This window comes from Xyrauchen texanus, chromosome 4, assembly GCF_025860055.1.
Source record: "Xyrauchen texanus isolate HMW12.3.18 chromosome 4, RBS_HiC_50CHRs, whole genome shotgun sequence".
Classification (NCBI taxonomy): Eukaryota; Metazoa; Chordata; class Actinopteri; order Cypriniformes; family Catostomidae; genus Xyrauchen; species Xyrauchen texanus.
In genome coordinates, this window is record NC_068279.1 from 28109001 (window position 1) to 28181089 (window position 72089).

The 72089-nt window shown below is 38.4% G+C and overlaps 4 protein-coding genes across 4 annotated transcripts; 3 read left to right on the top strand and 1 right to left on the bottom strand.

The window, feature by feature from the left end:
• Positions 1–15969: 15969 nt before the first annotated feature.
• LOC127641154 (C-X-C motif chemokine 10) lies at positions 15970–16966 on the top strand. Its single transcript, XM_052123959.1, is given in 4 exon segments — positions 15970–15999; positions 16001–16031; positions 16586–16709; positions 16885–16966. Coding segments are annotated over 4 exon segments (267 nt in total).
• Positions 16967–21793: 4827 nt separating this feature from the next.
• On the top strand, positions 21794–23386 carry LOC127637582 (growth-regulated alpha protein). The gene is made up of 4 exons (XM_052118715.1): positions 21794–22036; positions 22587–22722; positions 23018–23101; positions 23256–23386. The coding sequence occupies exons 1-4, from the start codon at positions 21973–21975 to the stop codon at positions 23296–23298; spliced, it is 327 nt and encodes a 108-aa protein (XP_051974675.1). The 5' UTR covers positions 21794–21972; the 3' UTR covers positions 23299–23386.
• A 116-nt stretch (positions 23387–23502) lies between these two features.
• On the bottom strand, positions 23503–42659 carry cnot6l (CCR4-NOT transcription complex, subunit 6-like). The gene is made up of 13 exons (XM_052118687.1): positions 42507–42659; positions 40904–41025; positions 38458–38644; positions 36874–36959; positions 36701–36790; positions 36518–36586; positions 36278–36435; positions 36022–36176; positions 35754–35905; positions 34723–34947; positions 27080–27282; positions 26225–26430; positions 23503–24495 (listed from the first exon to the last, which is right to left on the bottom strand). The coding sequence occupies exons 2-13, from the start codon at positions 41013–41015 to the stop codon at positions 24462–24464; spliced, it is 1677 nt and encodes a 558-aa protein (XP_051974647.1). The 5' UTR covers positions 41016–41025; positions 42507–42659; the 3' UTR covers positions 23503–24461.
• Positions 42660–42969: 310 nt separating this feature from the next.
• Positions 42970–56316, top strand: mrpl1 (mitochondrial ribosomal protein L1). The gene is made up of 9 exons (XM_052118698.1): positions 42970–43138; positions 51729–51843; positions 51990–52260; positions 54153–54236; positions 54350–54421; positions 54659–54770; positions 54863–54960; positions 55164–55245; positions 55883–56316. The coding sequence occupies exons 1-9, from the start codon at positions 43108–43110 to the stop codon at positions 55972–55974; spliced, it is 957 nt and encodes a 318-aa protein (XP_051974658.1). The 5' UTR covers positions 42970–43107; the 3' UTR covers positions 55975–56316.
• The last annotated feature ends 15773 nt before the right edge of the window (positions 56317–72089 follow it).

The window sequence follows — 72089 nt, forward strand, 5'->3', positions numbered from 1 at the left end:
TTACAGTTAAAAAGCTGTATTCTTTCTAAGACAATACCAAACACTCTGTCTACACTGGATGCGTCGACACGAACGTTATAAACCATTTATCGTGTTGTTTGCAGTAGTAGAACCAGCGTGTGCTGCGCAAAGTAGACCCGTTTAATGTCATGTTTACAATATACTGGGTGCTTCTCATTTCTGAAATTGTTTTCCTTTCCTTGCTTCCTTTCCTCGCTTCCTAACTCCACCCTCTTAGAAAATGAGGAAAGGATGAAGGAAAGTAAACAAGGACAGAGGAATCGAAGCAAGACATGTTTGTAAAATGAAATGTCCTTGCACATTACTTCACTTGCACATTACTTCACTTGCACATTACTTCACTTGCACATTACTCCAGAATGCATTTTTGCGCACCTGCAGTACCTCGGCGTGCTTGCCTTTATGTAATTTAAACTTTATTTATTCATATATTCATAATAAATGAAAAATAATACAAGATGCACCGTTGAAGTATGTGACAATTATGGTTTATTTAAACCATAAAGATGAAAAATTAATTAAATTGTTGTGCGAGATGTGGAGGGGCAAGAGAATTTATATGTGCGTTATTTATATGTTCCTCTGTCCTCGATCCTCACGGTGCATTTAGAGAGTTGGTACATCCTTAATGATGGCAGACTTCAATCGGTTTCCAGGTCACATGCTCGAGGACAGAGGAACTAGGAAATGAGTATGCACAATTTAGAATATAAGAAGCACCCACTGATTCACAGCATAGGGAGCTTATTGAGACACACCCAGGGTGTGGGCAGTAGTGAGCAGAGATGCCATGGAAACAGGAACATGTCCTCAAATGTGATTGCAATAAATGACAGCCAGAGACAAGAGTTTTGCATTTGTCAGTTTGGTCCTCTGTTGTCTTTTGAGGACGTGTTTCCGTGGTAACTCTATACTGCCTCCTTACAGGTAAAAGTGCCAGTCACCATTTAGATACAGACATCATCTGTCAGTTAACTCAAGAACGTACATGCGCATTAGTTATATAAGCCGGGAAAATAAAATTTAGCATATTTGAGGTAAAAAAAGCGATGATACCATGCGTAACAGGTTTTACTGCTGATTTGAAATATGTTCTTTGATCGTAATCTTGACCAACTGTTTTGGAGATTTTGGTTCCCCTTTCAAGTATATAGGAGCTGCACAATCATGATCAGAAACAGCTTCACGGGGGGTGTTCCAAAGATGGCTGCCAGTGGACTGACTTGCTAGAAAGACTACAGCCTTCGAAAACAGCATTTTTTAACATTAAGGATGCAGCCGTAGACATTCTATTTGCAGTCTTCTCCAACTCACACCCTGTTTTTCTCCTTCATGTTTTTTATTTTTCTGTCTTTGTTTCTCAGGGGATGGAGAGTTGGGTGCCGTTTTTTATCAAAAACTCGCGACACATCTTGTTGGCCTCTGGTGGTCTCTTGGCCATCTACATCATGTACAGAATGATATATTTGGCTGAATAAAAGTTTGCTCCTGTGTAGAGAAGAAGCTCTGGTGACTCTGCCCAACACATAGAGAAGTGGATCAAGAAAGAATGCCAGTTCTTTTCTGCTAAAGAAGCCTAAAAATAACTTCAATATCAATATTGTGTAGTGTCTCTCCTATTTACTGTGGCTCCATTTTGCTAATTATGTTGTTATTAGTAATGTTGATCAGTTTATCATCTCTGTTTCCAGTAGGCCTATGTGTGTAAATCATTCATCTCCTGTCTCATGAAAATGTAAATGTGGGTGTACTAACATTGTATTGTAACAAATTATACACATCTCAGTTACTAAAAATAGCCATGAATAGTCATAAAATTAGATGTTATGAAATGACAAATGTGTCTGGAATAAACAGAAAAACAGTACATATGCTTAAGTGGTTACTTTACATAAATATTTCGAAAACATTTCGAAATATCTTGATTTGTGAGTGCTTGTATAGAGTGAACATTTTTGAGGCCTTTTGCCCCACTTTATTTTGAATTTTTTATTTTTTAATCAAAACAATCTTGTTTTATCATAGATTTTCACATGAATTGTCTTGATCCATCAGTTATAGCCAAGGGCTCTGTTCTTCATACGCTGATTAGAGAGTTATCTGGATTTCATTGTTGACGATTTGACCCGATCCTGGATTGTTATGTTCTTCGAATAACATCTAGGTCTGTAAGCTCAAACCTGCTTGGGAGCAGGCTTATTTAACATAAACAGGGTTAGAGTGCACCTTTATAAACAGATGCGATACTGGAAGTCTATCCCAGCCTCTATTATTCTTACGAGAACACACTTTGACACAAAGGCGATAATAAATTAAGTAGTATTATTATTACTACAGTATTATTAAGTATAATAATATTGTAGGTAATAATAGGTATAGACCATTTTGCTCATTTAAGCTGCGTTCACACTGCCAGCTACTTTGTCGTTGCATGTTGCCAGTGGCTGGTGGTTAGGTCGCAAGTGGTATGTGGAGAGTCTAAACAGCACTATTTCTTTACAATTAATATTATTATTAAAATATTAGTAAGGACATATGGTAGCCAACGTTTATTCACTATATCTGATCATTTATATGGTTTTGTTTGCTGTCATACACGTAACGCATTTTCAAAACAAACGATTTAATAGTTAATTTTACAGGCTATATGATGATTTAAACCTACATGGAATCCCCCTTGATCTCAGATACACCTTTCCATGCATAATATTTCTTAAATATGTCCCTGTATGTGGGCAGAGACATATCATATAACACTGGTAAATTGCTAACAGCAAGGATTAGCCTTTCCTCCATCTTTACATCACTGCAGGATCTGAGAAAGAGAAGGATCACGATCAGGATCACTTTAGATGTACCATGTTAGTCGTGGGGAGTAATCTACTTCAAATTTTTTCCATAAAGTCCTTTTTTTTTTTGTCTGTATTGACCTTGGTTCTTAGTGCCCACTACAGCTCAACAGATGCAAAGAACTTAATGAAAGAGCAATGTCTGCTTTTGTGCCATAAAAAAGTGTACATGATAGCCAAACATACAGGATCAGTTCAGAGCGATTTGGATGACATGGAGTGGAGAGTGACGTCACAGCTCCCGAAATGTTTCTTGCTATATGCAAGGAAGGAAATAGTTACAGTGTTTCTTTTAATGGAACAAACCGGCACAAATGATCATCACTGGATTGGAGTGATTTGGACCACATGGGGTGGAAAGTGACATCATACAGCCAAAACAAATTATGTTTGGAAATTACCATTTACCACCATAAAAAAGTCAGACTACAGTTTGCAAGTGCAGTTTGCAAGATCTTACTTTTTGTAGAAATGTCCTCTGGTCTGATGAAATAAAAATGTAACTGTTTGGTCATAATGACCATCGTTATATTTGGAGCAAATTTGTGGCTTGCAAGCAGAAGAACACTAACCCAACCGTGAAGCATGGACGTGGTAGCATCATGCTGTGGGGGTGCTTTGCTGCAGGAGGGACTGGTGCACTTCACAAAATAGATGGCATCGTGAGGAAGGAAAATTATGTGGATATACTGAAGCAACATCAGCCAGGAAGTTAATGCTCAGTCTCAAATGGGTCTTCCAAATGAACAATGACCCCAAGCATACCTCCACATTTGTGGCAAAATGGCTTATGGACAACAAAGTCAAGGTATTGGAGTGGCCGTCACAAAGCCCTGACCTCAATCCTGTAGAAAACTTGTGGGCAGAACTGAAAAAGCATGTGTAAGCAAGGAGGCCTAAAAACCTGACTCAGTTATACCAGTTCTGTCTGGAGGAATGGGCCAAAATTCTCTTAAAATAAAGTAGTAATCCTAGCTGACCTAGACAGGGAATATTTTCTATGATTAAACATCAGGAATTGTGAAAAACTGAGTTTAAATGTATGTGGCTAAGGTGTATGTAAAATTCTGACTTCAACTGTAAATGCCACAACCACCGTGTGATCGGGTCTGATCAGGACATGAAAACCCTAGATGCTACACATGACTGGAAAGCCATCAATGCTAGAAATACAGCAAGTAGTTCCAGAAAATGTATGCACCATGTAATTTGAGCATCTGTCTAAGTGCCATAGGCTAAAAATCTGTAGCATAGGGCTCCTTAGCCTGTTTTCGAAGCATCTGTCATGACCAATATGCCGCTAGATACTTGACTTTGTGCCACTACCGTCGGATAGAACGTGGGCATTTTCCAAATGGTTAATGCAGCGAGACCACAATATATAAGTGACCGTGTTTCCATGAATGATGAGGCACCTTAAATCTGAGCCGGCACTGGAGAGGTCTCATTCAAAATAGCCCCAACAGAGTGACCACTGCTGCGGAGGCCATGAGGCCCAGTGGACAATTGAAAAAGCTTCAGCGGAAATATTTATCCCGGCTTAAAAGCGTTTAAACACCGGAGAATGGAATTAACGCATTCTTCTGTCAGGTGCGCCAACATAGACAGAGAAGAGATTTGTTCCCAGGAATGAGATCTGGTGGCTGGGCATAACCATGCTCTTTAACCAGTTGACTTTGAGTTCAAAACACTCAAAATGTGCAAGTAACAGGTCTTTGTTTTTAAAAAGCTTGTTCTTCTGACTGTGCTAAGAACAACCAGTCGTCGTGTTAATTTATAACGTGAATGCTGCTCAGCCTCAGCGGAGCGAGCTCCGCATTGACACACTTTTTACATGTGCAAGGAGCCAGAGATAAGCAGAAGGGCTGGACTTTGAACTAGTGAGCAGTCCCCTCGAAGGCGAATGTCAAGAATGGTATGTAATTCTCCATCCATCATCTGTTCATATCGACACAATCGCATCTTTCGCGAGGAGACATGATATCTTTGAAAGGAGAGTCGGTGGAGGAAATAATGCCTTTGGAGGCCGCCTTACAGTAACATGTATCCTTGCTTTATTGTGCATCAGCATCCTGTTCAAAATACCCAGATGATGGCACAATGCGTCTGCGTAATGAGCCAGATGACACTAGGGCCCCTATATGTCTGGCTGAGCGCCGCTTGCCCTTGGGCAGGGGGAGTGTGTTTATTGTCGAGGCATGAACTGGAAAAGAGCTCTTTATTGTCATTTTTGTGCCCTGAGCAATTGTGTCAGGGCCTGCAGCTTTTATTGATTCATGAATCACACTTGGCATGAAGCCAACAACATTTAAAATATAAACACAATTTTCTTGTAGATCCCGGTGACTATCTAGAAAGGTGACTGAAGCTCTGCAGGGACTCGATTGTATGATCCGGATCCTTATGGCAGCCGGAACAAAAACATCTGTTGGTTCTAGTCCGTACTTCATGCCAGCGATGTCAGAAATGCATGAGGCCAAGTACTAAGGGACCTTGGGACCATGATCTTGTGCTTGGGCCAAGGACGTTGGGACATCACCTAGGCTCCATCTCTGTTTTCCTCCATGGTGGTGCAGCAGGCACACTGAGTTTGTGTGGCCGTTGTCCCAAAGAGCATGAGCAAGTCAGAGGTGCTGCAGAGCCCCCTCAATTCTGCAAGAGGAGCTTGTAGGCCTGCTTTCAAACCATGCTGCCAAGCATCCATCTAGCGAATCTCCACACTCTTCCTAACAAAACAGACTAATTAATTCTCCTCACCCACAAAAACAAGGACTTTGCAAATTCTGCTGCATTGTGCTTCCTGGCTGAGTGGAGCTATTCTGGACAGCACATTACATCTACCGAGCTTCCAGCTCTTGAAAGTTAACGTGGAAAAAGAGGACGTGCTGTCCTAATGTAGAGGCACTCTTCATAAACTGTAAGCCTTTCTACTCGCCACGGGAGTATTTGTCATGTATTCTTGTAGTGTGTATATTCCTCCACACACGTGTGTGAGCGCAGCGCTGCAACAGCTGGCTGATCAAATCACAGACATGGTGCAACAATACCCAGACTCACTTATTATTATTATTAGAGATTTAACAAGACAGCACATTACACATTATATATGCCCCACCAGAGACAGAAATACAGTGGATCATTGCTAAACAATAATAAAGGCTGCATATCGCTCTGTCCCTCAAGCACCTTTGGGACTCTCTGATCACTGTCTGGTTCATCTTCTTCTGACCCACAGGCAGAAAGAGAAATCAGCTAAACCTGTAGTAAGGACTGTAAAGAGCTGGACCAATGAAGCAGAGCTGGAACTACAAGCCTGCATTGACTGCATTGATTGGAGAGTTTTTGAGGCTGCAGCCACAGACCTGGACAAGCTCACAGATACTGTGACATCATACATCAGTTTCTGTGAGGATATGTGCATTCCAACTTATTTAACATACAACAATGACAAACCATGGTTTACAGCAAAACTCAGGCAGCTTTGTCAGGCCACAGAGGATGCTTACAGAAGTGGGGATACAATCTTGCACAATTGATTACAGTAAACAACATACTTACACAACACAATTTACATATCAGATGTACACATACTTACAGAACACAATAATTCTATACAATGTACAGTAAACAATACACACAATATAGAATACACAATATACAATACAATAAGTAAAGAGTATACATTGTTCAACAGTCTGACTGCTTGGGGGAAGAAGCTGTCATGTAGTCGGCTGGTGCGGGTCCTGATGCTACGATACTGCCTGCCTGATGGTAGCAGTGAGAACAGCCCATGACTCGGGTGGCTGGAGTCTCTGATGATCCTCCAAGCTTTTTTCACACACCGCCTGGTATATATGTCCTGGAGGGAGGGAAGCTCACCTCCGATGATGTTTCTGGCAGTTCGCACCACCCTTTGCAGGGGTTTGTAGTTGTGGGCGGTGCTATTGCCGTACCAGGCGGTGATGCAGCCAGTCAGGATGCTCTCTACGGTACTAGTGTAGAACCGTGTGAGGATGTGTTGGTTCATTCCAAACTTCCTCAGCCGTCTCAGGAAGAAGAGGCGCTGGTGAGCCTTCTTCAGAACGGCCTCAGTGTGGACAGACCATGTGAGTTACTCAGTAATGTGGACATCGAGGAACTTGGAACTGCTGACTCTCTCTACCGGTGCTCCATTAATGGTGATGGGGCTGTGTTCTCCGTCTTTCTTCCTGAAGTCCACCACAAGCTCCTTGGTTTTACTGACGTTGAGGGAGAGGTTGTGCTCCTGACACCAGCGTTTCAATACGGGCATGTCCGTCATGTGTGTTTATGTTTATGTTTATGTTTGTGCTTTTGGTTTAAGTTTCTCATTAAAATATTATTTATGTTGACAAGCCGGTTCTCGCCTCCTCCTTGCCCATCCTTTATCTGTGTTACATTGGTGCCGAAATCCCGGGAAGGAGGAGGGATGCCCGTTGCAGAGTCCTCGACACTGCCGTCCACCCAGGGGTGTGCCACTGCCATCTGCCGGGTGACGGAGTAGCCCGACCGCCCGGATGAGGGGAACGGCCGCCGTCCGCGGGGCAAATGGACTGCCTGGAGCGAGGGAGCCGCTGCCGGGGGCGGAGGAGTGCCCTCGCGTCCCCAGAGACGCGGAGGGGTTGAGGGAGACCACCGTCCACGAGGGGAGTAGGGAACACTCCTCCGTCCCTGGGCCGCTGCCAGGGACGGGGGAGTGTCCCCATTTGCTGCCAGAAAAGCGGAGGGGCGTTCTGCCCGCTGGGGGTCGAAGGTTTGACTCCGGTTCGCCCGGGGTTGGAGCGGCTGTCATCCGCCTGAGTGTGAAGGAGTGTTCGAGGACCACACGACAGTACATCAGAGAACCGGTGAGTGAGTTTTTTCTCTCTCTCCTCTCTCTCTCCCTTTCGCACCATAGTGGCCTTTTTCCTCGCCTATTTTGTTGTTGTTTTTTTCCCCTCCTGTCTCCTCCCAGGGCGAGGAAGGCGGGGATGACCACGCGGGACTCAAGATACAGCAAGATACACCCCGCCCCAGGGATGGGGGGGGTGTATGTCATGCCGGTGGCACCCCGGCCTGAGATAACGCCGGGAGGAGTGTGGAGTGGAGGGGGCGGGGCCGGGTCGGAATATCACGTGCCCGGTCCCCAATCGGCCTGATGAGGCGTGCGAGGGATAAAGGCGGCCGGTGACGATGGTTCGAGAGAGAGAGAATTACGGGCATGTCCGTCATGTGTGTTTATGTTTGTGGTTTTGGTTTAAGTTTCTCATAAAAATATTATTTATGTTGACAAGCCGGTTCTCGCCTCCTCCTTGCCCATCCTTTAACAGTGTTACAGGCATTATGTGAATAAAGTGGATTTGAATTTAATGTAACTATACCAGAACTAATTCCTGCTTGAAAATGGATTGATAATAACTGGTAAGGCTTATTCTGAAACATATAGTCTAAAGCATTTATAAACAATGAAGAAAAAATGCAAAACACCATGAGGGTGCTGGGTTCCCTCATGCTTTGCCTGCTCAGCTGTGTTTGATTATTGTTAATCAATTCTGGTAACTTTGCCTCCTTACTTTGATCTCTGGTCTCCTCTCTGACACAATGCTTCTCATTATAAAGGCTTTGCGAAGATTTATTTTTTACCAGTATATGATACTTTGGCATATAAAATTGTGATTTGAAATTAATATTGGAATCTTTTAGGACAGGCAGGGTCTCAAAATCTGAAAGGGCATTTGTTTTTCTCCCTCCAAGTCACTCTTGTAAAACCATGGAGATTGTTTAAGCACTTAGATTATGTATTTACTTATTATTATTTTTACTTTTTAGTAAAATACATTTTTACTTTTTAGTAAAATTATTTGTTTTGAATTTTTGTAAAGTGTCACACTGAAGAATGGTGCATGGAGGAAATGTTTGAATCAAGGGTCGAAATTTGCCCAGAAATATATAATGAAAGCGCTTGAAAAAAGGTTAACATGCACAATTAATCATTTATTTTCTCAATATTCTGTTTTAAGACATATACTTCAGACTTGCACTCTAAGGCACATTGTAGTCTCTAACCTAAATTAAAGTTAGAAATTTGTACTCTAAATGGTGTTGCATCTTACCAGAAACACACAGCAGCAGACAGTGTGAATTCAGCATCTTGATCTTCAGTGGAGACTCAGCAGCCTGAGATGATTGATTTTGAGATCCAGTCACTAAATTCCCAAAAATCATCTGCTTTTATACATAGTGTTTCTTTTAAAATGTAAATCTAACATCTAGAGAAAACAGCTTAAAATGTTTAAATTATTTTGATATGTTACTTTGATTTAACTTTAATGTAACATAACATTTAACATAATGTACAACAATACTTCTCATCAGATTTTTTCCTGGTTGTTTTGTTTGAAATGCTTAGATTAAATATTTCCTTACAATGAGATATCTCCTGCAAAATAGCAGTTGTTGAGACTAATTTGAATAATCACATTATTTGTGATATATTTTGCACTTCATTCCCCATCTGCCCATTCGATGTGAAGTCATGTATTCAGATTTCAAATTAATGTTCTAATAGAACAAATAAAGTCATAATACCTCTGAAGTTTTTAGAACAATTCAGTGTTTTTGAAACTAAGATAGTGGGGACAATGAATGTTTTTAAAATCTGATTTGGTTACCTTTGAAAATATATGCACTGTTGCCTATGGCCTACAAAATCAAGCTCTTGAAAGTAATGTTAATCGTAATTAAATATCCCTTTCTCCTCTGTCTCCTAAAAAATATTTATAGCAGCATCCCACCCAGGCAAAATATTTCTCGGAAGTTGTTGATCTGGTTTTTAAAAGGAAGTCTTTCACCAAATGTAGCTGGCATGTGGTAAGATTGCTCTGGGATAGGTAACAACACATATAACACAGAAAGACCTGGCAGTTCACTCGCCTTGCCTTTTTTCCCAGACATTAATAACAATATTAACAAAAGAGTAAATCCCAAAAATCTGGTTTCATTAAGCTGCCTTTGAAGTGCTGCAATGCAAAAGTGAGAGTAAACCATAACTTTCCATTATCAGTTTCAGTTGCACACTTTTGGGGAATTCCATGACTTCACTTAGACAGCCCACACACATACTTACATACACATGCATGCACCCCCAGCCACTTTCAGACCACTTAAGAAACTTTGCTGAGTAAATACTGGTAGTCTCTCACAACTTCCTTAAGATTTTAAGGAAGTTGTGAGAGACAGCCAGAGACTGTTTTTTTTTTGCAATTAAAATTTTTTATTGATTCATTGACATATCGCAAAGCTAAAATACAACAAATATACATTGAATCACATTTAACCCCCACTATTACCCCTCCCCAATCAATCACCCCACCCTGATCCCCAACTAGATCAGGTCTACTAGATCTCAATATTTCCAAGCAATGCATGGCTTACACTATATTTCTACAAAATGCAATACAATGTAATAAAGAAAACACCAGATTTTACTTTCATAACATATGTACATATTTATTTTGCAGTCTGTATGCTACTAAACATTTTCAAATAGCCTACAATGTGTTGTGTTTAGGCTAAATGTATGTAGGCTAAGTTGTATACAATAACTTGGCATTATCATGGATGAAGCTTATCATATTACACCTTGAAGGAGCAAGTGATGATCGTTTGCCATTGAGCAGTAGGCCAGTGGAACTAAACATGCATTCCACCAGCACACTACCTGCGTGACGGCAGAGATCGCGGAGAAGTATGTTGATTAAGAACGCAAACTTTTGTTGAATTTATGAGAAATCTACAGACGCAAACAGATGAAGTGTAGTAAAATAAAGACCTAAATGTGTATTTCAGACTTTTTTCACCACAAGTCTGAAAGAAGACATGTTATTGAAGACAAATATCCAAAAATCTCAAAATTGACCAGTAAAAAAAACCCCGATGTTTTTGCCTGCCATGTCTCGCCTTAATATAAACACACACTGTTATCAGTATTATTTTGGACAAAGTTTTGCACATTTCACTTCAATGTACACTGAAGCATGCGTCGTGAATTAGCAATGTGGAAACGGTGGTTTGTTACTGCAGTAATATCACGTTCAGTGCTATACATCTCTCCGTTCCAGAATATTTGGTTCATAACATCAATCTTTGATTCAGGTGTTTGTGCAACCGTGCCCTGAAGATTTAACAAAAGTCTGGGTAGGCCTAAGTTAAAAAAAAAAGTAAGTAGGAATTAGGAAAGTATGTGAGAAGTGAGATCAAAATTACCTTGCTTGCTTCTTTCCGCCATTTCACCTCAGTGCGAGAAAAAAATGCATCGCTTCTTCTGTACGGAAAACGAGCAATTTTAATTGGTCGTCAATTCACTGTGAGTCTGCGTATCGTAGCAACGAGCACAAGACTGTGCTGTTATGAATCCAGTAGGAAAATAGATCTCGTGTATTGTTTATATATTTCGTGTGTGTATGTCTCTATGTGATAGAATTATTATTTGATGCAAATAATTCTAGCCGGCTCAGCCAAACTTTATCAGATGGCGGCTCAATTTGGCTTACGAAATTATTGGCCGGCGGCGGCTGAAATTCTAAATGGCGCAAATGGCGGCGCCTGGCGGCGGCTTCGGGGTCTACTCCACAGCACTTACCCGAGAGTCCCCCAAAAACATTAAGTAGTTGCCCCATTTCCAGTCAAACAAATTCCAAACCCCCATCCTTCTGCTTGACCCCTCTTCGAAAGCAGCCACCCTCCCCATCTCCGCACACCCCTCTAAGAAAGAGGGTGCTCCATCTGACTTTCATCCCCTTAAAATAACCTGCCAACCAATCATCACACTGGTCAAAACCCAATTTTTTATGTACTTATCCTCCAAATTTACGACCTCCCCATCTCCCAAAATACAGAGTCTGTGGCAGAATGAGATTTGAGTGTTCAACACCTCACATACAAAACTTTGCACCTTCAACCATAATTCTTGAATCTTACGACACCCCCCAAAAACATGGGTGATGTCTCCATCTTCTGAATGGCATCGCCAGCAGATGGGTGTATCCTTAAACCAAGCCAATACAATTTATGTAAAATCTTAATTTGCATAAGGCACAACCTTCCATCTCTAGATGCAGATTTGACATTTTTAAGAATCCTAGCCCACACTACCTCCTCAAAAAGCTAATTAAAATCTTCCTCCCATAATATTTTGAGAGAATTTAAAGCTCCGTCCCCCAGACTCTGGATTAGCAGGGAGTAATACACTGATGCCTCATGACCCTTCCCAAAAGCAGCAATAAGTACACCCAGAGTATCTGCTGCACTAGGGGGGTGCATGCCACTCCCAAAAATAGTACAGAGTAGGTGGCTCAGCTGTAAATACTTATAAAATTGAGATCTGGGAATAGATTTTCAAAAGATATCAACACTCCACTATCATAAAGTTAACTGAGTGTATTAACCCCCCACACAATCCACTCTGACCAGCAGAAAGGAGACTTATTAATACATAGTTTAGGGTTGAGCCATATGCTTGAGACTACGTTTCAATAAATAAGCAGAGTTAAACACTCTGGGCATTTTTGTCCATATCAATTGTAAATGAAATATAACAGGGTGTGATTTAACTTCTCCGATTAGTTTGATCAAAAGGCTTTGCAGTGGCGAGATAGGGGCAAGAATTTCCTTTTCAATACAAAACCAGGGAGGGGCTCTCAGGTGGAAGAGACCAATGAGCCAAATGTCTGAGACTGAATGCATAACAATAAAGCAAAATCTTGGGTAGGCCTAACCCACCTTTGCCAATCGCCTGTGTAACTTATTGAAACTTAACCTGGTACACTTACCATTCCAAATGAAGTACTTCACTATGCTATCAAATTGTTTGAAATAAGAGAGGGGGACATCTACAGGGAGAGATTGCAGCAGGTAGTTGAATTTTGGAATACAATTCATTTTAATAACAATAACCTTCCCAATCATCGATAAATATAATAAAGCCCACCTGTCCACATCATCCGAAAACCTTTTTATTAAGGGATCAAAATTAACTGACTAAATCAGACAAATTTGCTGGGAATAAAATTCCCAAATACTTATTGCCCTCTTTGGGCCACTGGATGCTGTCAGAGCCAAAGCTTCAGATTTAGACCAATTTACTTTGTATCCTGAGAACTTGGAAAAGGAATTAATAATTCTGTGGTGGCATGGCATAGATCTAGAAGGTCGGAGACTAATAATAAAATATAATCTGCATGAAAATTATCCTCCTTTCTTATCGTGGCTGCTAATGGTTCCAGGTCAAGACAGAACAATAATGGCGAAAGAGGGCAACCCTGCTGGGTGCCCCTATCCAGAGTAAAATAATCTGAAAAGAGTCCATTTGTTTGTACCACTGCTACAGGTTGTAGCACATGATATTGACCACATGATAATGATGAGATGCCTAATGTTATCAGAAGAGCTACAGCCTCGAAGAAACCCCACCTGATCGGTATGTATAAGAGATGTCATAACTTTACTTAATTGATTAGGCAGAATTTTTGAAAACATTTCTACATCTAACTGGATAAGGGAAATTGGAAGGTAACTTTTACACTCGCTTGGATCTTTGTCCTTTTTAAGAATCAGACTGATCCGGGCTTGTGTCATGGTTGGTGGAAGCTTTCCATTCTATAATCATTCCATATAAACTTTTAACAAAAGTGGAGCCAATTCTGTAGCATAAGATTTAAAAAACTCAGCGGCAAAGCCATCTGGCACCGGAGCCTTACCTGTAGGCAGGGCATTAATTACCTCATCAAGCTCCTCCAAGGTTATCTCAGAATCAAGATAATTGTTTTGCTCAGTCGTCAGTTTAGGAAGATCTAATGGTTCCACAAAGTTTATAATATCTTCATCAGTAGGCAAAGACGTGGAACTATAAAGATCAAGATAGAATACTTCCATCCATCCATCCATCCATCGTCAACCGCTTATCCTGTGTACAGGGTCGCGGGGGGCTGGAGCCTATCCCAGCTAACATTGGGCGAAAGGCGGGGGACACCCTGGACAGGTCGCCAGTCCATAGAATACTTTAAAAGCATTATTAATATTAATGGGTGAGTTCTCCAACAGCAGATTTCATTGAGGGAAAGGAAGAAAAGGACTCTCTCTGATTTATATATATCTAGCCAAATGTTTTCCTGCTTTGTCCCTCGACTCAAAGTATGCCCGTCTTGCCCTGAATAACCAAGACTCCACTTTCCACAACTAAATAGTATTATATCTATATTATGAGGCCATCAGACGACAAACGGCACTTCAGCTCTGCCTCAGCATTTTTAATATTCCGTTCTAAGTCCACAAGTTCTCGTGCTTTGGATTTTTTGATGAATGAGGTAGACTGTATGATCCGACCCCTAAGAACCGCCTTAAGTGCCTCCCAAGCCATATCCACAGAAGATACTGAGGAGCATTTGGTCTCCATAAAAACATTGATTTCAGTCTTTAACATTTGTTGGAAATCAGGATTTTGCAAAAGGGATACATTAAGGTGCTAACTATATGATTTATTTTTCTCCACATGTGGCAACACCTCTAAACTCACCAGATCTGAGACTAAGATATTTCCAATTACCGAAACACACCTACCAATTTCACACTTTGTTTTTTTTTGTGTGTGTTTTTCAGATGAACCGTAAAAATATTTTATGTGGTGTGTAAACATGTACTGCTATTGAGGAAGGTTGTCACAAAAGGTTTAGCTTTTTTCCATGGCAATAATGATAGTAATATGTAGCTTAATAATAGCTTAATATGTTTTATTTTATTTTATTTAATGTATTGTTTTGCAGCCAAAACTTTAAGGTTTGTGGCAATACAGAAGTTGAGTTGACTCAAAAATACCCCCCTACCCTGAGTAATATTCACTGCAGTAAAACTAGTGTGACAACTAAACACAGTCTCCTCTAAAACTAAATAATTCAGTTATATTAGAATACAATTACACATAGTCCTGTTGTCTGTCTTGCACAGTTTTAGTCAGACCTAAACATTTTAATTTTACATACCTTTTCATGTACTTAAAATTCTCTTTAACACAATGTCTCCATTTGTGACACCAAATAAATAAATAAATAACATGTGTCATACTAAATGTTTGCAAAATTAAGGAAAATCATGAATTGAATATTCATATATAAAAACAATAATGGAAAGATTGCAGGAAAATGAACTTTCATCAGCTATGTCCTCATTCTCTGTCCATCAAGATTTTTTTTTTTCATAAATATTGATTTGTTGGAATGAAGCAGAACAGTTTTGTCTTTGACCTTCAAAATGGCTACAAAATAAGTTAAATGTTCTCTTGTCTGTCAGAACATGATTTTTACTAAAACATGTTCTTTTCCATATTTAGAAAAATGTTTAAAAGAATTGTTTTAAACCATTACATAAATTATTTGGGTCCAAATATTCAACTTATGCAAGAATATTATTTCTAATAAAAATTGTGTCATTCTCTTACTGTTAGCAAAACCTTGTCCTTTAAACCTAGAAATCCTCCTCACTTGGCCCTGTGGAAAAGACCTGCTTCTGTCCAAATGTAACCGGTGATCTGTAAAAGTCCTCAGCTTCTCTGTTAGCAAAATATGCCAATTTTTATTATGATAAAATAAATAAGTAAATGTTCTTAAATTGTTCTTAAACATGAATTTAGTTGTTTTATGATAAATTATTTTATAACTGGTGAACTAAAACCCTTGTGTCCCAGTAAATTGGGACACATTTTGTCATTGAGATGTTTTGCAAAAGGGTTCCACTTGACCTGGATTTACACTATCTGACAGCAAAACAAACATTTAAAGTTCAAAAATACATAATTCAATCAATGAAAGTGTCTTGTTTCCCAGAAAATATCAAGAATTGCTTTATTATATTAAAAGATACATATCTCAACCCCTTCAACATAAATTTTTTTAGTTCTTTAATTTAGGGCTGATATGACTGGCAGCATCATGTCTGCTAAGGATTATGTAATTTCTTTGAAAATGGGTTTTAAAGGGAATTCCCATGTTAGTCTTTAAAAGTCCTGTCAGATTCAAATCCATGTAGTGTGTTTTGCATCTTGAGATCAAACATGAGCCGGTCTATTTTATTGCTGTCCTTGGGTCTTTCTGATCTACATAGCTTTCACTGAGGGTAAGTTATTTACACATTCTATTCTGTTAACTTATAATACATAACTAGCCTACACCTGCATAGCCTGTTTTGTGGTTTATTAATGGTGCAAATAATTATTATATGTCTAGTCTACCTGTTTAGATTTAACATCCAATCCTGAATCATAATGCCATAATCATGCTTTAAATAATGATTCATTATGAAAAACCATATCATAGACTACATTCTCATTGTATAATTCTGTGATTCAGACATACAGTAACTGCTTGCATGATTGGCTCATTATATAGCATGAACGTTTAGTTTTTTCCATTCCCTGTTAAAATTCCTACTTTCCTTTAAAAAAATTTGAAACATTTCCTCTCCATAATAAACACATTTAATGTATACCTGTTTAATTACTTTTCGTGTTGTACCTGTCAATTCATTGCTCTTTTGGCATAATAATGAAATGTCAGAAAAACAAGGCGAACAAACTAAACATTAAGTTAGATATTTTACTCTTCAGTAATAACATCCAAAAGTGGTACCACCCAGTTTTATTAAAAGTTTGTGTTCATCTCTGCTTGCAGGGCAGCATATGTTCATGAGCCAGCGATGCACGTGTTTCAAAATATACAAAAAGCTGAGGCCTGAAAACATCAAGAAGTGGAAAGTGCATAAACCAAGTGCATTCTGTGACACCACTGAGATTGGGTAATCTGATTTTAATTCAGAATGTGTGCGTGGCCTACTATACTTTGGGGAAAAATTTGCCCCCAGAAGTAAGTAAAATTATTTGTGACGTGTGTGTGTGTGTGTGTGCTTAATCAATATGTGATCAATAGTTATTTGATGTGATCAAACTAAAAGCTCTTTACTTTGCTCACAGTGTTACTTTGAAGAATCCTCAAGTCGAAGTCTGCCTGAATCCTGAATCACAAATGGGACGGCGACTGAAATCTATACAGTAAACTCCAATCTTTCAGTTGCAGATGCACTTCTCAACTACATCAACAGTAATCACTTGCACACAAGAGACAGACTATGATGCACACAAAACACACATCTAATGCCAGTAAGGATGCTGTTATCCAACCTGTTCATGTCATTTGCTCTGTTGTGTTTTTAGAAAAAAAAAAAGGACAATAATCCACTTGTTAATTATATGTGAAAGATCACACAAAATTTATATTCAGAAGGGATGAAATTCTGTTATGTTTATGAATGGACTAGTGTGTCTGAATTTGTTTTGCTCTGAAAAGTCCTTTAGCCTTTAAATAAAGACGGTCTTTGGGCATTAATGGGGAACCCACAATCTAATACCTATATTTAAAAAAGATTTAACTAATGCATTGTATTCCATGAATAGTTTGTAAAAAATAAAGAACAAAAATAAAATAAAATACAAGAGTTATTATTTCTGATATCAAATGTTGTGTCTAAGAATATGGTCAACTTGTACGATTGGTATAGATGTCTAGTATTGGATGTTTTGTGTTACCCTGTCTGTTATTGGAATAAAAATTGAATACAAAGTGATATCGTGTAGATACCGGGACTATAGTTATAGTTTGTAAACTAATGAAAATCATTTTGAGACAACAAAATCCTTTTTTTAAGTAACAAATTATGATGCTTACTTAAAATAACTACTTCAGAAAAAGTCAACCATTTGCTGTTAATTTCAAACACATTTGGCATTTTATTACATCTCAAGTATTTAATAACCAAATGAATCTCCAAAAATGTGTTCATTTCAGGGATTTTCATTAGCTATATAAATTTGTAAACATTTGATCTTCAAAAATGTGATCAAATTGCCTCAAAGTTCACATTGTTTGTGGAGAGGAAAAGTAAATAAAAATCCCTTGTTTTGTTGATATAATGTCAGCAAGAGTGATCATAATTCTGTAAAGGTCTGTGCACATCCAAATGTGTGTATTATATAGTTTTGCAGAGTGAATTAAGACAATTTGTGTAAAAACAAAAGCAGATTTAGGAGGTCTGTACTGCCCCATTTAGAACAGCAGATGGCACTGAAAGAATTAACATTCAGTTGTTTATTTTGCAACATAGTTGACTATAGTGGCTCCAAAAAGTATTTGAACAGTTAAGACACACTTATAGTACAAATGTATGAATGCCTCTGCATTAAATAATAAAACTTTTATTAAAAAAAAAAAAAAAAAGTGGCAATTTAAAGAAAGTATGTAATAGACACCATAGCCGATGAAACGTGGCTAGGATGATACGTTTAAGTCATAGGGAAACAAAGAGAATATGACTCCAGACAGACCAAAAAAAGAGCCTATAAGCATTAAGCAAAGCCAAAAAGGTGCTGACCACCATTGTCAATTATGTTATGTACTGGGGAAATTAGTAATGTGAACCCTTTATTTAGGATCTTGGTGGTCTGGGTGTTTTCCAGACTTTGGGGATCAGCGACAAAGGGACTGTATCATCAGTGTTAATAATCATAATTTGTAAAAACATTTTTAGATGTAAACAAGAATATGATAAACATTAATATTTTGATACATACTAGAAAATGGTAAGACAAGCCAGAAACTGTTGAAATAAAACATACAGTGTCTTCTGTCATTAATTTTCTCATGTAAACAGGCATTAGAAATGTATGTACTCTGGAGTGAAAATCTAATCTTAATGAATCTTAATGTCATTTCAGTGACATCAGTAATGGGGTACTTGGAAAATGAGCTAGAGAATAGCTAATGTCATTGCATCAATCATACTTTGAGAAATGTAATTTATTAGTGACCTGATGAGTAATTACGAGTAATGAGTAAATGTGTGAGTCATAATGTCTTTACATACAGTAGAAATGAGTGGAGCTTTGTGTGGTTACAATCCACAGAGTGCACCCACACATGCTATATATCAGCATCCATGAAGGCAGCATCTAATTTGTGAACGGAAAGTGGAACAAATGCCTCAAGCATCCTTTTTAAACAACATACATTTATAACACCCACGTAAATGTCTAATGTACATGACATTAAAACCACATGTACTGCTTTGGTATCATGGAAAATTATTGGTTTAATTTCATAGAATTTGTACAATTAAAGCTGAAGTGTAACTTTTGCGGTGATAAAATAATTTGCTTACTATGCAGACAACTAGGCTATAAGTAAGCCATTAGTGATAATACATGTATTTCTTTTTTTATTTTGAGTGGCCTGACTATCCCAACAGCTACATTGACTCAACCAATGTCATGAGCTGCAGGGGGGACTATCTTTTTGATCAACAGAAGGGGGCATATTGCGAAGGCTTTTTTAAAACAAATGTTTATTTCTCCAATTCCGATGGCGCAGCAAATAATTACAGTACTTCAGCTTTAATACAAATTACATAATATAACAATTCTAGGTACTCGTTTTGTCTGAAAGAATTTCAAAAATAGCCTATTGATATTACAAGCAAAAATCCTGGCCTGGACAGATATTGGCAACCTAGAATAAATCAACTTTTTACTTTTCAATAATAGGGGGGACGTTTGACTTCTTGAAAAATGAAACACCTTTAAAATTACTTTTTTCTGTGTTAAAACATTTATCACATGTCCTGAAATAAAGATCTGATCAAGGCCTTCATAAACCTTAAATAGTTTTTTGGTATAATGTGTAATGTTTCAGATTTTTCAAATTGTGTGATGGAAATGAGCTGTGATGTTATTACATTTTCTGTAAATGGTTTCGTGAGCCTTGGACTTACTCATACAACAGGTTAGCTCACAAGATAGCTTTTTAAATTATTAAATACAGGTCTTGCATATTGACCGCTTTGGCTTTCTCAGGTCATAATGTAAAACTGAATGCTGCCCTGGTAGAGATGTGCTCCCCTGACACTTCTCATTTCCTTGATAAACACATAATTATTAATATTTATTTTTTATCTCTAAAATTCTTGCCGTGATTGTAAATTTACAGCTGTTTCAAGAACAGTGATTTTTGTTACAAAAAATCTAAATTCTACACATAAATACCAAGTATGCCTAAATATACATTATATACTGTATATAATTAACAGTGCTTCAATAACATTCTTACATCTCTCTACTGGCAATATGGACAAATCTTCTTTCTGATTCTCTCTGAGATGCCTTCTTTCAAGTGATCTTTTATTTAATAGGATTTAGATTTGGACCCTTTGCTTGCCGTTCCAGACCAGTCCTGGGTTTTTGCAGGTATTTAGGATCATTGTCCATACCTTTAACTCAGGCACAGTTGTCTTATGCTTGGTTCAACATTATGCTCCAAAATGCCTCATTAATCTTTTGATTCCATTATGCAATTCAAGGCACCGTGTGCCACCAAAGAACAACTGACCCATATATACAAATAAGTCACTGGTAAGGAAAAGACATTTTTAAAATATTACCATCATCTTTGGCACACAATTATGTGGTGCAGTGCCAAAAAAAATTATTTCTTCATAATTCTGGAATCCCTCAGATAATTATAGATAGCATGAGATACTTAAGTTACAGTAAAAAGAAAGCTATGTACTGTGCTCAGGGCTGTGCCGTTTTAAAATAGACCAAATCTTCAGCTCACACAGGCCAGCATTTTCTGTTCCTTAATTTGGAAATTTCTGTCTGTCCGACATGGCGATAGTGTTTATCATCAAACTATTTTAGTAAACAAGCTTCAGAAATTGTCACTGACTAATCATTAAATACACGAAAACCCCCATGTTAAACATAGCTGGAAATTTGAGTCTATGTCAGGAGCTCAAGTCACAAATAAAGAAAAGAAAGAAATGTCACTGTAATTTTCTTGTAATTTACACAACTGTTTTTTATATTATATGTGAGTTTTCTGTCCCTGACATATTTGCTGCAGCTACACTGTAATAAAAACTTCTATACCAAGATTTTACATTTAACATGCTAAATGTATTTATTTTATGGGAATATTCATGACATTTTTTTACTTTTACCATAATTTTACACAAATCCTCAGCCCTTGGCCACAGGTGTTAAATTAACTGTCACATTTAATTGTTTCAGATTAAACTTCACATGTTAATTTTTCTAATCTGCAACACTGTAAAAAGCAGTCATTTTTTTTTTTTTTTTGGTGTTACCTAAATTGATTCAGTGATGTTAAATAATGTTTTTGTAATTAATAGACAAAACAATAAAATGCAATAAACCAGAAGATTTAGATATTAGCCTACCACATGAACCACATTTTTTAGGTGTTTCAGTGAAGAAAACTGTTCTTTAAATCAGTCTTTACTTAAACATCACAACATAAATGTCAATTCACAGAATATTTCTGTATGGTATATCTGGACAGGAAGTTCTATAGTTCCAACAGACTTAAATTCAGTGAAGCCACCATGGTGCAGTAACGAAGAAGAAACATCACCTTTCAATCTCGATATCTAAAAGCACGAAACTGAAAGTTCAAAATTTCAAATCACTTAAAGAGAATGGAAACCAACTGCAATGTGAAACAGTGAAAGTTTTGTTTTTGGCCAAACCATTGTGATCAATTGTGTGATAAATAATAATAATACATTTCAATGAAAAATGAAAGATGAAAATTATTTCTTCTACAGTCACTTTAAGCTTTTAATAATGATGTGTTCAAACTTTCTTGAATTAGCATAAATTAATCTAACCAAATATGACCAAAATCCATTAATTTTACTGAGAGCTAACTATGCTTTGAAATATGAAGTCTCCAAAAATAATATGGGATGTACAAATGAAATAAATGATATGTAATTCTATAATGTGAATATACATGATTGTCTTTCCATCTTCACTTAAAATTTGAATTATTTTCCTTTGACTGGTAAGTTCCCATTCGTATGCATATTTGTTTTTCACCTCATTTTTTTTCCTCTCCAATACTTCCTCTTCTGAACATCAATATAAGCTGGGCAGAGGACATCTCTCATCCTAGACCTGCTCTACTGCACTTCTGATCTCAGCCTCAACATGACACAGCGCACATATTTACTGCTGGCAGCTGTTACAATCTGCTGCTTTACAAATCTGCTTGGTAAGAGACAATTGCCCATTTACATTTATTACATTATTAAGATTATTATCTCAACACACACACACACACACACACACACACACACACACACACACACACACACACACACACACACACACACACACCGTTGTGTTTCCATGTTTTATGGGGACTTTCCATAGACATAATGGTTTTTATACTGTACAAACTTTATATTAAACCTAAACCTAACCCTACCCCTAAACCTAACCCTCACAGAAAACTTTCTGCATTTTTACATTTTCAAAAAACATAATTTAGTATGATTTATAAGCTGTTTTCCTCATGGGGACCAACAAAATGTCCCCACAAGGTCAAATATTTCTGGTTTTACTATCCTTATGGGGACATTTGGTCCACACAAAGTGATAAATACACGCTCACACACACACACACACACACACACACACACACACACACACACACACACACACACACACACACACACACACACACACACTCTCAAATTGTATTTGTCATCTTTGTTTCTGATTTTCCTTTTTGAAAACTAACTATACACAACTTCTTTCAGCTGTCTCAATGGAAGGCTTTACATCCAATAACAAGTGTCACTGTCTGACCACCACTGCATCCATCATTCCATCAAGGTTTTTTAAAAGAATTGAGATCCTGCCTCCAGGAGCACACTGCCGCAAAACTGAGATCATGTGAGTTATGCTGTTTGCTCACACACATCTGTAGCACACACTTCAATCACAGACATGGTGGAAATGTACGAGGGGGTGCACATTTCCTTTGTTATGACAAACCTCAGAGCTCAGACCTCAGAGCAAAAGTTGCGCATTATCCCACACAACCCAAGATGAGCTCAGACATATAAATGTCACTTACAGAGCATAAAAAGTAGGTTTATTTTTGTTAACCTTAGTGGTTTGTTGCAACTGCTACAAGTTATTGCATACTGTATTCATCAAACTAATGACTTTTCTCTAAATTCCTCAGAATCACCAGAAAGAATAACAAAACTGTTTGTATAGACCCTGAAGCAAAATGGATCAACAATGTTGTATCGAATGTGATGAAGAGGTAGGATAACCTTAAAAATTATCTTTATCCTTAAAAATCCCCAAATTAATATGAGAGATAAATCAATCTAATCTACTGTTCCTAATTTAAGTGGGACTGAAATTTGGACCTACTTTTAAACATTGTTCTTCTTCTTTTGTTTCTTTTTCTTCAGCAAAAGAGCTGTAAAGGAAACTTCTGTACCCACTGTGGCATAACTCAACAGAGGCAAGAGTGACCACAACAAAGACATTTTCCATATGCTCAAATATTCCTGTAATTCAAAGAGCTAACTCAAGTGTGTCGTTACTGTGTGATTTTCATGTATAATTACTAATTCAATTTTGTAACCATAAGCTTCCAACAAAACAATGTGTATATTTTTTTGTTTTGAAATAAACAACCTTCTTCCTTTAAAAAGGACATCTTTATTGACTTTAAGGTGGAAACATAAGGCCAAGCCTTCCAATTGATTTAGATCTAAACAGTCCACATGAAGCACCTTTAATTATAAGGTGTAAAATGAATACAATAAAGAAAGTTTTTTTTTAGATCAAACAAGAGTAACAGAACCTGCGTTCCTCAGCTGAGAAGAAACTGCATGAAAAGGCTATTGTTTAACACAAAATTCAATGAGAACATCCTGTAATAATGCAGTCATCTTATAGAGAACAAATGCTCTTGTTTGGCTATTCTAGTCATAGTCTCTAACAGTACCTTTGTAAAAAAAAATGCTTAACATCACCGTACAATCATGCCTTAGTCAGTCCTTCATCAATGGTATCTCATATTTCTCAAAAAAGACTTGCACCAGTCCACAGGTCCACAGAAAGAATAATGGTTTTTTCCACATGGTTATATTTCTACTTTAAAAAACCCAAATCAAACAAACAGGATTAAAAAGAGTATGAAGGTCAGACTCTTTGCCAAGGGAAAATATGTTCAGCTTGTATAAATGCAGAATTTACTCTGAATAGCAACATTCAAATTAAATGGCAATAACATTTCTCTACCAGCCTGACAGAAATGGGGAACAGATATATCCATATGCAAGGAACACATTTTGTTGGCTTTACTGGATTGGTTTCAAACATATTTAAGTGCAACAACAATAAAAAAAAACATACTGGTTCCAGTAAACTATTTTAAATGGATTTCCTCTTCAATGTATGTCAGTTCTTTAGCAGAATAATTGAAAGATGTTGATTTTTTTGGCAAAGCAAATTGGCTTAGCAGCACTGTTAAACCACATAATTTATTTTCCCCATAAGAATATTAAAAGTGGATAACAGCAACTTTAGAAGACATCATGTCTCTCCGGTGAAGAGATGGATGAATGGATAAATGGATGAAAGGGGGCTGGAATGCTGGTGCAGCTGGCTCATTCTTTAAGCGTCTTGCTTTCACAGGCAGTACTATTATAGAAAAGATGGTTCAGACTAGGCACAGTAGTATCAAAGTTGAGTCCTCTACATAATCATTGTTTCTTATAATGTTATGTCAAATTGTAAAAGAAGGCCATTTATGATTTTATACAGTAGATGCATGTAAACTGGGTGTAGCTAATTTTTTGTTATTCTTGCATGTTAAGGTGGGTGTACTGTTCTTACGAAATTGTGCAATGCCAAATATTGCTTATTTTTTATTTTTTTTAATGCAATCAACATGATGTGAGGGTTGTGCCTTTATCTTAATCAGAAATGTCAGCAATATTGACAGGGTCAGGAGTTACTGGTTATGTGGTTAATGCATTTCTTAAAGATTAATGGCAGTAAGTTAAAAGTAACATGCCTCACACATATTAAAGCGCCTCTCTCCTCTTCGGTAGCTCTGACCTATTCCTTATGAAACTATTTATTCATACCAGCTTTCAGAACACTAAGCAAGGCACAGTCTGCTGAAGCATGTTAGGGCAACAAGCCACTGCTTGGTGCCACAAAGCTTAGATGTGTTGGTTGATACTAAAACCAGAGTTTGTGGTGTTGAAATATCAACTTATTCTCCTAATAGTGCTCACCATAACAAACACTTTGGCTCAGCATTTTAATGATTGCTTGCTTGGAGAACAATATTTGGGTTTATTAGTGTTTGAATTCACAAGCAAACATTCATTTTCTAACAAACAATAACATGAATGACTCTTATATCAAATAAACTTTTAAGAAAAAGAAATACTAAAATGTCAGATTGGTGTAATTTTGTGAAAGCTCGTGTCTTTGTTTGCTGCCCTCGAGACCCGTAAAAAATGACAGATACAACAGTGAGTCAAAACTTGTCTCTATGGCAATGCTCTTGATTTGTATACTTGTGCCAAAAAAATGAGATAATGTCCTATCTAGACAATGGCCAGGCCAACTATAGTAGCAATTATACATTGTACCTTTAATAGCAATACCTTTGCCAATCAGAGATTCTATTGTCTATGATTTTTGAGCTGCTAGTTACTGAGAACCATGGCATCACTGAGGCAGGTTCGACTTGTATTGTGTCAGTACACATCATTACTGTGATCTGGATGTCATTGCAAGCAGTAGGAGAAAACAGCAAACATGCACAGCTGGGTTTTAATCAGTAGGGCTGGGATCCTTTTTTATAGTGTAAATTCTGGACTAAACAATTTATGTATAACACTTTACATTGTACTATTAAGAATATTTTTTATTAAAAATAGATTTTAAATTGTATGTCCTCGTTAAGTGTTCTTTGTCAAATTTATGAGACTTTGAGGGAATTTTTAAAGAGGATGCTGACCAAAACAGAAACACTCCTCTTTTTTTTAATACTCTTGTGGTGCCTGATATTGTTATGCTACATGATAAAACATCTGTCTTCTCATAAGCTGTACACTTCTACCATTGCTAGAATGACATGTGGCTTACACATTCTCACATTCACATTTGGATCGATCTCCCTGAAATCAACATGTATCATTGATGGAGAATCACAACCCTAATTTGGTATAAAGCTTTTGTTTAGGAAAAAGTCATAATAATATCATACAATCCTAGGCAAAGTTTAAAAAAAGGAACAAAGGGGATGAATACTTCACTCCTTGATGTCTGTGACAATGAATTTAGGGGCTCGTGATAAGCGTTCGTCCATGAATGGGGGCTTTTGGAGAGTAGAGGATGGGGCCTGCCCTACCTGTGGACAGGCAGATGCAACCCATTGAGGGAGGACAAAGGTGGGTGGTACTCCAGCTGAGCCAGGAGGGAAAAGTGATCGGAAGGGATGTGCGGGTGGGGGCAGCCGGTTATGCTGTTGTCCTTCAGCCACTGAGTCTCTACAGGACCCAGAACTCCCAGAACGCTCATGTGTGTCTTACAGAAGAAGATGTAGTCAATCACACCCTAAACAAGAAGAGGAAGATGGGAAATGTTATTATCAGTATAATGACAATCTGTAAGCTGTCATGATGTCTAGTGCTTGGAGTGAAATCAGAAACATGTCTAATAATACTGTATGTGTAAATAAAATGTGAGAGAATGAACTCTTGTAATGGTGAAGATGACATGCTTCTACACAGTAAGGCCATACATTAACCAGGGCTTACTGTAAAAATGCCTTTGCGGGTGACAAATATGCCCCAGATATTTAAAATATGAGGGCAAAAATACCCCTGTAATGAATTTCACTGTTTAATGTCTGATATCTAACATTTAGTATGTTATTCCAAACTGGTACAGCTTTCATTATTGAGTGGAACACAAAAGGAGATGCTTGGCAAAATGTTAGCTTCAGTCACCATTCACATTTATTTTACAAAAAAACTGCAGCATCAGAATTCTTCCAAATTTCTCATTTTGAGTTCCACAGAAGAATGAAAGTCGTGTGGGATTGGACTGACAAGAGGGTGAGTAAAATTATGAAAGTGGGGGGAATACATACACACGTAGTATTCAATTATATATTCTTTTTTTTAAATGCTCTACTTTCAGAAATGCATAAAACAAATATAAATAACCCTTTGAAATGACTGACATTTAAGTATGCCCTCACTTTGAAGTCATAAGTGTAGTTGGTGTAGGGAATCAGATTCCCCTCGTAGGCGCTCTTCAGCTGGAAACTGTGCGTGACACTGCCATCGGGCTTGCCGTTTTTGCTGTTGCAACTGAAGTTGGTTAAACAATCACTGTAGCGTAGTTCCTTAAAGTCTTTGTGATTTTCTGCAACTCCACCATTGCTCAGATACTCCACTACACCTGTGAGGAAAGGCCAGGAAACCTAATGATGCTGAGACAAGAGCTTCATGTCAAACCTAACTGAGGCAAGAGTTTATGCCAATATTATTTCTAATACTATGAAAGACAACTGATATTAATCAGGGTTCTCACACCTTTTGATCAATGAAGTTATGACTTTATCCATTCCACAATTTCCATGAATGTTCCAATGCCAGGAAATAACAATTTTAACATTCCCCGATATTTCCACATTTTCCATGACAGTGTCAACACTGACTCACACTGCAGAAGGAGGATGTATTTACTCATAGTTTTTCACATCCTAGTGTACATGTACAGAACTGTGCAAAAGTTTGACACTTGTAAAAATGCTGTATAGTGAAGATGTTTTCAAAAAATAAAGCCATAAATAGTTTTTATTGATCATTTAACATCATAAACTGTAAAGTAAACATGAAAAATCTAAATTATTATTTGGTGTGACCACCCTTGTCATCAAAACAGCACCAGTTCTCTTAGGTGCACCTGGCATAGTTTTTCCAAGCACTGTAAAAAAATCAAAAGTTGAGCAAACTCAAAAGTATAGTTCACCCAAAATAATTCTCTCAGAATTTACTCACCCTCAGGCCATTCCTGATGTGAGACTTTCTTTCTTCTGCAGAACACAAATTAAGATTTTTAGAAGAATATCTCAGCTCTGGTGGTCCTCACAATGCAAGTGAATGGTGGCCAGAAATATGAACGTCCCAATATCACATAAAGGCATTATAAAAGGTAATCCATAAGAGTCTAGTGGTTTAATCCATGTCTTCTGAAGTAATACAAATTGGTTTTGGGTGAGAACAAAACAAAATATAACTCCTTTTAGACTACACATCTTGCCATTGCAGTCTCTAGGCATGATCATGATGTCAAGCTCGATTACACTTCCAAGTGCTTGATGCATGTAAAGAGCACTATATGGTGCAATAGGAGGAGCAACTGGGCTTGAAATCTACAAGTAGATCGCCAGAAAGACTGTGGTCAAGGTTTTTAGAGGAAAATGAATTATATTTTGGTCTGTACTCACCCAAAACTGATTGGATTGCTACAGAAGAAATGGACCACTGGAGTCGCATCGATTATTTTTGTGATATTTGGACATTCCGAGTTCTGGCCAACATTCACTTGCACACACAAACCTTTGTTTGTGTTCTGCAAAAAAAAGTCATACACATATTGGACGGCATGAGGGTGAATAAATGATGGGAGATGAGAGAACTCATTTTCGAGTGAAATATCCCTTTAAAAAGTTACATTTTTTAGTTTATTCAACTTCATGCAAATTAGTTGTACCAACTTAACAATTCAAGTTCCATAAGCTCGATAAAATAAGTAGTGTTGGATTTGAGCCCACCTTAGTCGAGTCCAAGTCCAAAAGGGGCCGAGTCAGACACAATGACTCTGAATGAATCGATTAATTTCTGATTCAAATTGTAACCCTAAACTCAACATCAACATTTTAAGCTTATTTTAACCTTTACAACTAAGAAAAAAACAAATGTCAATATAAATGTAACAAAAACATCTCTGTTGCATTTCATACATATATTTCATGATTACTATCCTGCTGAACAAACCTCAAAGTGGTTTCAGAATGAAAGCGTTCTGGTGTATGTTGTGCGTTCTGTTGAGGTTTCAGTTATTTGATGGTTTTTCCCCTCCACTCAAACATACACTAAAGAAAGTGAAATCTGCGTAAGTCATTACAACCAGGGTTGTTACCTATCTATTGTTTCTAATTTAATTTAGTTTAGTTTTATCTAAAATTATCCCCATTTAAATAAATAATAATCTATACAGCGATTTCTTTCTTAGTCTCTATCTGCCGACTAGTTTGGGAAAATAATGAATTAACACAATAGTAATTAACACTCGCTGAGAAGTTACATCTCACGATTTGACTGCATATGCTACATCCAAAAACACTGGAAAAGCCCACTGCTAATATTAGGGCCATTTAACATGGAAATAATTGTCTAATTAATTTGTGGAAAACGGCACAATTCTTAAAGGATTAGTTCACCCAAACATGAAACTTCAGTCATTGTGTACTCACCCCAGTGTTTTTATAACCCCATATGACTTTATATTTCTTAACATAAAATGTTGAAATTGTGAAAAAATGTTCAATGAGCTCATACATTGGGATGACTCATGTCTTGTTCTGAAGCAATATGATAAGGTTTGGTGAGAAGCAAACCGATATCTGACGTACTATTGAGAAAATCTTGACAGACGTTGATCTCCTTTGTGCGTTCATGAGACAGACTGCATGTGAGCTTAAGAGTTCCTGGCACAAGAGCAAACCCTTTAATTTGGTGTGTTGCTTCCTTTATGATTAATACTAGTTTGTGTAATAATTGTTCATGAGTTCCTGCTTTGTCCTGAGCTGTAAAGCTGCCCACTTTTCTTAAGAAAACACCCTCAACTACTGTACATTCTTTGGTTTCCCAGTATCTTCTGCACATCACAAGTTTTTCATGCATGTGTTGTGCTTCTGAACTCCTTTATCTAAGGAGTTTTTAAATCTTTTTGAATCTTTCAGTTTCGTTCAGTGGGTGAAAGGCCCCACACACATACAGGTTCATACTTTAGACTTGGTTTTATCACATTGCATAACTGTTTGAGATATTGAAATTTGTGAAACACACTTCAGATCATAAACCTGTGTTGTTCACTGCATCCCATCCAGGTCTATCTGACAAACCACCTTCTGTGGTTCGTTGGACCTGTTATTTTTCATTTAGTTCCTGAAAAGACTTAACCGCAGCATACAAAAAACACTTTTATTTCATTCGCCAACACAAGAACCTTTAACATTTTCTAGAGATAATTTTCCAGCAGAAAGTGTGGGTGCGATTGCAAAGCTTGAAGTCAATGACAGTTCTGATTTCATTTCTTCCGAATTGTATATATTTGTATCATACAGCTACTCCTATTGAACAAGGTTTGAAATGAACACCTGCCAAATGCGGATTTTTCATGTGGAATATTTTGCTGCTGTACCAGCCACTGTGGAAGGCGACCTGTATGACTTCTCAGAGTGATACATTACAAGAAATTAGACACAAAGAAGTACGTTTGACAAACATGATTATATTTTTGAAGAACAGACAAAAGAAAAGCCATCAATGCTTGTGTCTGATTCACTGTTTGTTCAGAGACGTGCAGCGGGACCCTGTCTCGTGGAGCAAGCACATGTAAAAAGTTATCACTCCTTTTTCTCTGTTTCATTCCACTGAAAACTGTTTGGAAGAATAATGTTGTCTATGAGAATGCTGCACATGATCTCCGATCATCTCGTGAGGTGCTGTGATGGAGCAGTTCACCCTTATACATTGTGAAAGCATCTCTACAGGTTCAGTAATATATACTGGTATATTTGTATTAAAGAAACAAAGACGAAATTGATTAAATCATAAAGTCATACAAGACACTTTCACATTGAAGCTAAAATTTAGTTCTATTATTTTTTTTTTAAGACAGCATAAACTGTGTTAACAAACGCAATACAAACACATTCGATAAGATCAAATGTTTGGCAGCATTTTTTGGGAACACAAGGAAACTTATTGGGCTTATTTATTATGATGATTATTATAATTATATTTACATTTATAATGGTCTTTAGTTCTTAATTTGCACTTGTTGCCGCATAATGATATTTGCGTGATGGAAAATGGGGTCGTTGGAGACCGTACATTTTTGTATTTGTGGAGGTGGTTATATTTTCGTTTTGTTTAAAGTGCAATTTTAATTTAGATTTAAAGATTAAAGTTTTTCGTGCTTCAATAAATTTATTTTATTGCTATTTTTAAAGCAAAATCAAGTAAAATAAAAAAAACACATTTTATGGAGACCTGCACAAACACGTGTACTCAATTCCATATTGCAACATGTTACCTATTAATATTTGCATATTTGTTTTAAAAAATTTAGTAGTCTATGGGCAATATAAACATTTTATTTTTTTGAAAAACATTGCTGGTGAAAATAGTAAATTATTCATTTGTGGTATGGCTCTTTCGAAAAAATGCATCAACCAAAAATTTTTAAATCGGCTCCTTAGTGAAAAAAGGTTCCCGACCCCTGAGCTAGACTGTAAGATACGTGAGAAGACAGCCACATCTCTGGCAAGTGCAACAGGAAGCGTGTGGTGAAATGTCACCCGAGTATCTGGACAAACTGAAAGCTAAAATGTCAAGGATCTGCAAAGCTGTCATCGATGCATGAGGAGAATGTTTTTGAAGTTTAAAAAGTTCTGAAAAAAAAAAAAAATAATAATCTAATTGTAATAGTAATTTTTAACCTTATTAATGTCCTGACTATACATTGTGATCGGTTCAATGCCCTTTTGGTGAATAAAATTACCAATTTCTTTCAATAAGAGCAACATTTGTATATTATTCCAAACTTTTGACCGCCAGTGTAGTTTCTAAAATTTTTTATTTCATTTCATATTTTGTTTTTGCAATTTAACCACATTTGAGCTTTTTTAATGTAAAAATTCCATGTAGCCTATTCTATCCATATTATTTCATATTGCATGTGTAATTATGAATAGACTTGTCATGTCAGGTACACATTTTAACTCAAAATTCACATTATTGGAACCTAAAATTAAATATTCAACCCCCCACATCTCAACATTTAAGTGCTTGTACTACGCAAAAAGAGCAGTGTAGCTGTCTGAATGTGAACAGTTCAAACCAGTCTGGCCATTCTCTGTTGACCTCTCTCATCAACAAGATGTTTCCATTTGCAGAACTGCCGCTCACTGGATGTTTTTTGTTTCTGGCACAATTCGGAGGAAATTCTAAAGAATGTTGTGCATGAAAATCCCAGGAGATCAGCAAATACCGAAATACTCAAACCAGCCCGCCTGGCACCAACAATCATGCCATGGTCCAAATCACCGAGATCACATTTTTCCCCATTCTGATGGTTGATGTGAACATTAACTGAAGCTCCTGACCAGTATCTGCATGATTTTATACACTGCTGCCACACGATTGGCTGATTAGATAATTGCATGGATGATTGTTGGTACCAGGTGGGCTGGTGTACAGTAACTGCTGATCTCCTGGAATTTTCACGCACAACAGTTTCTAGAATTTACTCCAAATGGTGCCAAAAATGTAAAACATCCAGTGAGCAGCAATTCTGTGGACATAAACACTTTGTTGATGAGACAGGTCAACAGAGAATGGTCAGACTGGTTCGAACTGACAAAGTCTACGGTAAATCATTAAACCGCTCTGTACAATGGTGAGAAGAATATTATCTATCCATGCGGGTTGGTGCTGTTTTGGCAACACGAGGGGGACATACAAAATATTAGGCAGGTGGTTTTAATGTTGAGGCTGATCGGTATATATATTAATTGCCATATATCAGATTTCTATATGGGAAGGCATATGAAATATCTTTTAAATTACGCTGTAAATAATGAAATACTTATATTTTTGTAAGTTCATATTGTATATTAAATCAAGTCAAATCAAAGACTCGTCAAGTGTATGCATTTTATTACAGTTATTATTTTTACATTGCTTAAAAAGACCAACAAGAATACAGCAACAAGCATCTTTCATGTACATTTCATGTTTTCATGTACATTTTTATTTTTTTATATAGTTTTCTTATTTTTGGATCATTTGTCATCTACTCCTTGGTAAACAGTGCTGGTTTTATGAAGGCACGAGCGGCCACATTTAAGAGCAAGTGCTCAAGAGGCTCACTAGCACACTATTTCATGTTTCAAGTAATTTAAAGTGCTTTTTGATTTGGACGTGACCAAAAGTGCTGTTGTCCGTATTGGTTAGTTGTTTTCTGTGCAAATACTTTCTCCACTTACTTCAATTTGTCCCATTCATAGCGATCTGTGGAGACCCGATGCATGGACGAGCATGAGAAGCAGGGTTTATTGCATTGATTGATTGACAGCATATTAGACGAATCAGTGACAAGTTGAGCCAACGTCTCCCCTCACATGTCTATATTCTGTGGTAACCTCCCTCACATTCATGCCACGCTTATGCAGAGTTTACACTACATGATTTTTAAGCCCGATTTTTGCTTGCAGACAGTTTTGTGGAGATCGCCGACAAAAGCCTGAAATCGGGGGCAAATCAGCGCTGACGATCGCAATGTATGAACTATCAAAGACGCGATTTGAGAGAATCGCCGACGTGTCACGATGTCCTGATGTACCTGCAACAGAACATCAACTAGCATGGCTGCAGTATCAAAAAAAAGTCTCATTGGACCGAAGAAATGGAGGATAAATGAGTGGAAGATTGGCAGGAGCAAGAGAAGGGTTGGAGAGAAAATTTAAATTCTCTTGTACAGTCACATAATCTTTTTCATATTGTAACCAATAAAATATATGATGCCTTGAGCCGATTAAAAGCATACACATCATATTCTGAAATGCATAACATACAATCATACATTTGTATGACTTCTCGCGTGTACTCAGTTGTGAAACGTAATTTGGAGTCCAGGCAGTGTCGTCTGGGATTCGTCAATAGTGAAATGTCTTGTAATGTGTTCACGCCTGTCGCCGATTCGTCGTGTAATTTGAAAACTCTATGACTTCAATGACAAGACAGACAGTTGTGTAATATGAACGGTACCCCGAGCCGACGTCTTTGAAAGTCGTGTAGTGTGTAGGAGCCATTAGGCGCTCAATGTTATTGAAATGAGCAGAAGGGTCTGCCTCCCACTGAAACTTTATCCACTGGGTGTCACTGTTTGACAGTGACTTCAGAAATATGATTGCTACTGTCTGAGCAAACAGTTTAAAATATTTTATTTGTTTTATTTATGTTCAGTCGTTTATTTTTCTCACCCATATTTTTGAGGAGACACTGCTTTCCTTGCCTACCCCAGAAATCGCTAATGCTTTATTACCATCTTCAACATGCTGGATTGTGCAGCAGTGGCTCAGAAAACGACATAAAAATCTCATATATTACTGTTTGGTCAGTTTCCTTCATCAGACAAACATATAATCATATCAGTGCTGGTACGATGTCCTGCTCCAGTGAAACGCTCATGTTCGGGACAATGAAATGCACAGGGGGACACTCCCCCCTCCATCTGCACAACAACATTCTCCAGGTGTGTGTGTGTGTGTGTGTGTGTGTCTTCTGGACAGAGGGGGCATGGATAAATCGTTTACTGCACCTTTAAGAGATGGCAAAGCCAATTCGCCCACATCAACTCAACAGGTGCTGAGTTGATGTCTTGCTGCTGAACCTAAGAACTTACATCAATAAATAATCCTCATGTACTTGTTCTAACTGTACTCATTAATGAAATGGGATGTTCGGAAATGTAGCTTCAATCCGTAATATTACCTCACACATAGAGTTTTATACTTGCCTCCACACTGATGATGGGAGAACCTACCAGAGTCTGGGAGAGAGTTGAGGTCAGCACACAGGACAATAGGAATGAAGCTGGTGTCTGAAGTGGGTGAGGAGTTAATGGAGCCTGAGGCCCTCTCAGCTATGCTCTTCAGCTCAGACAGAAACATCACGGTCTGGATGAGCTTCACATCAGAGTACTCTGGATCCCAGTGCATGTGGGCATTAGCTATCAGCAAGAGTTGTTTCTCTGAAGGCAGCTTTAAATCTGTAATATAACACCAGTAAAGAGTATGGGACAAACATAGAGCTTCTGTAGTTTTGCAAGTAAAACCTACATCAGACCTTTACTCATCAAGGTCATGGCACTTAGTTTAGAGAATGGGCAAATTTGAGTACAGAAACAGGAAACTAGGTTTTAAAAGTGCAATATACAATGCAATTTTTTTTTAAAAATCACAAAAATATCATAGATTGCACATTTCACAGATTCCACAGAAAATGGAAAGCAGATTGAAAAAGAGGAAACCAAGGGTTCTCTGAACCAGGGTCTTATCCAAATCATCACAAACAAATGGATTTTCATGAACAACAATGAGAACAATTGGAAGGCCTAATGATTTTTAAATAAAAAAATAAAGTGAGCATAGTGAAGAAATTAATATGTAAAGTAAATGTAGCATTACATTTCAAAGATGATTCTAATAAATGTTATGGGTCTCAAAGGTTTGACAGCCATAAATGGTTTTCAACTTCCAGGTATCCATCAATACCGAAGCTTGTTAGACAGAGAATAAATAATCAGAAAAAATCAATTGGAACTGATAAAATTCATTACAATGTTAAATAGTTTGTAGGGCCAAAATTAATTCAGCTGTCACATTCCAAGTATGATCGAGTTTGTTGTCTGTGAGCTTAGATTAATTTTCTGTTGTCATTAGTAATTACTGTTGTCTCATGTATGGTGATACCACTAAATAAATATGTTGAAGTTTGTGATCTACTGCCACCTACAGGAAAAACTATTCAATTCAATTCAATGTCAGTCAAAGGGGTGTGATTCAAGGTCCTTACCACTAGGAAACAGGTCTTTTTTCACCTCTAATAGGACAGCTACACCTATGTTATCTTTGGTCATGACTCTATTAAGCATGACCTCCGAGCCCTCGGAGTTTGCCATGGCAACCTGGTTGAACTCCACTGTGTGTTTCTGCACCAGAGCAAATCTAAAACATAAAAAGGGCACAAGATGAACATGATGTCATTATACTGAAAAGATTATATCGGTTTATATGTGGTGTTGGGCATTTCACTTTAAACTCTCTAATAAGGAGATTCTCACTTCTCAGGCTTGAAGAACACAGCACAGCCATCCACATGTTTCCTCTCCTGTTCTGATACAAGTTTGGCACGAGACTTTGGACAGAAAAAGCCATCATATCCACGCTCTTTCAATGTTTCCAGAAAGAAAGAGTAGTACTGCTCTGTTTCCACCTCCTGCACAAGCAGTTGAAGAATTAGCATTGGAACAAAGCAGAAAACATTGCAGGTTTCAAAGCACCATACACAAATTACCAGGACATTTGAAAAACAACAACCTGCAGGCTGATGATGTCAGCATCACAATTAGTGATCTCTTCCATGATGCCTTTCTTCCTGTATTCCCAGTTAAGGGCCCAAGAGGGACAGTAGCCATACAGCTGCCTTGTTGCATACTTGTCACACAATACATTGTAGCACATAACTGTGAACACAGCTTGAGAAAAAAACATGTAATAATAGCTTTGCTGTCGTTAAAGTCAGGCTTATAACACCAGTGAAGCAATGCTGATTGGTACCTGTTGACATCATTTGGTCTCGCTCCTTCAAAGTGATCCAAGGTCTTTGGGGGAGTTGTTCTGGGTGGACTAATTTTGGTAGGGGAAATAGTGGAAGTAATTTAAATGAAGAACTTTGAACTTTGTATTGATAGATCTGCGTTTATCTGTAACAAGCCAGTGTGTACCCGTGTCCGTTAATACCTGCTAAATTGTCAAGCATGTAATTCAATAACTTTCTTGTTCCATCAGGCTCCTGATAAAGGTTGAGTATATCCTGGGACAATGGATTACCTGGGAAAGAATTATGGGGTCATAATTAAAAAGAAAATATGCATGTTTGTTTTTTATGTATAATGAAATATAAAAAGCTTCACCTTTAAGACCAAGGATTTGCAACTGGAACAGCCGACCAAGTTCATAAGGCAAAACTCGTAAACAATTGTTGTTCAAAAGCAATTCCCTAGAAAGGATATTGAAATGTGTAAATAACTTGTTTCCTTCACAAAGTTCAGGAAAGAACAGATTCCACCATGTAACTAGGTGTCTGTTTGGATTAACTGAATAAAGTAAAAACTACAAAAGGTCTTAACTACAGGGCTAACACACTTTTTGACCAGTATTTTTCATGAAAAACACATTTCTATCGGTTTATGATTTCTGTAGAAGTAATAATCATTTAGATGTTTTTATTTGTGAACTAGGTTGACCAACTGATTGTAAATCTCTGACTCAATAGAATGATTTACTCAAAAAAGGACATCCCTTTGGTATGCAAGCAAGTTTCATTCTACATAAGAGAAATGTTACTCTTCACAAGAACAAGCAGTGAATAGAGTAGAGCATAATTACAACAATGCATATTTACTAGACATTTCTGACTTTTTTTTTTATTTTATTTGTAATTTTTGGTTGATATATAATTATAAATTTTAAATAAATAAATAAATTCCCTGACATTTTAGGTTTTCTGCAGAGCCATATAGAGAGAGAGTTGCGACAACGGAAGTTCTAAATGCTTGATCGTCACGTGATTCTCGTAGACTTCAGATAGATACAGGAAGTGCTTTGACAGGCATTTCAAACTGTTAGAGTAGAGTGACAGAACTACGATTTCTGGTAATTAGTAGTCAATAAATGCATTTATTTGATATATTTATGTAACACACCGACATATGTATGTAGCATGAGTATGTTGTTACAGCGATGTTGTTTTTTTAAAGATCAAATCAGATAATATTTGAGGATAAGTGTTCGCTTACCGTTATTTGCCTCAACTTATTTCATCTAGGGTTTCTGTTGCCTTTTTATGTTACCTCATGTTCATTGTTTTCACTAATCTCATGGTAACTAATGTCATATTTATGACTTTTCAGATAGTACAGAGACAGGCTGGTGACAGGGATTTCCAGCTCGCACCGCACAATGGGTCAATGAACTATTAACTATTAGCAGCAGTTACGGAAATGTAAAATTTAGTGAAATGAAGCTTATTGTTTACAATTCTATATATAGTAATATAATTATTTATGTATTATAAATATTATATATCTAATGTATAATTCTTACAATACTTATTCATATCCACAATATATTCAGCTTTAAAACAACTTAAGCATACTCGTATATAAACTGCTGTTCAAAAGTAATGAGGCTGAAAATTCAGCTTGGCATCACAGGAGTAAATTACATTTTAAAATACAATACTTTATCCAGCTCCAATCCTTGCCTAATCTGTTAGTTATTCGATAACATCCCTTATCTCCTAATTTAATGAGTAATACTCAACTATAAGGTTTTAATTTACAAGTTATTTTTATTTAGTTATTGGAGTCAATGGAGTTGTCGCAACTCTCTCTCTATATATGGCTCTGGTTTTCTGTGACCATTGGAACCCTGTAACTACAACAGCCTGCAGAGTTGAACGGATTTGTAAAACATGCTCCTCTGTAACCACTTACCTGAGAGTCACCATGTTGCCGAGTTCTGCTGGCAGGCTGCGCAATTTGTTGGAGGACAGATTCAGGTAGACAAGATGGGGTAGCTTTGCGATTTCCGGAGGGATCCGGCTAAGGTTGTTGTTATTGACGTGGAGAGCAGTCAAATGGGTCAGCGTCCATAGTGAACTGCTCAGGCTTCTGACCCGCCCTGTCCCATGGATAACATCAGAGGCATAGACAGACAGAATAAACACTTTTTTCCAAATATCCCACAAACTGATTAATGCATACCTTGAACACACTGTAAGTCACTTTAGATATATACTCAGCAAAAAAAGAAATGTCCTCTCACTTTCAACTGCTTTTATTTTCAGCAACCTTAACGTGTAAATATTTGCATGAACATAAAAAGATTCAACAACTAAGACATAAACTGAACAATTTCACAGACATGTGACTAACAGAAATGGAATAATGTGTCCCTGAACAAAGGGGGGTCAAAATCAAAAGTAACAGTCAGTATCTGGTGGCCACCAGCTGCATTAAGTATTGCAGTGCATCTCCTCCTCATGGACTGAACCAGATTTGAAAGTTCTTGCTGTGAGATGTTACCCCACTCTTCCTCCAAGTCACTTGCAAGTTCCTGGACATTTCTGGGGTGAAAGGCCCTAGCCCTCACCATAGTATATGGATCATTGAACAAGCATAGAAAACATTGTTTAAACCCTTTACAATAAAGATCTGTAAAGTTTTGGGGATTTTTGGTGTCCTGAAAAAGGGACGTACCTTTTTTTTTTTTTGCTGAGTTTACAAGCATCTGCCAAATGCATAATTGTAGCCTAAATGTAAGGTAAATATCCAGAAACACAACTTGAAAATCAAGCAAATCTGTAAGCCTTACGTTACTACACCTCAAAATAAATAAACTTATGAAAGCATCTATTAATGTTGAGCATAAAGAAACTATGGCACAAAATCATCCAATTCACAGATGATTATTAATATTTTTTTTAATGTCAAGGATCCTTTAATGACAGACGGAGAGACAGATACATACATATAGGGGTGGGAATTACAAAGTAACTGGTGATATGATATATTATCGAAATTTAGGTTGCGCTACAGTATTATTGCATTTCTTTTTTTTTTTTGGTGTATTGTGATTCAAAATATGATACATTGCAATATTTAACTCAATGTTTCTTATTCGTCTTCATCAGACTTAAAGGGGTAGTTCACCCAAAAATGAAAATCCTCTCATTATATACTCACCCTCATGATATCCCCGGTGTGTATGACTTTCTTTCTTCAGCAGAACACATTTGAAGAAAACTAGAAATATACATTTTAGCTCAGTGGCTCCTTAAATTGCAAGTGAATGGAGATTTCTCTTTTGAAGCTCCAAAAATCACAGGTTTTTAGGTGAACTATCCTTTTAATAGAACTGTTTCCATATCACCAAACCCATTGTTAAATTAATATAAAAGTGCCAATTTACAAAACAAGGCCAGTTAATTTCCTAATATCTATGTACAATGCAAAGCCATAACCAAATAAGTCCATAATGGTACTTTAACATATCAATACTTTTTCCCACCTCTAATATATATAGAATCTACAGAGTTACTGCACTGTAAAAAAAAATCCTGTTGTTTTTACAACCAGCTGTGGTTGCCAGAATAATTCTGTAAAAAAATACAGTTAAATGTAAACCACTTTACATAACAACCTGTACATTTTACAGTTTAAAATGGTTGTAATTTACACACTGGCACTGTAAAAAAAAATTATAATAATTATGTTAAATTTCCAGTAAAAAAAAAATTTACTTGCCTTCTTAAACTGTATGAATCTGTTGTTCACTTTGAGGTATTTGTTAATCTCAATAGTGACTACAGAAGAGCACATGATGACATGAAGTTTATTAGTATTGCCTCTTCCAGGAGCAATGACCAATAAACATATCCAGACAGTGCTTAGTATCACTCACACAAACACTAAACACCATCAGAGTAACACATGAGAGATTTAAATAATGCAGTTAACATTAACTAAACTACATCAAATACAACACAGAACACCCCAGTGTACATAACCGATATTAAAAACAAGAAGAAACATATCTATTCCCATAAAATATAATGAAATGTAATGGGTCATGCAGGGATTTGTGGGAGCGCCTGATTACTGTTTTTTTACTGTAATTTTAAAAATAATTTACTGTAAAAAATAAACGTACTCTCTTGTTTTTTTATCATTAATTATACAGGAAAATCGTTCTTTTTACATTTAAATTATTTAATTTTTACATTATTTTATTGTAAAAACTACTGTATTGACTTTTAAAATATATTAAAATATTTTACTGTATATTGTACAGTTAACATTTGTTAATCAATTACATTTTTACACTATTTTACTGTTAAAATTACTGACATTTTTAACAGTGTGGCACAGCATTACTAACCAGAAATCTCCAACTCGGTCCAGTGTGACTTCTTCCCACTGGCCACCTCCTCGGCTGACATGATGGTGTATAATCTGCGTGGGTCTGGAGGATCATATTTTTCTTTTGGCATGCCTGTTAATCTGAAAAGCCATGTGGAAAATGAACCATTACTGCACAATTGTCTTAGTAATGTCTCTCAAGTCATTATCTCTCAAAAGACAAATATCTGTACGAATCATAATAAATTTGAGAGAACTTGAAAGCCTGCTCGTTGAGTCAGTTTCAGTCTGTAATTGTAGTGGTCAGTTTGGGAATGAGGTGAAAATAACTCCCCCTCTAAGCCTATGATCAAACCAGACTGCCCTTAGAGCAAGATGAAATTATGTAAACATTAAGTAAATCATACAATTAGCAAACAAGCATTGACATGTTGAAAGGGAAACAACAGTTGATTGCAAAACTTGCCAAGAAGTTATATTTAAAATAAAGCAGATTTTGAATAAAAATAATATGTATATACTGAGTGGAAAGGCTGTAAAATTTCACCATACCAGATAGTTTCTAAAATACAGGCCAGAGAGAAATCCTGAGTGCTTGCTGAGAGCAGACATTGATTTATCCAACTGTTTGGATAACTGATATCTCTCTCATGTCAAGCCAAAACATCATGGCACTTAAGAGTTTAACTTGAAGAGACACCCCAGTAGTTTCTTATCAAGTTTTGGAACCTTTCAGTTGCAAAATGACACATGACATGCACATGGCATCCTATTAATAGGAAAAACTAGCAAGATCATGGCAGGGCTTATTTGCCTTGTATAGAAAGATCACGCGTTGCACTATAATCGTTCAGTCGCAGCTGTTACATAAATAAGTGTAGACTGCCAAAGTGTAAAACAGAGGTCTGGGCGGCGGTATCAAGCATTACATATCTTACTTTTTGTGTTATAGCTTGCGCAACATCTCCTTACATGCAGAACATTCGCGTGTGATATGCAAATGACCTCTGGATCATAATAGTAGTGACAGCTGAGGGGTTCCGTAACCTGCTCTTTGAAGTTACAAAGTAACATATCACTTACACAACCATAACAAAACAAAGTTCTGAACTAATAATCAAATCGTAGTAGCACTTGCTTTTAAAGTCCCTTTCATTAGCTTTAGATAACTAAAGCGACTTCTTCAACACCGACCCAGTACAGTACAGTCAGTTGTCAACAATAAAACATCCTGGAATAACTGGACTTGTCTTATGTAAGACTTGTATTATTATTCTTAATATATGTCAGAGTTTGCTAACAAGTTGTCTAGGCCTGAATGATGTAGATAAAATAAGTTTTGTCAGTGAGCTGACGACAACAACAACATGGAGCAGATCTGGACATGCAACCAGTTCAGACGTTCTTCTTATAACCAAATATGGTCATCTATTAATCAGCACAATGTGGCGTGTGATAGATATAAACACTGGCCCCTTGGTTATTAATGAAACAACAGTTAACGGCGCACTCTCTCCTTGGCTGATCCTCTTGCTTAGAGATATAGCTGGAGACACCAGGCTCATTTGACACAACAGAGAAACACCCTACCGAAACATAGTAAATACGCAGGAGGTTCTTACCTGCATTCGGGAGGTGGGAGAGGAACCGCTGGTGTAAGATGATCAGAAACATATAGACGGACCGTGACCGATCCTCATCCTGAGAGTCGGCCAGTAGGAAGGACAACATTCAGAGCTTCCGCCTCAGTGACGGTCCCCTGACAACCACTCAAATACTGTTTAGAGTTTATTTCAGGGGGGAGATAGTATACTCTTTAAATAAGACGTTGTATAGAACGCGGTTTTAATAAGACTTTAATGTATACGCCAAGTGTTTATATCTTGCACAAGAAGAACTTTGTACTGCAACGTGCAACGTTTCTGTCAATAAACCAGTGAGGTTGTATTGGAGCACATTGGATACTGTATTAAGAAGGGCAAATAATGAGCAAATAGTTGATATTCTTCTTTTACAAATTAGACTAATTAAATATCGGAGTAAAAATTATGTGATGGTGGAAAGAAATAACAACCAAATTAAACGTAATATTTTATTTAAATTGTTGCATATAATTTTTTTAGACGTATTCAACACACAATGGAAAGTGTATGGGTGGGAACGTTTAAGCGTTGGTCGATTGTTTAGACCGGACATAAAAGCGTAACACTGAATTCTGTCAACATGGCTGCCTCCACAAGGAGTTTATTAAGAGGTCAGTTTGGAAATATTACTTACTATTAATTTATATCCTCTGTATTCCGATGACATGGTAACGACCAATCGGGCGTTAGTTTTTAGAAGAGTGCAACGCAAACGGTCATGCGCACTAATACTTGTTCTGATTCAAAGACTGACAGCGCGCGTGCATTCACTGTATGAGCCATCAGCACTGAGCACTAGTCTATCTGTTATCGTAAAGGAAAACTCGACTCAAACAAACAGAAAGCGATTTGCAAATACAAAGGGCTATTTGAGAGAAAAACATGAGTAATTGACGTGAAACACTGGCTTAACAAACAAATACACTAAGCTGTGTTTTACATATATAAAAATAGCAATTGGTCGTATATTAATCGTGATCAGAATAACATCCTTTGTCATTTTTAAGTAGATGATTTGGACGTGACAATTAATTGACATTAATTAATTTATGTGCTTCATTCACTTGTGTCCAAGGAATACTTGCTGCTCAGCATGGAGTAACCGTAAATGAAATCGACCTACAAGAGTAGCGTTTGTAGTCATCATAGCATATGTGATTGAACTGATCTATTTATACTTAATTCTAACTTTAAACCATAAAGACATTTTAACAGCTTTAAGCCTTTAGCGGTGCAACTTTAAACAAATTTAACAATTGGTAAGTCACTTTTTTATGTTTCAGAATAATTCTCAAAAGAACAAAAAAAAACCTTCCACACCTTGCCACTCCAAGCCCCGGCTGTCCCCTGTCCTCAGTAGTCCTTAACCCCTACACATTTTGGCTATGAAACAAGATATGTGACTGTTGGACACAACTAAAAAAGGGTTACAAACCTCAATAAGCAAATGGACTAATTCATTAAAAATAAAAATAAATAATCCAAGGAGGAAAAAAAAAAACCAACACAACTAATGCTTTTGTTATCTTGACTAGTAATGTATAATATGTTATAATGTAGCAACTTTTTCCCAAACCATACTAGTTACACTGAAACACACATTATGTAAACTCTGCAGCTGGTCAGTCAATGACACGTGTAACATTTAACTCAAGGGACCAAAGAGTGATCCTCCCACCTTCCTTTATCCTTTACCGAAACTTTTGGCAGAATGTCCAGGAGTTTGTTTCATCAATATGAAAATAATTAGAAATTGCTGGCAAACATGGAAATTGCATTAATTGATCTTCTGGTTTAAGGTATCATAAAATAATGTACAATGTAAGGTGATCTTTATAGCATAAGTTGTATAAGCAATGTTACTGGGAAACAGCCTTAAGCACAAAGCTATTTTAATTTCTTTATGGTTAAAAGCAAGGATAAATTATAAATAGACCAATTAATTTAACTATGCTATAATGACTACAAACACTATTCCTGTAGATCGTTTTTATCTCAATACTAGAAAATATCTTGTTTTTAACTGATTAGAAAAAAAAAAGAAAAAAAAATTATATATATATATATTATATATATTTTTTTGCTAGAATATGTTATTCATTGCAGATGATTTATATCAAGTCATTTTTATTTGTATAGTGCTTTTCACAACATAATATAATTTTAACAAAAAAAAAAGTAATTTATACCACATAAAATGTAGTAACAACAACATAACTTAGTGAAAGTATGTGGTAGCATTGCACCATCTTCGGTTTTAAAAGATGACGTAGCTCAACCAATTTGTGAGAAATTCTGCATTGAGGCATTTGTGAGAAAATCAGGATTGTGGTTGAGAAAATTGTGCCAAAAGTTATGTGACTCACATAAGTTCCCTATCGAGAGGTCTCTCCTATTGCGTAAGTAGCTTACGCTATGGGAAAACTCCGTTTCTCGAGAAATTTTGGAGTCTTTATGTAAAACGCATTGCAGCTGCACAGCAGACAGTAATGAGCGAGGCAGCTCGGTCATTGGCTGTGCTGCAGCAACTGCTCGAACCAATGACGGGGCGACTCTGAACGCAGCGACCAATGGTAGCGCACTGCGTTCAGCGCTCAGAGCCCGCCCGAAATTGGCATAGCCAGGCTATATAATGGGCACCCGTCATGCGAGTTCCTTTAGATTTAATCTCCTTCAGCGAAGACCTTCTCTCGCTGGATCCTCCGGATTGTTGGAGTCTTTCGCCGCCGTCGAAAAGCCTACAGCAGGACTGCTAAGAGGACGCCGGCGCCTTCAGCCGCCTCGAAGCCTTCTGCTACGCCATCCGGCGTGCATCTGCAAGCTTCGCCCAGCGACGCTTTTAAAGTAAAAGAGTAATTTTTCAAGGCGTTGTTTCAAATGCCTTCAGCCTGCGCCTCGTGCAGAGGCCCTCTTCCTGACGGAGATCAGCACGTCATTTGCACTCACTGCCTGGGACCGGACCACGCAGAAGCTGCACTCATTCAGGGCGGATGCCCCGAATGCGACTCCCTGGGCCTCGCCGAGCTGCGCTCTCGCTTTGCTGCTTTCGCCGCAAACGAGCCTGCTTCCACCGTGCTGCCACCTCTGTTCGAGCCGCGCAAGAAAAAGTGCCGCTCACAGAGGCTGCCGGAGCACGTAGACTTCGGTGACGTCACGCCGGCCCAGTCCCCGCGTGCGTCACCGCTACCAGAGATCTCCCTGCCGCCAGTCCATTTCACAAGAGCGGACCTGCACCCCTCCAACAGAGTGGTGGGTCTCGTCTCGTTTGGCACGTCAGGGGACGACGATGAAAAGGATGACAGCCTTTCTATTAACGCTGCATCTGACGACTGGCCGGGCTCGTTCGACCCCGCGCCATCGACATCAGCGGACACGAGCGCGGGCACCAGCATGGACTCTGAGATCGTCCGTATCCTGTCCAAGGCCGTGGAAGACCTCGGGCTCGACTGGTCTTCTCCAGAAGAACCCGCCCGCAGCCGGCTGGACGAGTGGTTCCTGCAGGGGCACCGGCAGGCCCCCCGACAGAGATCCTCTCCTTTCTTCCCCGAAGTCCACGACGAACTCACGAAGTCGTGGAAAGCCCCACACTCTGCTCGCCTAAAGCCTTCTTTTTCTTCCTTGCTCTCCTCAGTGGACGTCGCGAGAGAAAGAGGCTACGAGGCAACTCCGCCCCTCGAGGAGGCCGTGGCCAACCATCTGTGCCCACCCTCCACCGCTGGATGGAAGGCCAAAGCTTCTCATCCCTCGAAGCCCTGCAGATCCACCTCAGCTCTCGCCGGTTGCGCATACGCCGCCGCCGGCCAAGCTGCGTCAGCGATTCACTCAATGGCGGTTTTACAAGTCTATCAGGCCAAACTTCTCCGCACCATGGACGAGTCTGGACCTGATCCTGAGGCTTTCAAGGACCTGCGCAGCGCCACGGACGTAGCCCTGCGAGCCACAAAGGCCATCGCCCAATCCATCGGCCGGGCCATGGCTAACTTGACTGTCCTTGAGCGTCATCTGTGGTTGACGCTAACGGAGATGGACGCGGATAAGGCGCCATTCCTTGACGCGCCTATCACTCCGAGCAGCCTGTTCGGACCGGCGGTGAAAGAATTCGCTGAGCGCTTCACTGAGGCCCGGAAGGATTCACAGGCTATGCATCACTTCCTGCCCAAGTGCTCCAGCTCGTCTCAGAAACCGCCTCAGCAGCAGCAGCGAGCTAGGGCGGCGCCTCCCGTCTCCCAGCCAAGGAGCAGACCTGAAAAGGACGCTCGACGCCGCTCGCGTTCCGCTGGCCGAAGAAAGCCGCATGAGCAACGAGGTCCTCGGCCCAAGATCACACTGAACCCGGAGCCTCGTAAGTCTTCCTAGCAATAGGAAGAAAAAGAGAGAGTACGTGTCTCGCAAAAGCCGGACCACTCTCTCTCAAACATGTAAAACATTACCCAGTCCCCTTACAGGCGCTGGAAATGTCTATACAGCAGTCAATGGGCCAGTCATAGAACTCGCTCACCTGCAATCAAACGCCGTTTTTACGGCGACACACAGAAATCACGAAAAGATTCATTTTCTGCCTGTGTCACTAAGGGTTCACATGTCCACACTAAAGTGCGCATTCCCACATATCAATACTGTCCAAACAGTGCCAAATACCTCCCCAGTTCAGGCTGGACGTCCCAAAAATGTAGATCGTGTGCCTATTGTCATGTATGCACCACTACACACAAGCACTGTTCCCACAGTTATAAACACTTCCCCAGTAAAAGCGGGAAATACTATAAATGTAGCGCATGCCTGCTGTACTGCATGCACCCCTACACACAAACACTGTATGCATTGCCAAGAAATCCCCGCCGCGAGCGGAAGACTTTATGGAAGTGGTGCGCGTGCCTACTACAGTATATGCACCCCCATCCATAAGCGCTGCCCATACAGTTCCAAACAGCTCTCTATCTCATGCCGCAAGCATCACAGATGCAATGCGCGAGCCAAGAAACTCCCCGCTAAATGCGGAAAGCTTTATGAATGTGGCGCGCGTGCCTATTACGATGTATGCACCCCCACCACAAAACTCTGTTCATACAGTTTCAAGCATCTCTCTGACTCATGCTGCGAGCATCTCAGAGATAGCGCGCGTGCCTGTACTCTCACATGCACCCCTGCACTCGGCGCTCAACACGGCTGCTCAGCGCGCACCTGCGCCTCTGAGAGCTGTAGACTCTGTGTTAGCACAAGGCAATTTGCCGGTGGGGCCCATACGTCACTGCGACACGCCCCCAGCCAGCATTCAGCCCATATCTGTGCGAGCAGAAGCCTGGGAAAAAATCCCTGACATGCCGAAATGGGTTTTGAACATAATAAAACACGGTTACTCACATCAATTCGCTCGCAGACCGCCCTGCTTTTCAGCGGTGGTCGAGACGAAAGTGAGGAAAGATGTGTCACATGTTCTACGCACCGAGGTGCTCAAACTGATAGAGAAGGGCGCTATAGAAACTGTTCCTCCCTCTTTGAGCGAGGCGGGTTTTTACAGCCGCTATTTTCTCGTCCCGAAAAAGGACTGTGGCCTCCGCCCCATCCAAGATCTCAGACATCTGAACAAAGCTTTAATGATTCGCTCGTTCAGAATGTTAACGACCAAACATATCCTCGCGCAAGTTCGCCCCGAGGATTGGTTTCTATCAGTGGATTTGAAAGACGCTTACTTTCACATTCGATAGTGCCTCATTACAGGCCTTTTCTGAGATTCAGCCTCGAGGGACAGTCATACAAGTACACAGTACTACCATTCGCCTATCATTGGCCCCCGTACATTCACGAAATGTATGGACGCGGCACTTTCCCCTGAGACAGCGGGAGTGCGAATACTGAATTACCTCGACGATTGGCTAATCATAGCACAATCAGAGGATCAGTTAACGACGCACAGATCTTGGATTATCAGCCATCTAGAATGCCTGGGTCTGAGAATCAATTTTGCAAAGAGCGTGCTATCCCCCAGCCAGAATATCTCTTTTCTGGGAATAGTGCTAGACTCAGTGCAGATGACAGCGCGCCTCTCATCAGAGCGCGTGCTCTCTATTCGACGCCTTGCAACATCGTTCAGAAAGGGCGCGCGCGCCCCCGTCAAAGATTTCAAAGAATGCTCGGTCTCATGGCCTCGGCATCAGCTGTACTCCAGCTAGGATTGTTGCACATGCATCCTCTCCAGCGCTGGCTCAAGAGCCGTGTCCCCACTCACGCGTGGCGCTCGGGCCACTTTTTGATCAGAGCGAATCACGGCTGTATAAAAGCCCTGACGCCCTGGAAAGCCATCAACTGGTATCAAACTGGCGTGTTTGGGCGTGAATACGCGGAGAAAAATGATCACGACAGATGCCTCCAAAATAGGATGGGGGGGCCCTTTATGAGGGCAGGCCTGTCTCCGGCTTTTGGTCAAACCCAGAAAAGCGCCTACACATAAACTGTCTGGAAATGAAAGTGGTCACCTTGGCTCTCAGAGCCCTGCTTCCGTACCTGAAAAACGAACACGTCCTGGTCCGAACGGACAACATGACGGTAGTTTCGTATATAAATCGCCAGGGTGGACTCAGGTCGAGCTCCCTGCACTCTATGGCCAGGGAGCTCATCCTATGGTCACAGCACCACCTGTGCTCGCTAAGAGCAGCGCATGTGCCAGGCCCTGAACCAGGGGCGGACATGCTGTCCAGAGACAAGGTTCTACCAGGGAATGGTCTCTCCACCCCTGACGGTTCAGTGGTTATGGCAAACCCTTGGCGAGGCAGAGGTCGACCTCTTCGCCTCCAGGGAAAATGCGCACTGCCCCTTTCTTTCAAAAAGCACGGACGTGCTCGCCCAGGTGTGGCCGAGCCGCCCCTTGTATCCTTTTCCCCCGATCGCTATGCTACCTCAGGCCATCAGTCGGATCAGGGAAGTGAAATGTGCAGTGCTCCTGGTAGCCCCACTCTGGAAAAACCAGAGTCGTGGTTTCCAGAACTGATGCAGATGATGCAATCTGCCCCATGGCCGATTCCGTTGAGGCTAGACCTCCTCAGGCAGGCCAACGGGATGATTTTTCATCCCCGCCCCGATCTGTGGGCCCTCCATGCATGGCCCCTCAACGGGTTCCCGAGAACCTCCCCAGTGGAGTTTTGAGAACCATCACTGAGGCGCGAGCGCCCTCTATGAGGCGCTTATATGCCCAAAAGTGGAAAGTGTTCAGCGACTGGTGTGATACTAAGAGCTTGAACCCCAAATCGTGCGAGATACCAAGTGTACTCACCTTTTTGCAGGAGCTGCTGGAGGCGGGCCGCACACCCTCCATGCTCAAAGTCTATGTGGCTGCCATAGCGGCGTCACACAATCCTGATAAAGGACATTCATTAGGGAAAAACGATCTAATCATTCGTTTCCTAAGAGGCGCTAGGAGGATGACCCCTCCTCGCCCCCCCTTGGTGCCGATCTGGGACCTGGCCACGGGCCTGGACGCACTCAAGGGTGCCCCGTTCGAACCTCTCCGAACCGTGCACCTTAAACAGCTCTCGCTCAAAACCGCGCTCTTGCTGGCACTCGCTTCAGTCAAGAGAGTGGGCGACCTGCACGCGCTGTCATCGAGCGCTGCTTGCCTGGAATTTGGACCTAACGACTGCAGAGTTGTCCTTAGGCCAAAGCACGGGTATATTCCTAAAGTGCTCTCTACACCCTTCAGAGTACAGGTGATATCTCTGGCAGCGCTATCGTCCCCAGCAGACAAAAGCGACGCAAATTTACTCTGCCCGGTCAGGGCGCTCAGAGTATATTTGGAACGTTCTGCCCTGTTCAGACAGACGGAACAATTATTTGTATGCTTTGGCGGCCGCACTAAAGGTCTTGCAGTTTCAAAGCAAAGAATATTGCGCTGGATAGTGGATGCTATAGCGCTGGCTTATGAAGCCAAGGGCCTTCAATGCCCCTTAGGCATCAGAGCTCACTCTACGAGGAGCATGGCCTCCTCGTGGGCGTGGTCGAGTGGGATACCCATTGAAGATATTTGTGCGGCGGCAGGCTGGGCCTCGCCTTCGACATTTATCAGGTTTTATAACCTACAGGTCCCCTCATTACATTCCAACATTCTATCAGCCTGACTATAGAATGGAATAGAGTATGTATATGCTGGGCATTGTCTCCTCCCTTATAAGGTCCATCTCTGACCGACTTAGAGGATTTTTTATGCGTACCAGTACATAGAAAACTCAGTACATAAGATATGTGCTTGTGTTTGTACAATGAGCGCCCCACCTTGGGGCAAAGGCGCTCTGTGTTATCCCATTATATAGCTCGCCGTTGGCCGGCTCGTGGAATAATCACTTTGCTTTAAGGCTCAGGCATCTGCCTCTGGTTTATAGAGCGAAGTCAGCACACACAGCGTTTTGCAGGGTGTTCCCATAGCGTAAGCTACTTACGCAATAGGAGAGACCTCTCGATAGGGAAGGACTCGGTTACTAACGTAACCTCGGTTCCCTGAGAGGAGGGAACGAGTATTGCGTAAGCTGCCGTGCTTGTGCTTGGTCAGTTCGCTTCAGTCGATTGAATCTAAAGGAACTCGCATGACGGGGTGCCCATTATATAGCCTGGCTATGCTAATTTCGGCGGGCTCTGAGCGCGCGAACAGGAGGCGCGCGCCCATTGGTCGCGCGTTCAGAGTCGCCCCGTCATTGGGTCGAGCAGTTGCCGCAGCACAGCCAATGACCGAGCTGCCTCGCTCATTACTGTCTGCTGTGCAGCTGCAATGCGTTTTACATAAAGACTTCAATATTTCTCGAGAAACAGAGTTTTCCCATAGCGTAAGCTACTTACGCAATACTCGTTCCCTCCTCTCAGGGAACCGAGGTTACGTTAGTAACCGAGTCGTTTTATGTATTTGTTCACATTGGATTTTGTATTTGTTCAACAATCCGGTAGAATTTGTAGAATAGATTGCTTTTATAGATTTTTAAAATAGATTTCTTAAAATAGATTTTTTTATTTGTAAAATATGATATAGGCTCATTTTTGTCACAAACCATGTTTAACATGGTATATTTTTGTAAAGTAGTTGCCCTAATTATCTCCATTATCTGCCTCCTTAAGTTTTCTTATGTGTTCTTAACCTTGAGTGTAACTAGTAAACTGTTAGTTATAATAATGTATATGTCATCTGACGTTGTGTAATGCTTACATGCCCTGTTTTTCACGCAGTATTATCCAGATGTCAGAGACAGGTCTTTATACCACGCACATCCTCTGTGTTTTGGAGCTCACTGACTCCACACAGACAGCAGCCTGTCAGATCCTATGCTGCTGCAGCTTCTAAGTGAGTCCTATTTACAATATTAAGTCTTTACCTGTGTTTAGATTAAAAGTTTGCCTTATAAAATGCATAAATGTTTCTGGCATGGTGACACACTTAAAAACAATGATAAAACAGAATACATTTCTTCATCAGCAATCTTTTTGTAGGCAGGTGCAGAAAGAGAAAAAAGAAGACCCTGTACAAGAGAAAGTGGTGAAAGAGAAAAGAAAGATTGATGATAAAGACAGGCATAAACCCTTTGGACTCACTGCTTGGGCTCCAGTAGATGATGTATACATGGTCAGGTACTACCCTAAACCAGTGTATGAGACAGCCGTGGCTATTGAAATGCTGAAGAACTTTCAGAAGCTGGACTTTAGTCCTGAAAACCAGCCTGTTTACATTAACTTACGTCTGGATATGAAGCTGGAGAAAAAGGTATGTTTCGAGGGGTAGTTTAAAAAGTTTGTTTAGCCTTGTTTAATATTTACCCCAAAATTTGAAGTTCAGAGAACCCCAAGTCTTGTAGCTTCTTTTAACCAAAGCCAAAGCTTACATCCTCATTTAAATACTTCCACCAAATATTTAATCTGCAAACTAGTGTGACTGGCCCTAAAATAAGTTTTATGTCTCAGGAACCCACAAATGCTATTCTGTACTGCTTCTGCAAGAGACAATTTAGAGCTGTTATGTGTTTGAATGCTCTCCCAGAAACCTTAAATGCATCAATTGCTGCAGCTCTTCATTAAATTATTGAAGTTTTATTTTATACAGGGCAAAAAATAAATAAAAGAAAATGCTTTTGAGTCGCTCTATTCATCTAGCAGAGCAGTTGCTAAAATGTATAATGAATTGTGGGAAGTATTGTTGTAGTGAAAAATGGAACTGAAAGAAAACATTTAAAATGCAACTTATGGAAAAGTAATCAATTCACTTTAAATGAAATAATTTGTTAAGCTGGAAATAATTTTTTTTTTTAAGTTAGCTAGATAAAATTCAGTATATACCTGCCTTTTAAGCTTCATTTTTTACTAGTATTGTCACATTGTGGAAGTGTCATGGCCAAATTCCCCCCATTGGCCCTTATCAATCATGGTCTCCTAAAAAATCCTCTTTCATGAATTGGCTCCATCACTCCACTCACTCCTCTCCACCAATAGCTAGTGTGTGGTGAGCGTACAGGTGCACGATTGCTGTGTCACATCATCCAGGTGGATTCTGCACACAGGTGGTGGTTGAGGAGAGTCCCTTGTTCACTGAATGAAGCGCTTTGAGTGTACTGTCAGAAAAGCGCTATATTAATGTGGTTAATGATAGTTCATTCATTAATTCGTATGTATTGGGATTTTGTTTGTTTATATAGTTAGCTCATTTTGCTCAGGAAGAAATGTCTATTGAAGAACAGTTGTGTCTGAAATGAGATTTGTTTCAATTTAATCCAGAATTTACAGGTAGTGATGTGTAAATTGTGATTCTACTAATCAACCAGTCTGTGCATTGTTTGAGCTATTAGTTGACTAGTCAGCTTTAAGTAACACGTGCATAATTAGGCTGCATTATATGTCCTTGTTACCCATTCGGATGTGTTTCAAAAGGACACATGAATACTAAGCACAGACATTTAATGGTATATTTATAGATATTCATCTATTAAAAAGCTAAATAATTATAATCTCAACCACAAATCACAAAACTACTAAAGTAAGAATGTATGAAGCACTGAAATCTGAATACAGATCGGCACAAACCACTTATTCGCATTCCAGATGCTGAATGATGCGTTTCAATGCGCTTTTGTGCATCTAGACGCAGATTACATACTTCAAGTAACTGGAGTCACATGGCGATCGGCTCCGCATTCAGAAGTGCACAGCTGTTAGATTATAAGTATTGCGTGTGCACGACTTGTTGCACCTGCTGCACATGCTGCTCCACAGCACCTCACAAATAAATCTGTTTATGCATAGTAACAGGAATATTACCCAAAGCGAAGGATTTTACATCCAACAGTTAACAAGCAGCGATTTGATGGCTGCAACAGTGGTGCATTAAATTACTGAATGTAAAGAATTAAAGAAACAACTTCTCAGAGAGAAAACCTGTTTGCGTTGAACTCTGCACAGATATATCTTCCTATGTTTATCTATCAATCATTTTACTAGCTGTAAGCTAAACATATAATTTTTTTAAGTCAAGAATCGAGATTTGTAACAGAATCAATTTTTATTGCCACCCCTAGCGCTTACAACTGTAACTGCAGCAAACAGTTATATTTGAACAGAACATTAAACCTTCATACAAATTTTGTCCATTTCATTGCTTTGTTTCAGAAAAAAGTGGACCCATTTGTTAGCACAATTCATATACCACACCCCTTCAAGACGGACATCAACAAAATTGTGGTTTTCACTGAGGTGGGAGGATCACTCTTTGGTCCCTTGTGTTAAATGTTTCACGTGTCATTGACTGACCAGCTGCAGAGTTTACATAATGTACATTTATTCGTGTTTTTGTGTGTGTGTTGCAGAACCCAGATAAAGCCAGACTGGCAATAGAGAATGGAGCAACAGTTGCAGGTGGAGCAGAGCTGGTTGAGAAGGTAAAGCTCATGCTCATATCGATATATCTCTGGTCTCCATTCACATACCTACGGTGTTGCTCCTACATAAGCTGTGATATATGTGTGGGTGTATGCTGCTTCAGTAAAAATGGCAGTTATTCTTTAAAATTGTGTTGAAACATTAAGACATTCAGCCTACTTTATACAGTATTCATAGAGTATTAGTGTTAAAATTATTATTTACTCTGTTCATCTATTAATTCATGTTAATATCAGATTTTAGCAGATGAGATAACAGCAGATTTTTACCTGGCCGAGCCAGACATTGTGCAAAAGCTGCTCCCTTTGAAGAACAAGCTAAGGAAGAAGTTTCCAAAGAGCAAGAGAGGTCAGTTCTTTTATATGTTACATATCAAGGCATGTTCTATTAAAATAAAACTAAATAGAGGTTAAATTGGCCCTTTATGTTCATTGCATCAGGATCAGTTGGAATGAACATTCCCAAAATGCTTGCGTTGTTCAAGACTGGTTATGAATACATGGTTGAGGACATTTATGTCAACACACAAGTAGCAACAGTAAGTCCATTTGTGTTTGATTTGATAATGAAACTTGTATTCAGTGGTTGTTGCATGCTTTTTCCTGAAACCCGAGCAACAGATATCTATATATCTAATTAAATTCAAGCTCAGGCTAGCAGAAGCTTGCAAGGTACATGGTCATTTGCACATACTTTCATTCAATTTGTTCCATTGATAAAACAACTTTGTTTGCTAAACAGCTGGACATGAGTAAGGAGTATATTGTGGAAAACATTCAGGCCATTGTAAAAGACGTGGCAAGCCACAAACCTACAGAATTTGGTAAGTAATTGATTTCCAATGTAATAGAATATTTTATATTTTCTGCAATATTTAATATTTCAGTGATTCCATGTAGAGGTGATCTGTGAACTGTGGAGTTACTGAGCGACCCCTATGACCGTTGTGCAATGCCCATAATAAATGAAGGTTACTTCGGTTAACCTGAAAGTATCTTTAAATTAAAATAATCTGATGAACAATAAGTAACCAGTGTTATTTTAAAAAATCTCATAGAAATCAAGTTGAATTATTAACATATTGCATGGCATTATATTCATTGTTCTATCCACCTTTACTGAAAAATTGTTATTACAATCACCTTTCAGTAAATTTGGCTGTGAGACAGTCAGTTTTACTTTGAGATTTCTTCTTAAGAACTATGCATATGATACTTTCTTTGAATGGTCCATAAAATCAGAGATAATCAGATTTCCATAATGAACAATAACCTGCACAAAATGAAACAAGAGAGATACTTTAGTTCAGTTGTTTTTTATAATAAATGGACATCTTAAAAACATTTGTGTGCTGTTCCATAAAAATGTACTACAACACCTTTAAACATTCCTTTCTATAAATGATTAAGTAGATATGATGCATCATTAAAATGTATTGTATCTTTGTTTTTATCTCCCAGGTCCCTTTATCGAGCGAGCAGTTGTCTGCAGTAGAACAAGTGAGGGTTTACACATCAAAATTGAGGAAATACTACAACAGGAAGACAAATAGGCATGAGAGTTTTGCTTTTGTATATATTTGCATTGTACAAAAAACACTGTAATAAAAGGTGATCTTGTCCAACTGTATGTTTATTCAGTAGTGAGTCTTTACTTTACAACAAGTAGAAGAATGATCTAGGTAGGGGTGTAACAGAGCTACTGGCCTACTGTGGTCAAAATTCCACCCTATACATGTAGTTTGGCAGAGGATAGAGATACAGAATTCCTGTACTGCAACTTTTTTATTTATCATCCATATAAGTGGGTGGATTTGTTGCAAAGGATTTGTAACATTGACCTGTATTTACTGCCTCAATCATAATAATAAAATGAAATAAGCCTATAAAATATCTGGGATCTCCTGGAATTTCAATAGTGGTTGAAACAGAAAATGGTACACATTTTGCTTGGGGGTTAGTCTGAATAAGTCATTACTTAAAGTTGCTCAGAAAATGTCTTGCTTTATCAAAAGTATTTGCATATGGTATCGAGTTGCACTCAGACACTATGGACCTTATTCAGAGTAGCGCTATATTACATTTTTAAAGGAGATAACTAAGCTGTCGGGTGAGTTCAATGTGTTGTAATGTGGTCTCAATTGGTGTTGATTGTTCAGCTTGCAAAGCATTAAACATATATATATATATATATATATATATATATATATATATATATATATATATATATATATCCAAATATTCGTCTATCCATCAGTCTTGTTTTCATCTTCTGTTGCCCCTATTTCTACACTACAACTCTCTCTGGGACCTTTTGAGAGGTATAAGTGTAACCTACCTCTCCACCCTTGCACCCTATTTACATGATCTTTAGACTTATTTTAGAATTTCACACATTGTGATGCTCTGTCGATAATTTATCAATCGATAAAGTATGTTTTTGATCAAACAGCCTGGGACCAGAAAAGAGTATATTTCTGTGTCCGACATGTCAACAGCTGGTGGCAGTATACTTTCACACTTCACTCTTAAAGTTATGCAGTTAAGAATAATAACAGTCCTGCTTTGTCTCAGTATTTGTCATTTTCCAAATATCTTTTACGACAAACAAAGGCTAAGCTAAATAATGCAACGTTTTTCTAAAATATTTAACTTATTCGTAATCATAAGCGTTTAAGTAGGAAAAAAGCACGTCTTTAAAGTCATCTTTGTCTTAAGAGATTTTAAATGACCGAAAATAATTGGAAATAAACTTGTTTATGTCATGCAAAGCCAAAAATGTAAAAGACACAGGTGAAATTTCAATAACACTTCACAATCTCTCCTTTGTTTTTAAAGATGTTAATAAATGACGTTTACAAATGCACTATAAATCATTGCAAAAAAGCTTGCATTTTTTGCAATGCATTAAAAAGATGACTTTCATGCAAAACCTGCCGAATAATTAGCAATTTTACCACCCATGTTATAATTATAAATGCTTAATAACACTTATTCAACATTAGTAACTTATGAAAATGTACCCTCATGTAAAGTGGACAAATGAAGAAAGAGTTGTCTGCATTAGAAACCTGTGTAGCCTACATTAAGTTGTGTATGTGCTTAATGGTCATCATCAGGCTTTAATAAAAGACGTGTTCTGTGAATGGGCATGAATATCTGAACAGTGGTTTTGCAGAGGACTTAGTAAGTTTGGACTCCACTTGAATAGAGCAATTCAGTGGTTTGGAAAGCAGACTAAAAAAAAAGACAATCCTTCCTTTTAACCTCACCATAATAATCTATTTGTGTGGCAAACACATAATAAATTAGGCCATTTTGTTTTTGATTAATGTAAGCATGTGTGTATGAATGTATGTGTTTGTGTAATGTGTATTTATTAAGCTTTTATAACATGAATATTAAAATGCACACTATTTGTCAAGTATTGTATGAAATGCTTATGTTGTTATAACTGCATATCTATGATTTATAATGCATTTATAAATGACTTATTAGTCAGCAATTAACTCATTTATAAACCCTGTTACCGATTTTATTTTTCTGTTTTTAGTCGAGTATGAGCTCTGACCAAGTTTCAGATTGCACTGTTGAACGTGAACGACTCCTATAAGTGCGATATGTAAAAAAAATAACAATTCTAAACCTTAATTATAACGCATGTGCAGCTATGTTGTATCATTTATTATCCAACAAGGCATGTACAAGATTTTGAATATAATTCACACCTGAATACACTTGTTGAAAAAAGAGCATCTCTTTTTATTTATTTTATAAGCCACTTAGCATATAACATTCACCCTCAAAACTCCTACGGCCACAGGATTTGTTCCCACGTACTGCTTAAGGAGGAGGGGGCTTCTGAACTCGTGTATGCAGCTTGTAGTCTCCAGTGACTCTCTTTATAGAGCGGCTCTTTCCTCTGTAATTATTCGCGTACAAGTCGCCTTTGCCATGTGTCCGAACATTTAAGAGGAAGGATTTTCGTGAGGGAACTGTCCCTATGAGAAGTTTCGTTGATCATAAAGTTAGAGAACGCGCTGAACTGTTTCTATTCGGACTGGATGCTTCCAAGTAACGAAACCGACCGACTTGCTGCAAGACTTCAATCTCAAGCACTGCTGCATCATTGATTTGAGCCATCGGGAAATCAACGATGATACACTAGAATTCACATTCAAGTTAAAGTGATTCTTTTGAGCATTTGGATTTAGACAACAGTTTCTTTAGTGAAAATGGGTCCTGTTTGGATCTTTATTGCCGCTTTTATTGGATATAGCACCGGCTTGCCTGCAGTAGAAGGTTAGTGTTCCTCTTTTACTGAATTCAGTGGAAAATGTATTTTCTAATAGAAAACGAGCAAATCCATGCATGTGTTTCTAAGTGTTTTTTTTGCTATAAATAGTTTGTGACATATGTGAACAAGTAAGTTTCTCCGGTAGGAGAAATAACGTTGAAATAGGCGATAAACTATCGATGCCCAATACAGAGAATTCAATCTCATACTCGGTTCAATAACCGCATTACTGTAATATCTTTGACTGATGTTTTTCCCTATTAGTTAGTCAGCAGGCTATATCAAACATAACCCGCATTCTACAGTAGCCTACAAACATCTTAGATATCCTCACATCAACCAGAGGGAATATTCTTGCCTTTCTTCATGGAGTGAAACTTGGATTAAATCTTCAAAACACTTCACACAATCTTCAATATATATATATATATATATATATTTATTTATTAGACTTTTACTTAAAGTCAAGTGCTTATATCCATAAAATGAATCCAAATCTTCTTGCTGTCTGAAATGAATGAGCTCTGATTTGTTAAATGAAGTACTGTTTTAAACATGATTCATTTATAAGTAGCTTATCCAGAATGATCCATAGAATGATACATTTTTGTCGAATGATGATGATGTCAAATTTTGAAGAGAAAACTGATCAAGATTATAATATGCTGACATCCTTTCTTTTTACAGCCATTTGAGAGTAAACCACTAAATGTCATTAATGAACCGTGTGACAATCTTTTGTGTACTCTCACATTGGGGGACAGGAAGGGCGTTTATGAAAGCACAAGACATTGTCTGTAACATGATTGCCATGACTGTGACATTTGCCCAAGACATTGTCTCAGACATGATTGCCTAGACTGTGACATTTGTCCACAAATAATAATTAACTTTTCTATTGGACTGTTGGTGAGAGCTGGTTTATTGATTATTTTTCACTCTTATTTCCCTCATTCTCTCCATCCACAGGAGCGTGTGTCTATCAAGGCTCTTTGTTTGCGGTACGTATCCATTCCTCCTCGTTTCGCTTTCTTTTAATCTGAGTATTAATGTACCTTGGTTGAGATCTTTAAGCAATAATTCTGGCCCATTTATGCAAGCCGGACATTGTGCCATTAATTATTTAGGAGACCATTATACAAGCACTGGCATTGAAAATAGTCACCTGATAAAGCATAAGTCAGAATAACCACCACTACAGATATATTTTAAAAGAAGTGGCTCATAAATAATGACACATGCTGACTTTGTGAATGACAATGAGGGTGAGATGATCTAGATTTTGTATCTTGAGAAATGGCTGGTAGAAAGAGAAGTATTCAGGTATCTCTTCTATGGCTCAGTGCAAATTGCAGACCACCTCTTTGATTTTAATTGGTTTTTCCTTGTTTGCTATATTGCGTGGTTATGAATAATGAGATTGCCCTATTGTTGTTCCATTTATAGATCTGATGGTAATTTGGATGTTAACATGCATGTGTGTGAGTGTAATTTTGGTAAAATTCTTAGGGGAATGTTTGCTTTTTTTATTACAGAGGAGATATTTCTGGTGTAGCTAGTACTAGCTCTTTTAAAAATGCTTAACACAACCTTCATACAAGGACTTGTGGAGTACAACAGGTTTTCTTTGTGTTTTAATGGTGAATAATGACAAATGTTGCTCTCTGCCATTTCATAATGACAGTAATTAAAATAATTGTAAACACACAACAGCCCTGTAAACTGTGCTGTGACAGTGAATGGTATGTGTGTATAATGCCCTGTAACTCAGCTCCTCCTGGGATCGAAGAGGCTCTGTGGGAAATAGGGGGGAATGGGTTGGGAAGACAGTAGTGGGCAGGTGGAGGCATGCTGGAGGTAGTCAGGAAGAGGCTCTTTGGAGTTCAAAAGAAAAGTCAGCCAAAACACCTGGACAAGGAGCCAAAGTGTCTTAAAAAAAAGAAAAGAAAAAAGGCAAGATTTAAGTAGCAAGGCTGGTTTCAATCTTTGTAGGAATGAAAAGAACTAATAAAGATAACAAATGAATGGTTTAAAATAGTTTAAGATTGCTGGGTCGTTAAAGCTGAGGATACCTTATAACTTATAGTGAGTCTTTTTTTAGTACTTTAAGTATTAGAAATGTATTAAGGCACTTTGTGCAACACTGCTTTATTGAATGTGCTAATTATGTGTTTGTTTTTTTCTTTATCTGCCTTGTGTAATGATATTGAAAGTGAAGGTACTTGATATAGTTTTTGTTTGTTTGTAATTAATTATAACAGTGGCATGAAGTTGATTTTAGACCCGTAATATGAATGTCCTGTTGAGAGTTACTTGGCAGTTGGTCCAAAGTGTTTTCAACTATTATTTATGACCGTTACTCTGGCCTGAAACAGAGAGTATACTGGAACAAAAACAGTAGATGACATGACAGATGCTGAGATTTCTCAGGAGTGTTAATTTCTCATTAGCAGACACTGGCTGAAAACAACAGATTTGCATGTTTCTGCCGAACAGTCCTTGCAGTGAATACAGTACAAAGATTAATGAGACCCAGTGCAATAACGAACACCCTTTCCATTATGCAGTTCACTCTAAAATAAAGTACACCACATTTAAACATATCACGTGTGCCCCAGGGCACAAATTACTTGCATTGAAGTAGTCCGCCTCTATGCAATCGAAATGTAGGGCAACACAAGAACACAGAATACCAGAAATGACACAGATGAGGATTTTACATGTTTGATTGGGTTTATATGACAATAGAAAATATTTGGGAAATTGTCAGGCTTAATTTTCCTTTTTGTATTGGTCTGTTCCATAATCAATAATGAAGAGAATTCACTTCATGCTTTCAGGGCAGACAAATGGTCAAATACATTTTTTACATAGATTGAAATGGGATTTTGTTTTATTGCTGCCTGAATAACTACTTCTTTCGTGTTTTAAAAGCATTAAATCACGTGTGTTGGGAATATAGCATTGCTTAGCATTGCTTAAGCCCTGACAGTAATTCTTCAGTGGCAGGAGGGTTGCCAGTAATTGTTGTTCATCCTGGTGCTTTCACCAATGCCACCTATGATGTTAAAAATCCCTCATGTCTTTCAGGAGAACAGCCTTGGTCCTCAAAGGATAAAGCATTTGGCTTCATTACTTAAAGGCACATAGAGGTGCTCCTTGGCTTAAGCCTTATTAGGGTGTTTTCTAATTTTACAATGTTCACATACCCTCTGTTTTAATGAGACAGGACATTAAATAAATAGCTGGCCAACTTTATTGAGTCTGTGCAGAATCTTGTAGAATTTTATAGGGCCTTGTGAAATGTCTTCACAGACATACATCAACACAGGAGAATGATAGGAAAATGCCTACTGCAGTGAGTTTATACTCTCGGTTGCTTATAGTTAAAGACATTTTATTCACTCATGGATTCTACTTATACATAACCACAGATTTGGTTCAATTTTATTGGGGATGAGCTGGAACTGTTGATGCTGACTTGCTAAGGTTTCTTTCACACTGGCAGTTTAGTTCGAAACAGAGCACGGTTCGTCATGCGAACCGGGGAGAGTATCGTGGTTCCGAACCCGAGACTACCTGTAGGAGGTGGTCTGACTTCGGTTGCAATGGAACTGTAGAGCGATTCGCATGAATGTGAAAGCAACTCGGACTCGGGTGCGCACACATTCAGGAAGTAAAGTAACCTGCGCATGTGTTTTTCAATCCTGAACGTCCCAAAAAAGTAATGACACCACAATGACATAAAATTACAATCAACACTATTAATACTGTATATCTGTCTGTCTGTCTATCTTATAAATACTATACTGTAAATACTATTATAGGTTATAAATATAGGGTATAATAGGAGATAACAGCGGTGATAACTTCACAAGCGCACATATACGCAGTTGTCGTTCACTCTACTGTGCATAATGGCACCAAAATAACAAAAAAACAAAAGATTGAGTCGCATTGTGGTCTCCATGCATGTTTGTGATGAACGCAAATGGACCGGGGTTCGATAGAATCAAGTGAGTGTGAAACCACCAGTAACAATCGCACTATGAATCGGACTGCAGCAAAAGTGCCCAGTGTGAAAGCTCCCTAGTTTCATAGGTTTAATGATGTGAATGACTTCATGTGGCTTTACTTGCAGGTGCTGACCCCTTTTTGGGCTATTGAGCACATATGATTTTGCCCCACTGGTTTAGCTAAACAGCAATATGTCAAACCAATTCCCTTGGGCACAGTGCACACAGGGATGTTTGACTTAGCTAAAAAGTGGCTTTAAATTCCAGGATCAAGTATATTTGAAGAGAGCTGAGATTTTGACTAGTTTCTCAGGCTTGCACATAGAACACTCTGCTTTGCTAATAGACAAACACTCGAAACAGCCTGAACTGTCTAGCACCTTCTCAGACAAGTCGTTCTTGCTGGACAGTCTCATTTCTGAGTTGATTGTCAAGAGGTCACCAGCTTTTGTTTCCCAGTTCATTCCAAACGAAAATCTTACAGCCCTGAGTTGAAGTATGTTTGCATCTTGTCCATTGCTGTGGACAGATCCCTAGTCAAGGGTGTACATTCTTAAACCATGACCTCACAAAAACAACTAACTTGTGTTAGTTCTCCTATAATGTTCATCATGTTTAGACCCCTGCATTCTGCACCATTTGTTGTACTGCATCTAGCTTTTTTTATTTTTTATATCATAACACGTTCGGTGTGAACGACCCTATGGCCTGGCCTGGATGAAGGTCTTGTATGTTTTGCAACAGCAAATGTTTACTTAAGGCCTCCTTGTGGTTTGAGTCTTGTTTTTTACACAGATTACATTTTCACTTGAGCTTCTTTGGAGTGTTCAGTGTTAAATCAGATGCCAAGACGATTTTTTGAAATTAAATCTCGATGAGACGAGTAAGGCTACCTGTTGGTTTGCAAGTGCAGCCTTTCCAAGTGAAGCTGCTGGCAGAAGTCAACTTTCCAGCAGTCAGAATAATTCATGTTCAGACATGATTCATTCTGACATGTAGGATTCAACATTGATGCACTACAATTTCATTCCCTGCTGATTGACCAAAAGCTTATGATGAGAACTGCTGTGAGATAAACTGACATGCCTTATTTCAAATGTCAGTTTTAAGTGTAAATGTCAGTCTTGGAATGTCTGACAATGTAAATTACATTTCCAGATGCTTTTGAGAAACTTATGCTAGCTGAAAAAAATACTCACGTCAGAGACCCCACAGCATCTTCACTGTGGTTATCTGCAGATCTGTGACTTCTCTGCTAATGTTTCCATTGTGTTTTTGAACATGACTCCTTCTGAATTCCATGGAGACAAGCGGAGGTGAAATGACAGAAGTGTAGAGAGAGGATTGCACAAGGAAAGAGCTAGCCAGACGGGGCCTGCCTTTGGCTCCAGCCTCCTCCCCCCTCAAGTGCCTAACTTTGGTTCTTGATCATGTTCCTCTAATCAGTGGCAAAACAAAGCCTCCACAGTGTGGCCTGCTGCCCAAGACGTTGGGACTGAGTTTGCACTTGTTTTTACTGGGACAAAGAGATCCTCACACATCAAATCTTACAGGTCTTGGCTATAGTCCCGACTGATAACAAGGGATCTAACATAAGGTCTCAGCCAAGGAAAGTCTCATCCAACTTAACTAGAGGCAATCTCCTGGCAGGTTCATACAGCAAAATAAATAGCCTTTATAAGAAGCATCAATTTTGATGATTCAGGTTGGCATTTCTAAATGCTAATATAGGCATGATTTGTGATAGAATTAAGATGCTTGATTGTTATCTTGATTGTGGCTTTGAATTTAATTTCAAAGCCCCTTTCAGAATGTTTAATGGAAAATTCTCTAGTTTCAGCAGTTTAAAGGGTGTTAGAAAACTCAATAAGTATGTTTACATGGGCAGTTATAATCAAATTACCATGGGTTTTTGCATTGTCATCCTACAGTCTTCATCTCTCTGTCCAAGTAGGCTATACATGACACTAGGGACAGTCGAATCGCTGAAGAAAGTAAGGCAGATGAGAAAGTCACCTAGATGTTTTCCGGTTGATCTTTTGCATCATAGTAGCGCATCGAAGAAGCCAGTTACATTGAGACCCATACAACAGTCACAACAACAACATGGACAACTTGACAGCCACATAGATATTTGCATATATGAAATAATAAAGTATACTGTGATAATTAACATGCAAAATATTGTTATCGTGAGCAATTTCTGGAAAACCTATCAACCAAATTATTTAGATTTTAAATAATTAGATCAATAAATCAACATCAACACTAACTCTTACAGTAACAGGAAGACTCTCAATTACAATTACAAGGAAACTCTCAAATTTGTGTTTCTTTTTCAATTAAGCTTTTCCCTCAAAATTTGACAATTGTTGTTACTTGTTCATTTGCAATGAAAATAAACCGTAATAATTTAGATAAATTCAAAATAGAAACATTGGAAAAAAGACATCATGTCTCTTTGAATCTTATATGATTTGATCTATGCAAAGTTACTTTCTTTGTGATCTTTTAATTAAAAAAGAACAAAACAAGTAACAATCGTATAATTAAGAGCAACAATAAAGTTTATTTATCTTTTAACCCATCTGGCAATTCAATACAATACTGTGATAATATCGTATACTGTGATAAATGCTTCAGCAATTATCTTGATATGAAAATGTGATACTATCACATTCCTATAGCCACGTGCATTCTTTACGCATTGATTTTGGTGCAGATTAGATGTTCGTAATACATTGTGTTTATGGTGAGGTCCGAATGCTGAAGACGACTCAGTTTGCTCCTGGATTATTCTAACTATACAAGCTCTGCTTTGATTCACTTTCATCCTTATATTCTCTGTGTAAAGCATAATAATTATGTTTATAAACTCTGAGGAAAGATGTCGATAATAAATAGACAATTAAGAAAATGTTTGGTTTGTCTATATTTTCCTATCAGATGCTGGTATTCGTGGTCTGTATATGTAACAGGTCCCTCTCCATCCACTCTGAGCGGGATTCAAAACGGCGTCAGCCGGCATGGGAGGCAGGCGCGCAACAAGGAGGCTAAAGACTACAACCTCTAGCGTCAGTTGCTAGTGTGACTTTTAAATGCTCTTTGCTCTATAAACAAACCTGAAATCTGTTAATTACAGGACTGGTCTTAAAATATAAGATTCCAATACTAACAAAAGATAGCTCATTTTACCATAGCTAACAGATGCACTGCAGACCGTCACAAGTTTAAACCAACATACTTTAAATAAAATCTCAAAGACAAACAAAGTTGAGGACTCACAGTTTAGCCTCATTCAGTGTTTTTGCAATGCATTCTTGTAAAAACACAGAGTGACTACATTGTTTGCAGAACTTGAGGAATTTCTTGAGGAGTGTTATATTTATTTGTTTGTCTGATAGGATCTGGGAGGTCTTGTGCCTTTTAAGCTGTACAGTAAATACAAGTAGCTGAAAGATGCCTTAAATTCGTTTGAGCATTGTCTTAAGCATCTGAAGCATTTTAAAAGGGTTCATTGTCAATATTTACTAGTTTGTTTGTTTGTCTTTTTTGTGGCATATCTTTTTATATGCCAAATTAGAAGTCATGTTTTATGACTTTTTATTAGAAGTCGTTGTATGAAATTTTATGAGATATAATGTTCATATACTGAACCTCACAAACTGTTTACAAACATTAATCTTGGACCTCAGTGCACCTTGAACACTGAATACAAAAAGGGACAATCTCATTTATATGCAAGATGCTGAGTGTGTTTCTTGCATTTCCCACATAACTCATTCATTATGAGGAATACAAGGAATTGTTACACATTTTTATCTGGAAAGACCCCTTCAGATTTCAACTGATCAAGGAGTCTGTGAAGATCCACCTTCCTGCAGGGTGTTTTTTTAAGGGGCACACAAGAATAAAGAAAGATGGTGGGGGTTCCGAACAACACACAATGGAGTAGGGCGGTTGGTGAGGGCTCTAAATCTGATGTTTATTGTAGATTGGTATATGTCTCATCACTGTCATAACTGCTATGTTGCTTGGAACTGCACCCAAGATTTTCTGCACTGTTGCACTTGTGTATATGACAATAAAGTGATTTGATTTGATTTTTAATGGTTAGTGACCTTTAAGCAACACTAGTGTGAAATTGACTATGTTAGTCATGTGTTCTATAGTAATAGAGTGGTCACAGTAATAACTTTGTGCCAAAGTAAACTAAATTTAACTCATTAAGGAAGTAATTTTACACATTTACTGTTTCGACCAGGTTAATTTCATTGTCATAAAAGTATTTTACAGCCATCATTTTATTTTGAGGTTCCTTAAAATTCCTTGTTCATTAAACATCTAAAAGCTTAAGAAATTACTACATGAAATGTGTTTTTATGAACTGGTTTTGAAAAAAATTAAAGGAGATTAAAGCTTATCCTTAGTTGAACTTCAAGATAGTTCACCCAAAAATGAAAATTCTCTCATGATGTGCTCATCCTACTGGCATCTTAGATATGTATGAATTTCTTTCTTTTGCCGAACACAAATTAAGATTTTTAAAATAATTTTTCAGCTCTGTAGGTCATCACAATGGAAATGAATGGGTGCCAAAATGTTGAAGCTCCAATATCCACATAAAGGGAGCATAACAGTAATCCATATGACTACAGTGGTTAAATATGTGTTTAAAGACATAAATATTGATCTGTTTCTCACCCACACATATCATATCGCTTCTGAAGACATGGATTTAACCACAGTCATCTGGAGTACTTTTTTGTTGCCGTCATGTGGATTTTGGAACTTAAAAATGTTGGCACCCATTCACTTGCATTGTGAGGACGTACAGAGCTGAGATATTCTTCTAAAAAATTAAATTTGTGTTCAGCAGAAGAAAGAAAGTCATACACACCTGGAATGGCATGAGGGGGAGTAAATTATGAGAGATTTAGAATTTTTCGGTGAACTCTTCCTTTAAATTGGGTTAGGCTCATTTTAAGATAGAAGTTTATTTTAGCAGTGTGCTGTCCAGGAAGCGCTGAGCCCCTGCTTTTCAATGGTGTCAAGATGCCACAAGCAAACTTGTGGGTGTATTAATAGCAGGCAATTACATCTGCCCAGGGTCATGATCCCCATGCCTTTAGACACAGGCATTCTTTATCTTGTTTGCTGGAATTAGTTAGCCTCCACCCTCTTTACAGAGAACCGAGTCAGCTCAGTGTGTTACATTTGTGACAGTCAGACAAGGTAAACAAGTTCCTTGGATTCCTTATTGCCCTCCACACTCATTGATCCACACACATAATTAATCTCATCAGTTCACAGTCACCCATGTCTAGGAGCTCAGATCAAGAGCCAAGCCCACTGGATGAGTGTTTTCCACAGCTTTCCCACATTTAATTGAGTAGAAGTCGTACTGCTGTATTAGTATGCATCTAAAATATGTCTCCTGTAACCACCTGTGGTTGGATTTGGTCAAAAAGAGGGTCTCTGAGTGACTCCAGCCAGGTCTCCTAAGCAAAAATAGGCAAAATTGGCCCAGTTGCTAGGGAGGGTAGAGTCACATGGGGTAACCTCCTTGTGGTCACAATTAGTGGTTCTCGCTCTCAATGGGGCATGTGGTAATTTGTGCGTGGTAGGTCTGCACCTAACAATAATTTTTTGTATCAATTAATCTAACGATTATTTTTCCGATTAGTCGATTAATCTAACAACTAATTTGCAGAATTTTCAAAAGATATTTTTTATTATTATTACTTACTGATTTACATCCTGATTTCCTGGCTTCAACAGTTGTTGTGTATCCTTATAAAGCAATTGTATATTGCTTTATTTGTAAATTTCCCATATAATATATAATTTTATATTGTGTGTGTGTGTATATATATATATATTAGGGCTGTCGATTTAACTTGATAATTCAGTGCGATTAATTTTATACAAAATTACGCTTTAAAAAAATGTGCGATTGTATTATGTTAATTAATTATGTACAATTAATCGCAATGCCCCTGGACCATAATAAGGAAGATTCCTGAGAAATGCAAGCTTGTGGTACCACCTGTTTACTCCAGAGGGCAGTAATTGAAATTTCAGCTTTATGGCAATGCACAGTTTATACAGTGAACAAAACAAACATCCAGCAGACAACATAGACATGCGTTACATTCTTGCGTTCAAAACACTTGGTGGAGCGCAAATTCGAACTAAGGTATCTGAAGATGTGTTCTAAGAATTAAACTATATTTAACGTGACACAGCGACCTAAAAATGTTATGTCTATGACGCAACACACCCAAGACGCTACACAAGCATGTCTGACGCAGGTGTACATTGACGGGTCCTTAAACAAGCCCTCATAATATATCTCGAACTGACTGACAAATTCACTTGCGAAATGGATTGCTGTGAACTGTATGCCAATGATTGACTTATGATGAATAATATGGTAGTAAACAATACATTGTATTCTAAAGCCGCTTTTTGTAATGCCTTATCAATGATTAACTCTTCTGCCACAAGAATGTAATGCATTTTAATTATATGAATATTATTTATTTAATATATATATATATAGGTTTGAACTAAGTCATGTGGAAGAACAACCCCCCCCCTATATGTTAGCACGCAATGTCTCGTTCCCTTTGTCTCAGAGAACCAAGGTTACTTCTGTAACAAGACGTTATTCATTGTTTCATGCATCGTAATTGTTTTGTCCCTCATATTCTTTTTGGTGGCCTAATGTTAGGAATATTCCACATGATTTCTGTTAGAAAAAACCTTAAGGATCATACTGTAGATTAACATCTAATAATTAATGTTACACTGAGTTAAAATATGTTTAAAGAGGTCACAAGTCACGGAAGATGTTTCTTTTAAGTTTGATTTGCACATGTCTCTTTATTTAGCAAGGGTCAGATTATTGTTCTCACTGTTCAATGTAAATCATGTAGCTGCTAATTGGCAAACTGGTGAATAATTCCGTTTTACATGCATTTGGTGCATGACGAGTGTTAATTTTGAACCATGTTTACAGGGATATCTAACAAATATTTATGTAAGTATCTAAGTTGACACAAATAATTGACCTTTCCTCTTTAAGAAACTCATAAATTGCCAGTGGCACCGTTTTGCAGCCCCCTTCATCCTATCGCTGCCCACTTTGGCATTTCACGGCTCCATTTCACGGCCGGCCCACCAGGAAAAGTCCTGGTTCTCCCAATGGCCAGTCCACCTCTGGTAGTATGCCTTTCCAACCTCAGTCTCAGTTTGCGCACGTGCTCTGCAGACCGCTTTTATTTTCTATGGGGGTGGGGGATCTCTAACATTGGAGGAGACAGTGCAGATAGGGGAACTCCCCATTTTAACTGATGGAAAATAAAAGTCTTGCAACATTTTATTCCTACTAATAGCATATTTTAATATATATATAACAGGTTCATGATAATATCATGGAATATCAGTATTGCCTTTCAGTGGGCCCAGTGATGTTACTCCTACATTTACATTTATGTAAAAGGCAGATGCTTTTATCCAAAGCAACTTACAGTGCACTTATTACAGGGACAATCCCCCCAGAGCAACCTGGAGTTAAGTGCCTTGCTCAAGGACACAATGGTGGTGGCTGTGGGGATCGAACCAACGACCTTCTGATTAACAGTTGTGTGCATTAGCCCACTACGCCACCACCACTACACTCCTGGCCCAACTTTCCTGTTGTTGCGGCATCTGTCTTAAGTGTCTGGTCAAGGGTTGGCTAATGACCAGTTTCTGCAGTATGATTTACTGGTAGATGGGGCAGTAAGACTGGTAGTGCTCAATTTCTGAGAGTTCCCTGTGGTTGTACCATGCCTGTCTTTACCTCACCGCCTGCTTTACCTCTTCCCTGCTCCTCTCATCTCCATCTTCACATCAAACGAATGCTACACTAGGCCCCACTCTATTCAGGTGTCAAGACAGTTATTGTTAGCAGTATAGGACACCTGGATATGGTCTGCTTTGCCTCTTAATGGGGAAAACTGTAATTTGCAGTGGAAGGATTGCACAAAAAAAAGAGGAAGTTAAGGGAAGGGGAGGGCTATCCTTCAAGGTTTTTACTGAGGCGAGTGCAGATCTGTCATTAGGATAGTGTGTTTAGTAATTTCACAGTGGCAAGAGTGAAAATTATAATTTGTACGTTTTAGAAAAAAGCACAGTAGGGACAAACTGAGAATGTTTTATGGGAAATATAACTCATCTGTAGAAGTTCAATTATTTCACCTAGCAGCTTTTGGACTTAATGGAGTATTACTAATATTACATTGCAATAAAAGCTAGAGTAACAATGTGACCTAACCTGTGTGATCCAACAAATTAATTATCTGTCTACACTGAATACAAAACTGCTGTGCAATGTGGCACAGTCACATCCAGTCAGAACATATTTGATGTTTGATATACAGTAAAATAAACTTTTGACCAATTAGATTGCACTGGGGCAGGGCTAACTAGCATGATAAATAGAAATCAAGGAATCAACAAAATTATCTCCATCAGAACTCCATTTTGATATACTCGGTTTTTCTATGCTGAAGATGTGTTTGAAGTAAAATGGTGCCAAAATTGTCAATGCAGTTAAGCATTCAAGCTTTCCCTCTGTGCAGTCAATACTGAAGGACGAGGCTTTAGCATCAGAGGCCCTTGACAGAGTCAGGAATAATGCTCTGAGCTCTTTACTCTTGCGAAGAGTTTGAGGACACATTTGCTGACTTTGATAATATAGTCCCTTGTGTCATTCCTTTCAAATCCTTTCATGGAGATGAAAATATTTCTCAGCATCTACATGAGTCATGTTACCTGGATTTCAATGAGACAGAGATTAGGGATGTGCAAAACAGCATTTCTTTCAAACTTTACTAGTAAGTGGGTTACGTGAATGATTAGTTCACTAATCAGTCATAAGGATAGCCTGTGTAATTAGTCTGGTTTCAGGTTCACCTGACCCCTATCAGACACATTGCATGGTGGTGTTTACATAAGATGCTTTCTTGAGCTCAAAAACAGCTGGACGAAGCCTAAAAAAATTTAACAGTTTTGGTGCTTGTGATGGGACACTCAAAACCAGCACAATATGTGCCACTTCTCTGAGTGTGTACGGATGTAGGGATGGTACTTTAAAGGGGATGATGCTTTAAAGACTCAACTTATCTAAATGTTTTTACTGTGCAAACTGTCTAACAGCTAAATTACAACACAAAGTTGAGATGTTCTGGTTACCAAATGTTCTGATACACTGACTTTGCCCCATTCTGCCAAGTCACTGACAAAACCCATCTCCCATTCAGTTCAAAGGTGTTTAAATTTTTCTTTGTTCAACTGATAGTCCATT

Coding starts and splice junctions, on each gene's coding strand:
- LOC127637582 (XM_052118715.1), top strand. CDS start 21,973: ATGACACAGCGCACATATTTACTGCTGGCAGCTGTTACAATCTGCTGC. Junction 22,037..22,586: donor CTGCTTTACAAATCTGCTTG/GTAAGAGACAAT, acceptor AACTTCTTTCAG/CTGTCTCAATGGAAGGCTTT. Junction 23,102..23,255: donor GTATCGAATGTGATGAAGAG/GTAGGATAACCT, acceptor CTTTTTCTTCAG/CAAAAGAGCTGTAAAGGAAA.
- cnot6l (XM_052118687.1), bottom strand. CDS start 41,015: ATGCCAAAAGAAAAATATGATCCTCCAGACCCACGCAGATTATACACC. Junction 38,645..40,903: donor GACCGAGTTGGAGATTTCTG/GTTAGTAATGCT, acceptor TCCATGGGACAG/GGCGGGTCAGAAGCCTGAGC. Junction 34,948..35,753: donor AAAAGACCTGTTTCCTAGTG/GTAAGGACCTTG, acceptor GTTATATTACAG/ATTTAAAGCTGCCTTCAGAG.
- mrpl1 (XM_052118698.1), top strand. CDS start 43,108: ATGGCTGCCTCCACAAGGAGTTTATTAAGAG. Junction 54,422..54,658: donor GAGCAGAGCTGGTTGAGAAG/GTAAAGCTCATG, acceptor TGTTAATATCAG/ATTTTAGCAGATGAGATAAC. Junction 54,771..54,862: donor GTTTCCAAAGAGCAAGAGAG/GTCAGTTCTTTT, acceptor TCATTGCATCAG/GATCAGTTGGAATGAACATT.